At 40.7% G+C, this 70955-nt stretch overlaps 6 protein-coding genes across 10 annotated transcripts; 4 read left to right on the top strand and 2 right to left on the bottom strand.

The window, feature by feature from the left end:
• The first annotated feature begins 17584 nt into the window (after window positions 1-17584).
• Window positions 17585-27448, top strand: LOC130551790 (E3 ubiquitin-protein ligase TRIM39-like). 2 transcript variants are annotated; one of them, XM_057329715.1, is made up of 7 exons: window positions 17585-18104; window positions 18759-19396; window positions 19468-19563; window positions 21489-21722; window positions 21816-21963; window positions 22090-22116; window positions 25449-27448. In XM_057329715.1, the coding sequence occupies exons 1-7, from the start codon at window positions 18098-18100 to the stop codon at window positions 25991-25993; spliced, it is 1695 nt and encodes a 564-aa protein (XP_057185698.1). In that variant the 5' UTR covers window positions 17585-18097; the 3' UTR covers window positions 25994-27448. The 2 variants fall into 2 exon arrangements, with proteins under 2 accessions (XP_057185698.1, XP_057185706.1); XM_057329723.1 differs by having other exon boundaries at window positions 17586-18104; window positions 18789-19396.
• On the bottom strand, window positions 21970-47941 carry LOC130551810 (serine/threonine-protein kinase pim-1-like). Of its 3 annotated transcripts, XM_057329757.1 has the most exons (13): window positions 45996-46154; window positions 45193-45363; window positions 43754-43828; window positions 43279-43437; window positions 42971-43057; window positions 42652-42759; window positions 42428-42528; window positions 42240-42317; window positions 41727-42114; window positions 40870-41040; window positions 37785-40713; window positions 36702-36788; window positions 21970-22133 (listed from the first exon to the last, which is right to left on the bottom strand). In XM_057329757.1, the coding sequence occupies exons 1-11, from the start codon at window positions 46018-46020 to the stop codon at window positions 40610-40612; spliced, it is 1467 nt and encodes a 488-aa protein (XP_057185740.1). In that variant the 5' UTR covers window positions 46021-46154; the 3' UTR covers window positions 21970-22133; window positions 36702-36788; window positions 37785-40609. The 3 variants fall into 3 exon arrangements, with proteins under 3 accessions (XP_057185740.1, XP_057185749.1, XP_057185732.1); XM_057329766.1 differs by lacking the exon at window positions 45996-46154 and adding an exon at window positions 47836-47941 and having other exon boundaries at window positions 36702-40713; XM_057329749.1 differs by having other exon boundaries at window positions 36702-40713.
• LOC130551803 (E3 ubiquitin-protein ligase TRIM7-like) lies at window positions 27674-33632 on the top strand. The gene is made up of 7 exons (XM_057329736.1): window positions 27674-27756; window positions 28849-29490; window positions 29856-29951; window positions 30072-30305; window positions 32518-32665; window positions 32851-32877; window positions 32971-33632. Exons 2-7 carry the CDS (start codon window positions 28855-28857, stop codon window positions 33522-33524), a joined length of 1695 nt encoding a protein of 564 aa, XP_057185719.1. The 5' UTR covers window positions 27674-27756; window positions 28849-28854; the 3' UTR covers window positions 33525-33632.
• LOC130551838 (histone H2B-like) lies at window positions 47565-48689 on the top strand. The gene has a single exon (XM_057329801.1). The coding sequence runs from the start codon at window positions 47889-47891 to the stop codon at window positions 48261-48263; it is 375 nt and encodes a 124-aa protein (XP_057185784.1). The 5' UTR covers window positions 47565-47888; the 3' UTR covers window positions 48264-48689.
• A 1229-nt stretch (window positions 48690-49918) lies between these two features.
• LOC130551827 (caspase activity and apoptosis inhibitor 1) lies at window positions 49919-51575 on the bottom strand. Of its 2 annotated transcripts, none has more exons than XM_057329788.1 (6): window positions 51409-51575; window positions 50923-51114; window positions 50767-50851; window positions 50635-50668; window positions 50494-50549; window positions 49919-50412 (listed from the first exon to the last, which is right to left on the bottom strand). In XM_057329788.1, the coding sequence occupies exons 1-6, from the start codon at window positions 51520-51522 to the stop codon at window positions 50054-50056; spliced, it is 840 nt and encodes a 279-aa protein (XP_057185771.1). In that variant the 5' UTR covers window positions 51523-51575; the 3' UTR covers window positions 49919-50053. The 2 variants fall into 2 exon arrangements, with proteins under 2 accessions (XP_057185771.1, XP_057185762.1); XM_057329779.1 differs by having other exon boundaries at window positions 50635-50692; window positions 51409-51574.
• Window positions 51576-54055: 2480 nt separating this feature from the next.
• On the top strand, window positions 54056-63392 carry LOC130559154 (serine/threonine-protein phosphatase PP1-beta catalytic subunit). Its single transcript, XM_057342071.1, has 8 exons — window positions 54056-54190; window positions 59812-59943; window positions 60063-60293; window positions 60375-60479; window positions 60569-60640; window positions 60723-60874; window positions 62456-62590; window positions 62848-63392. Exons 1-8 carry the CDS (start codon window positions 54139-54141, stop codon window positions 62950-62952), a joined length of 984 nt encoding a protein of 327 aa, XP_057198054.1. The 5' UTR covers window positions 54056-54138; the 3' UTR covers window positions 62953-63392.
• The last annotated feature ends 7563 nt before the right edge of the window (window positions 63393-70955 follow it).

Here is a 70955-nt window from a genome sequence, read left to right as displayed (position 1 = left end):
GGAAAAGTTCACGTCAGGGTCTGAGCAGAAGTACGCACTTTTGCTTGTCTGAGTGCTGCAGGTTTTTGGAAATATAACTCATTCTTGCCGCTCGTAAAGGATTTGGACATTGACAGGCGCTCTTTTTTATATCAATTAGATTGATAAGACATCTTCAAAAGGCGGAGATCTGAAACAGTTAGCTGTGCGCAATTTCACAATCATTTGCAATTTATAGACTTCACATCTGATAGAGAGGCGTACACACGTTTTCTGTGCATACGTTCGTTCTATGTATCACACGTACGCACTTTGCGAAATAATCATAAAATCTAATTTAGGACGGTTTATACGCAACAGTCTAAATAAGTCCCCAGGACTTGGTCACCAATCAACATCATGGTCACCAGTGTTGGCCAAGTTACTTTGAAGAAGTAATGAATTACTAGTTACTGATTACATATTCAATAGTGTAATTAGATTACTGTACAAGTTACTCTCTCCAGAAAGTATTTAATTACTTATTACTAATTACTTTCTATATCCTACATCAACCTTGATTAGTTCAGTGATTCAAGGATAGACATGAAACGGCTCTTTTAATTCATTCAAATAAATAATATAAAACATCATAAAGTAGTATTATTAACTGATCGAAACATTACAAATGTGAGGATTATACATTAGGGCACAGATTTTAAAGTTAGACTTATAATTTTGATTTCATTTCCACTATTGCATTACACAGTATTTAGCTCAATTACATCAGAAGTAACTGTAATCAAATTACAGAAGAAATAAGAGTAATCCCTTACTTTACTTATTCAGGGGAAAAGTAATTCAATTACAGTAACTCATTACTTAGTAACTAGTCACACCCAACACTGATGGGCACTATCTTGTATTTTAAAGCATTGGCTTTTGGACACAGATTGCATAAGTGATGTTCACAGACGGGGCAAGTTTGATATTCAGTTCATCTTGTCAGCGTAGAGATCCGGTCTGGTGTAAGGTCAGACAGATTCAAGTGGCAGGACGCATGTTTAATCACTTGAATGATCTCGTGTGAGTCCTGATCCACCTGCGCGTGTGATATACCGCTTGAGTGTGTAATCGGAGTTTCAGGGCGATCACCTCTCCTTCCTGTCACGTGATCGCACATCATCGGATTTGTATCATATTGCACTGAGTACTCTCACTGCCATCGCTTTCGGGAAGTACTTACCTTTAAGAATTGATTACATTGGGCTGGACGAAGGATCCCGGGATGACCCTTTTTACCACTGAGAGATGTCCAACTCTCATACAACACAGACTTAAATGTGTAAGGGGAGAGAGACAGTGAGTCAGGGTTAAGATGTGTGTGAGAGAGAGAGAGAGAGTCGAGGGTGAGATGGAGAGTGAATAGACACCAGGCCGGGTGTGAAGGCGGTAATGGTGTGGGCTGCTCTTCCATTCTTTCGCTCAGTCTGTGACCTTGCTTTTCTTCTTCCATCCCCTGAGCTTCCTCCCTCCCTCCGTCTTTATTTAATTCATATCGTCTTTCAAAACACAGATGTGCCCCCCTTCAGTGCAGCTGCTCCATAGATGTCTCTTCCGCTGTCTTGCGTTTTAATAGGAAGAAAAAAAGTGGCAAATAAACTGCCGTCCCTCCAGGCTAAAGAATGGAAGGATAGAGGAGGTGAATGAGAAACAAACGCTTTCGAGAGTTTATTACTGCTCTGCTGCAAATCTCCATCATACAGTGAAAGGCTGCAGTCATTACAAGGGATGTCATTATAGTAACGTTATGCCAATGTTGCTGAGATGTTGCTAACGGTTAGCAACACTGACTCAGTCTCAGAGATCTTCCTGCTTTTCCTGGGTTCTTCTCTGTGGAGCCGACAATCATGTGTTGAGAGTAAATTGCTGACAAAGATTTTAAAAAATGATTTTATTTGATTTCTTTATCTTGGTATTTGTGTAGATGCATTGAAATGACTTAAAGGTTTTGTGGTTTAGTCAGAGGAAGCATCACGTGGCGTATACTGTGCAACTGTTGAAATGAGTCAAGTCTAGATTTTTCTATACTCTAGTGTACATCATTGAGTGAATGTCCTGTGAAAAATGACAACGCACTCATGTAGACATTTGATCCGTCTCTCTCTCTCTCTCTCTCTCTCACTCACGTCACAGCCCTAATATAATTATATATAACTAGCTTCGTTATGTGAGGTCTTTATACACCTCTGAACACATAGTTATGTTTTAACACTGAAAGAATGAAAATAATAGCGTTAGGTTTAGGGTTTGGGTTATAATATGTACGCACGCTAACGGGTACATGTTAATAGGACAAATTGCCATTCAATATGCATGCACGTCTTCTAGATGTATCTATGACATCTGACGAGAGACATCTCAGAGACGAATTGCAGATGAGCAAACAATCAAAAATGTAAATCCAGATATGTGAAAGACGTCTTCTAGATGTATGTCTGCTATCAGGGAGAACTTAGACATGTCCGGAAAAAGGTTGCCTTGTAAAACAGTTATTGAGATACTGTTATCACTCATTATACACAAGCTGCAAGTGAACAAGATACTCATTGTTTACTCAACTCAACTCAACTTTATTTATAAAGCGCTTTTACAATTTTCATTGTTACAAAGCAGCTGTACATGAGACATATTGACTATAAGCAAAATAATTAAAGTTGTACCTGCAGAAACAAGAAAAGGTTGAAAACACAGAAGACAGACACACCCACACACAAAACACTCCACACACACAATATGCACACGTACTAACACACATAGACATAGACACACACACACACACGGATGCGCACGCACACACACACAACACACACACACGTACGTACACCCACAAGTATGCACACACACACACGCTCAGTGAGAGCACACATTTAGGATAAAGGAGAGAGAAGCACAGGTCAAATATAACAGATAATAAATTCCTATATGCAATATTAATTAAGTAAAACTTTAAGATTCTAAAGCAGCCCCCCCGGTCAGGCAGATAGTGCAAAAACAGTATGCAAACGGTGGCGAGGAACCCAAAACTCTAATCGAGAAAAAAAACCTCAGGAGAACCCAGGCCCAACCAGGGGATTCCAGTTCCCCTCTGGCAAAAGCTGCTGCCTCTGCACAAGCTCCAGAGAACTTGCACAACAAGGCTAAATAAAATAAATAAACTTAATAATAAAATAAATTATAGTTTAAGATTATCATTAATAATCTAATAGCATTTGAAATTTTGTGGTGAAGACATGTCAAGAGACCGCGTCCTTCTTTATCCAGCTCTATCATCTCAGCTCTTGTCAGGTCCCCACTTCCCATTCTCCGCTCTACCATCAGGTCAGGCCATGAACTGCATCCTGCTCGCTGTGGTAACCTTGGAACAATGAGACAAGACTGGCTGAGAGTAGAGTACTGTTCTGTACTCTTTGATGCAACAAGTACATCAGTTGTGTTTTTGGTTCCGGTTGATCTAACTAATGCAGCCTAAACCCTCTGAAGATTTATATTATGGAAGAGTAGTGTATGCAAGATTAAAAAGATGCGTCTTTAGTCTAGATTTAAACTGACAGAGTGTGTCTGCCTCCCGGACAGTGCAGGGAAGACTATTCCAAAGTTTAGGCGCTAGATAGGAAAAGGATCTACCACCTGCACTTGATTTTGAAATTCTAGGTATTACCAACTGACAGGACGCCTGAGAGCGTAATGCACGTGAAGGACTGTAATACAAAAGGAGTTCATTCAAGTACTGAGGAGCTAAACCATGTAAGGCTTTATAGGTAATAAGCAAGATTTTAAAGTTAACGCGATGCTTTATAGGTAACCAGTGCAAGGTTGACAGAACCGGGCTAATATGTTCATACTTTTTTGTACGTGTAAGAACTCGAGCTGCCGCGTTTTGGACCAATTGGAGTTTTTGTAATAAGCCTGCAGGGCAACCACCTAACAGTGCATTACAGTAATCTAGTCTTGATGTCATGAATGCATGAATTAACTTCTCTGCATCTGAGATTGACAGCATATGACGTAGTTTAGATATATTCTTAAGATGGAAAAACGCAATTTTACAGGTGTTGGCGACGTGGCTCTCAAATGACAGATTACTATCGAATAGAACGCCAAGATTCTTTGCTGACGACGAGGGTTTTATGGAACATCCGTCAATAGTTAAACAGTATTCTTGGTTGTTACTTATAGCAGTTTTCGGTCCAATAAGTAACACTTCCGTTTTGTCCGAGTTCAGTAATAAAAAGTTGTTACTCATCCAGTTTTTTATATCGACTATGCATTCCATTATTCGATGGAACTGCTGTGTTTCATGAGGCTTCGAGGAAATATAAAGTTGAGTATCATCAGCATAACAGTGAAAGCTAACTCCGTGTCGCTTTATTATATCTCCTAGAGGTAGCATGTATAATGCGAAGAGCAGAGGCCCTAAGACTGAGCCCTGTGGTACACCGTACTGGACTTGCGATTTGCGTGACACCTCATTGTTTATTGCTACAAATTGAAAACGGTCGGATAAATAAGATTTAAACCATTTCAAAGCTATTCCCTTAATGCCAACATAATTTTCGAGTCTATGTAGGAGTGTGCTGTGGTCAATGGTATCGAATGCAGCACTAAGGTCTAGCAGCACCAATAACGAGATACAACCTCGGTCAGACGCCAATAGCAGATCATTTGTAACTCTGATCAAAGCAGTCTCTGTACTGTGACATGCTCTAAATCCAGACTGGAATTCTTCATTGATGTCATTCCTTTGGAGGAAGGAGCATAATTGAGTTGAAACTACTTTTTCCAGAACTTTAGATATGAAAGGTAGATTCGATATAGGCCTGTAGTTCCTTAGTTCTCTAGGGTCGAGTTGGGGTTTTTTGACAAGGGGCCTTATAACAGCCACCTTATATGCTTTAGGCACATGTCCTAATGTCAGAGATGAGTTAATAATACCAAGAAGAGGATCTATAATTTCTGGGAGCATCTCTTTCAGTAGATTTGTAGGTATAGGGTCTAGTATGCATGTTGTTGATTTAGATGATCTAATAATTTTAGACAGCTCATCTTGATCTACGGTATAAAATAATTGCATTTTCTCCTTAAGGGCGCTGTAGTTAGTTTGTTCAGCGGGTTTCACTTCTGATTGCATTGTTATAATTTTTTCTCTAATATCTTGGATTTTATATGTGAAGTAGTTCATAAATTCATCACTGCTATGCTGATATACAGGATCAGAAGTCACTGACGATTTATTTTTTGTTAATTTAGCCACCGTGTTAAATAAAAACCTAGGGTTGTGCTGGTTTTCTTCTATTAGTGATGAAAAGTAGGCGGATCTAGAAGTTATTAGGGCTTTCCTGTATTTTCGAATACTATCCTTCCATGCTGTACGAAATACCTCTAATTTAGTTTTCTTAAAGTTGCGCTCCATTTTTCGGGCCGCTTTCTTTAGAGCCTGAGTGTGTTCATTATACCACGGTGTGGGGCTGCCATTTTTAATCTTCTTTAAACGTAGTTTACAACAATAGTTTTTATAAAGGGCTAGCCCATACCAACGTCACGGAAAAGTATCAAAATCTTGGATGGTACAAAGACTAAAGTCCGAAATATGAGACGTGGACTCGTCATTACACTCTTCTGAAACTGAAACTTGGTTGCTTCAAATTTGCTTGTTTGCACACCTGAGTAGGCACAATTTCAATTTGTTAGCTCATGTGTGTCTCAACCAGGGCCTCGGAGCAGATCTGAGTGAGTACATCAACTGCTGTATTGGAAAATGGTTCATTGGGCATTACTATGATGCCTGATAGCAACATAGGGCTGAATGGAATGGAGCTCTCTCTCTCTCTCTCTCTCTCTCTCTCTCTCTCTCTCTCTCTCTCTCTCTCTCTCTCTCTCTCTCTCTCTCTCTCTCTCTCTCTCTCTCTCTCTCTCTCTCTCTCTCTCTCTCTCCCTCTCTCTCTCTCTCTCTCTCTCTCTCTCTCTCTCTCTCTCTCTCTCTCTCTCTCTCTCTCTCTCTCTCTCTCTCTCTCTCTCTCTCTCTCTCTCTCTCTCTCTCTCTCTCTCTCTCTCTCTCTCTCTCTCTCTCTCTCTCTCTCTCTCTCTCTCTCTCTCTCTCTCTCTCTCTCTCTCTCTCTCTCTCTCTCTCTCTCTCTCTCTCTCTCTCTCTCTCTCTCTCTCTCTCTCTCTCTCTCTCTCTCTCTCTCTCTCTCTCTCTCTCTCTCTCTCTCTCTCTCTCTCTCTCTCTCTCTCTCTCTCTCTCTCTCTCTCTCTCTCTCTCTCTCTCTCTCTCTGTCTCTCTCTCTCTCTCTCTCTCTCTCTTCTCTCTCTCTCTCTCTCTCTCTCTCTCTCTCTCTCTCTCTTCTCTCTCTCTCTCTCTCTCTCTCTCTCTCTCTCTCTCTCTCTCTCTCTCTCTCTCTCTCTCTCTCTCTCTCTCTCTCTCTTCTCTCTCTCTCTCTCTCTCCTCTCTCTCTCCTCTCTCTCCTCTTCTCTCTCACTCTCTCTCACTCTGTCTCTCTCTCTCACTCTGTCTCTCTCTCACTCTCTCTCTCTCTCACTCTCTCTCACTCTGTCTCTCTCTCTCTCTCTCTCTCACTCTCTCTCTCACTCTCTCTCTCTCTCTCTCTCTCTCTCACTGCATCCGAAATGGCATACTGTGAGAGTACTGAATTTGAATAAGTACCTACCTGTCGGCCGTTAAAACACTACCTTCTATATAGTACGAGTGGGAGTAGTATGAATACATTTGGGACATACTGCGTCCGCCATGTTTTATGGTCATGTGACCCGTATGCTCTTTGACCTATGATGTATTAACAACAACCTACACGTGAGCGTTGATAAAAACCTCATTTAGTCACAAGAAATTCATTTTTTGGAACTTACATTAAAAACAGACGTCCATCATGAATCTCTGCGGAAGCAGTAGACCATCCGGGTATTTCTCGCCTACTGTTTTTGAGGTTTCGGACATACTACTCATGACTCATACTCATTTTCGCCTGCTATGTAGTATGGAAGTAGGCGATTTCGGACACAGCGTCTCTCTCTCTCTCTCTCTCTCTCTCTCTCTCTCTCTCTTGCACATGTCAGTGGTCATTCAAACCCAATTTGATGTTAAATGACGCAGCGGTACATTAGCTCATTGTTTGTGGTGTTTTCTAAGGTGAGCATCACTATCACTCTATTGTCTCAAATTCTTGTCATGGCAACGTTTAAAGAAGACGAAGATGTAGAGATCCAGCTGAGCGATTGACTCATTGTCTGGTCTGGTCACTGTGTTCTAGAGAAAACGCCCGACACTGCGGGAAAACCTGAGCAGGAGGAGGAGGTCGATATCGACCTGGAGGCCCCGGAGACAGAGAAGGCGGCCCTGGCCATCCAAAATCAGTTCAGACGCTTTCAAAAGAAGAAGAAATAGAGAGACTTCCACAACTAGGACATCTTACACGTGCTTTAGGAAGAAAATGCGAAGAGAACCGAAAGAAGAGCAAGAAGCATAACTTTATAATCGAGCATGAAACGTATGTAATCTCCCGTCTGCTGCTCTCAAAGGCACATATCTACACCTGTAACCTCCCGCTTTATCTACAGATACCCGAACGAGAGAAGCCATCACGAGAAGATCTTCTTCTCTCACACATATAGAGTAAAGCACAGCACACTATTAGTTTAAAAAAGCACATTGTCTCATGTTGGTCTCTTTGTTGTCTCTCTTTTTATTTTCTGGCTATGGTTTGGAGTGTAGCATGACATTAGACATTAGTCTCCTGATGTTTCACCTGAGAAAAAGACCTCAGTAATCTCGCGCGCGTCTCCTCAAAAGAGATCTCGACGACATCTCAAACTGTTCTCGGCAAAAAGTCTCAAATGTTTCAGCCACCTGTGAGCAACACAGTTATCCAGACCTCTTGAATATCTCCATTTTTTCTCCTAGACATCCAGGAGATCCAATGGAAAGTTTTGCTTAAGTCTCATCAGCGTCTCAGATATTTCTCCTGAGAGTCAGACGCGTCTCAGATGAACTCAAACATTTCTCATCAAATTTACCCAAATCCAAATTATTCGACCTCTACAATCTACATTCATTTTACACCTCCATACTCTTCACGTGTTTATTTCTCCTTAAATGAAACACAACGGAGAAGTCCATCAGATCTCCTGAGCTGTGAAAGAGCCACATCTGAGTGATAACCGTGACGTCACATCTGTCATCCCTCACTAACACACTTGAGCTCGTAAAGGTGTGCGATATCATGTGGTCATAGCGAGAAAACCGGAACCTTTAACAGACACTCGAGGAATAAGCGTCTCAGATGCATCTAATAAATAAAATGCGATCGTTGGCAGAAAACTTCGCCCCTGTCCTTGCTCTCAGGCTCAGCCAAAGATGATAAGCAATCGATTTTTAGTCTCCTTGTGGCATCTGATCAAAATAGTAGCAAGAGTGAAATAAAATCACTGATCAATTCTGAGCGGATCTGAGTCTTGTGTTACAGCGCTGGTAATGTGACATTACTGCAGGTGAAACACAATTTACTTCACTTCACATCTTCAAAATCTCATTGAAGAGTATTTGTTGTGTTGTCTTTCAGTAAATACTATATTCTGTATAAACATCCTTTGTTTACTTTGCACTTTAAATTGAACTATTTATTTACTCTTTAGAAAGTGTGGAAAACGTTTTAAGAGAATTCAAGATCAATCTTTTTGGGCCACGTTTTCAAATTCTTTTGAGTTTTTGAGGCTGGAAATATGTTTTTGAAGGTCGTTTTGTCAGTTATTTTGTCATTTTTTTGGCAGTGGTTCTCAAAGTTTTTAATTGTAAGGCCCCCTTTGTGTAGAGCGCATTGCTTTGCGCCCCCGCCCCCCAAATAAAGACTTAAGCTTAAAATTTGAATAAAACAAAAACATATTCAGTTATACAATGCTGGAACATCAATTCTTTTGGCTGGTGGTATTTTTCTGTTGTCTGATTGCATAAAATTCATGATCAATTTCAATGTTTCATAAAATGCCACGACATCTGTGGCCCCCCCTGGATCCATGTTGGGACCCCCCCAGTTTGAGAACAACTGCATTAGCGTATAGATGACCACAAAGCTCATGCTCATTAACTGAAGGCCACAAAGACCTATTATTTTTGTTTCATATTTTAAAATATATATATTTTTTCTGTCCGTGTCGTTTTGTAAAGAGAGACAGTGTAGAGATCAAAGATCAACTCTTCTGAAGTGATGGAAGAAAATAAAAGCACACAAGGTGTAAAACACATTCGTTTAAATTCGTGAATAATACAAAAATGTTCAATTATTAGAAATGACAGCAATAATAAAGCCCTGCCCCTAAACCTGTCGTGAAAGCAGCTCGTAGTAAATCGTACAAATTAGACACCTGGTAAAATAGTGACGAATTGCCGTTAGATTGTGTTTGGTATTTCGGGCATTCACGTTTTTCCGTGTGTATTGAGTTCAGATCCCTCTGCTGCATGTGACACACTGACCCGCTCTGAGAATCCAGCCCTCCATCTCTTGTCTCAAACTCATTAATGCTCTATGAATTATTATTGGACTGTAACCTCGTTTTCTGTTTCAAGGAGAACGTCTCGTTGCTGAGACTCGGCTGGGGTTTGAACGTTTCCCGGCATCCATACGGCAAACTTACATTCAAAATCACCATCGATATAATGCACAACCCTGTTGTTTACTGACGGGAGTATGATCGGTTTCCCTCTCTCATTCATACTTTTTACCCACAAAATCCCTTTGGTTTGTCTCTGTACGGCCCGATTTAAGCGTGGCCTCATTTCGCCTCCCCTGGAGTCATTTCAAATCTCAATCTCTCTTGTGACATGTCAACTACGCTGGGATTTCAAAGCCTCTTTTAGAACTTGATGGAATACATGACGGATGAGCTGTGGTCCGTACTGATGTCATAGACCAAATAGTAAAGAATATATTTCAACATTAGAGATGAAATGTACATCCAAACTGATAGCATGCAGCTGTATGAGGAAACCACTGAGATTTCACAAACTGATCATCCACATCATTCTTGTCCCAATTCGTCCGCCGTCTGCTTTAAACCGCTCTTAGAAATGAGTGTTTTCCCACCAGCCGGGGGTCAGAGAGGGTCTTGTGACGGCAGGAACCTTCAGCAATAACGGTGATGCTGCGAGACGACGCGAGCTTCTCCAAAGTGCCGGACACCCACAGACCTCCACATCCACTGCAGGGAATTCACTCCCATCTCAGTCCCATCCTCATCTCATCTTAAAAACAAACCAGGTCGCATCGTTTTTCTGTCGGCCTTATAGTGTTCGTATCTGAAAGCGAAATCCTGTTTGGAAACCAACTGTAAATGACGACAGTATGATTGCTGTATGTCAAGCATACGAGTGATTGTGTACACGTTGTAGTTGTCACTCGCTCTGGTGTGAATGAGAGGAGAGGAGTGACAAACACATTCCCTTACAAAAAAGTTCATTTATTGAAGTCCCCGTGAACCAGAATTTCACTAGAAAAATAGTGGGCGTGGCTTTCGTCTTTCTCTGCAACTTGATTGGATGTGTTAAAACAGCCGTTGCATTGTGAAATGGTACTGGCAGCAGACTGACAGTTGAAGGGGAGGAGTTAACGGATGCTCCGCCCAAGCCGTCTAACTTACGTCATTTAAGATGGATAGTCACTAAAGGACAGAAGTGCATTTTCAGATTTTAACTGAAGATTATGAGGGCACACACATTTTAAAAAGAGAACGACATACATTGATAAACTATTTACAGTAAACGCTGCAATATTTCATGAAAAATAGGCATTGTCGTTTTTAATTTCACTGGGACTTCAAGTACACTTAAGCAAATTTCAAGTATATTTTAAGTATACTTTCAGTACTTGTACTAGTATACTTGCAAGTGTACTATTTCAAGACTACGTGTGTCTTTTAGTAGTTTATGAATCAGTATCATTAACAGCAGTAAACTTTGAGTTTGACACAACTAATGTTTTATGAAGCACATAAAATGTGAACTTTGTTGTTTTTAGTTTACAAGAACTGTACTCATTTTGTAAGGTGTGTGGCTTTCACGGGTCGATCTGGTTGAATTTGAAGGTGCATAACACATGTGTTCCTCTTGAAACAGCTGTGTTGGGTTCACGGCGAGGATGAAGATTGAGACTGATCTGCTGTTTACAGAACGTCTTTGACTATAGAGAAGAAATGTGCAAACGCTTGTGTGTGTGCGCGAGACAGAAACAGAACCCTGTATTTTCACCTTTTTTGTATTTTAGCCATCTGTACTCTGTGTGGATACAGCACACAAACACACCGCTGTTCTTTTCAATTCATACTATTAAAGCATTGCTGCAACTTGCTTAAGAAAACCTCTGACAGTGTTGTTTCTAGTTGTTTTAATGTGTCTGTTTTATTTAAAGGGATACTCCACCCAAAAACAAATATTCTGTCATCATTCACCCGCTCTCAGATTGCTCCAAACCTGTATACATTTCTTTGCTCTGCTAAACACAAAAGAAGATATTTGGAAGAATGTCAGATAGCATCCCCATTGACTCCCATAGTATTCATTTTCCCTACTATGGCAGTGAATGGGGGATGAGATCTGTTTGGTTACTGACATTCTTCCAAATAGCTTCCTTTGTGTTCAACCGAACAAAGGAATTTATACATTTGATTCATCATCATTGATGAATATAAGTGAAGATCTCAATATGAACTCAAACATTTCTCAACAAATGTACTGAAATCCAGATTATTTGACCTCTACAACATTCATTTACACCTCCTGACTCAACAATTACACTCATTTGATTCGGTCTCATCCGAGACTAAATTGAGACGTAAATGAAACACAACTGCGAACTCATATTGATAAGGTTTATTGCAAATATATATATATACATAACAAAACTGCGTCTTGGGAGGCAAGGTTAAAAAAACATCACGAATGAATCACTTCCAGGTGTTTATGAAGGTTCAACTTTCACTTAAATTCCTTTTATTTGTTAAGCATTTAAGGCTTTATTCATGTAAAGTGTCATCAACACATAATCAGAGTACCTGTACATAATGTTTATATCGTCGTTTGTTGTGGTGTTCTTGTGTTAAAACACTGACCTCGTTCATTCATGTCTTGACATCACTGCGCTCCCTTCTGTTCTTTCTTCTCCATCTGATCTGAGAACAGCGTCTTGATATCACTTCACGGACCTCAACGGGGCGAGCTGGTCCAGGATCAGTCCTAAGAGAAGGTTTCCACTCAGTTTGTGTGGTTTGTCCCCGGCGAGGTTTGTTTCCGTCTCCTCGTTCCCTGAGCGAGACTGTTTGGCTTCACGGCTGATGAGTGTAGACTTCAGCTTCATTACACGCGCTCTCCAGAGCCCGACATCCCATCAGAATCTCTGGCTCTCTCTTAACTCCCAAAAGAAGAACGTGGAAAGAGCTGTACTGACTCGTAATATACAAACTGTTGCACACCACAGTGAGTAAACACTTACATGACCATATTCCTTACGAAAATTAACCATGGTTTAAAACAAAATTACCATTTCAAAAACACGGACCTCGTTTATAAGACGTGCGTACGCACAGATTTCATCGTAGAGTGTGCGTACGCAAAAATCCACGGCGCCGTTAAAACGTCTTTGATGTGGAAAAGTCTATGTGCAGCAGGTTTTTCAGATATTTAAGCCATTCTTGCTGCTCGTAAAGCTTTTGGACCTTGACAGGTGTGAGCTTTTATATGTTAATGACATTAATTAGAAATCGTTACGATGCGCAGATCTGAAACTGTTCAGCTGCGCACAGTTTCCGAATTTATAGCTTTCACGTCTGAAAGAGAGCGCGCGCACGTTCGTTCTGTGAATCACATGTAGGTGATCAAATTTAGGACGGTTTCTACGCTGCATTTTATAAATGAAATAGTAAAACCATGGTTTTGCCAATTGTAATCAATGCACCAAAAAACACGGTTACTACACTTTTAGCACACAAAAAAAACATGGTTAATGTTGGACACGGACAAAGATACTGAAATAAAGTGATTCTTGGTTTTAAAGTGGGTTTCATTGAAAGGGGTCATATGGCACGAACAGGTGTTTTTCTGTGTCTTTGGTGTGTTATAAGTCGCTCATGCATGTATTAGACGTGTAAAACTGCAGAAATGAAAGTGTGGGAACAAAAGAGTCGTTCTATGTAAAAGCGAATGCTCACCCAGACCTGCCTGAAACGCCTCGTGTAGCCACACCCCCACAAATCTACGTCAGTTGGTGGTCTGATCTGACTAAGACCACCCAAATGTAGACGCAAGTAAGGTGGGCGTACCTGTCAGTACAATTGTAGAGGAACCTGATGTTCCAAATATGACATTTCCCTCACACGCTTGCAGTATTCCACCAATCACTACACACTGGTGAACTGGCCAATCACAGCACACCTCACTTTTCAGAGCCATGAGCTTTGTTAAACATTTGTGTGTTTCAGAGAGGCGGAGCAAAGAGGAGATACGAACATACGCGGTGTGTGGAAAATACAGCATTTATCAACCTTAAATCCTGTAGACACATTACATTACAGCTAAAACAAACCATAATATTCCTTTTAGCCGTGTCATGTCACCCCTTTAAAACCAACACGTGTGTTCGAGATCAGAGATTAAAGAGTGAGTTATATCTTTCTCATTCAGGTTTTACGCACATTCAAGATGTGATGCGCCATGTATGACATCAATAACCATCATATTTGAAAATCATCATGAAATATGGACCTAAACAGTGTCTGATCAACTTTCATCTAGTTTTTCACAGCACACAAGTAATGCGGCTTTAGTCAAACACAGAGCGCTGTTGTGTATGTAAAATAGCCGTAGAGGAGAAGAACATTCATCACGATGATGATGTCATGAAATGAGCAACGATACGCTCCAGAAGGCCCTCGCGGCCGTCACGCTGACATCAAACACCGCGTGACACGTTATCACACGCTGCTCAGAAACGTCCCTGGAGCTTCTCTCCTGCAACTGGTGCGCTCCAGAGGTGAAGAGAGAAACCACTGACATGGAAAATTCACTAAGATTAGTTCAGTGTTTTGACCGGTGACACCGTGCAAATGGAAGCTTTCATACGCCTCTTATTTACACGCTTTTAGGACATCTGAAGTGCTCAAAGGCGCAAGAGGAACACAGATTGGGTGAAGCTCAAACAAAAGGCTTTAAATGGACAGTTCACTCATAAATGAAAATTTTACCATGAATTACTCAAGTTGTTCCAAACCTGTATACATTTCTTTATTTTTTTATCGGTTGAACACAAAGAATGATATTTGGAAGAATGTTGGCAACTACAGTTGGCCCCATGGGGCATCATTGAGTACCATACGCTCTTAAAAGAAAAATGTGCTTCAAACGGTTCTTCCAAAAAAGGTTCCAAAAAGAACCTTTAACATCTGAAGAACCTTTCTGTTTTCGTTCGTTGTGGCGTTTAAAGGTTCTTCAGATTATAAAAAGTTAGAAAGAGACGGTTCTTGAAAGAGTAGATAACTAGGGATTTTTAAGGTCCTACTTTGGTTTTTGTAGTGTCCAACAACAAGTTTACATACATAGGTGTAAAAACACTATTATGTCGTAATAATAGGCAGTTATTCTTACCTTACTTCTTGACTGTCTCTCAAATGATTCGTTCCACGATTCATCCGTCTAATCCCCTCCTCTCCTCTAGCCTAGTCTGCTGTGATTGGTCAGATGGTCTAGTCTGCTGTGGTTGGTCTACCGCTCACAAGGCTCACGAGCTACAGTGTTTGGAGGAGAGGAGTGAAGTTTTCGCGGGCAGTCCTAGCAAAACGTAGGCGGGGACTATATGTAGTGACGAACATCTGCGGCGGTTCGTGAATCGGACTAGGGACGACTCGTTTGTGTGATTCAGAGTCGACTCCCTTTTTTCCGAGCCGATAACTTTGTTATTCATTCACCTTCGGATTTACAACTTGGCAGACTGCTTACTGTCAAACACGCCAACATTACACACTGAATGAAATGTCATTTTCATGATCTCATGTTACGTACTCTTTAAAGAACCTTTGACGGAATGGTTCTTTGTGGAACCAAAAATGGTTGCGAAGAACCTTTTGAGCACCTTTATTTTTAAGAGTGTAGTAGAAATTATTATTGTATCTTTTTTTGTTTTCTTGAACGCTTTGAAGATATTTTGAAGAATTTAGGAAAGCAAACCGTTCTGGGGAACCTATCATTTAACTTTTTCTACCAATGAGTGCGTTTACATGCACAAAATAAGCAGATGTCTATAAAAAAAACTGTTTTCACGTGTTTACATGTATAGTAATAAAGCGGCTTTTACATCAACGGCATGATTCCAGAGCGGTCTCTTATGCGTTATTTTACTGTTACTTCCGTTTGGGACTTTTACTACTGCGCTGTCAGACATGCGCACATAAACAAAACTGAGAGAAAATCGGTAAAGGCGTTTTTAATCGGAGTAATGGGCAAAAAATGACCTCTGCCCATGGGTTTCGCTTACGCCGTTTATGAGCCTTCCCAGATAAAAGAAAACGGTTTTACACGCATGACCTACTTGTTATCAGCTTATTAAGCATAATGGGAGTAAGACTGTGCATGTAAACGCACTCCGTGATGTCCCAGAAATGTCAGTTGCTAACATTCTTTCAAATAACTTTCTTTGTGTTCATCAGAACAAAGACATTCATACGGGTTTGGAACAACTTGAGGGTGAGTAATTCATGACAGAATTGTCATTTTTGGGTGAACTGTCCCTTTAAATACAGCTAATTCACTGAAGACATTCTGCATGTGTCTCACCTGGAACAACAGGTGTCAGCCGGTCTCATTTTCTGTTTCTTTCCAATATAAACTGAAATAAAGTTGCAAAATGACTTTAAAAAAAATAACTAACCAGCCAAACCTTGACTCCCCTATGAAGTCAAATGCACACATCCGCTTGACCACTGGTTCTCTCCTCTGTGCAGGGTGTTTCTGGTCTAACTCATGGTGTATTTGATCTGTGACAGCGAGCAGATGCAAGAGCCCAGCGTGAGCTGTAGGTTTCATTATCATGCCGTTTTTCTGTACGCTTGGAAGCAGCTGTATGACTCAACGTGATATCTAACCAAATCTCCACTGTACCTTCTTTTCTTTTTTAAGCTGATAGTGGGTGTGAGTGAAAGAGAGAGAGAGAGAGAGAGAGAGAGAGAGAGAGAGAGATGTGACATAATGGGTTGTGTGCGTGTGTGTACATCTACAGAGCATGGGCACAGGATGTGAAAGGGGAAAATGTGAGTGCTGTGTAGCGTGGGGGTGGAGAGATGGGAGAAAATAAAGAGAGAGAGAGAGAACAGAGCTTCTATTAATAACTTACAATGATTGAGGTAGAGAACACCGACAGAACAAGTGGAGAATAAGAGACAGACTGGATTGAAAAGCTCATCTGGACTGACTCGAAGCGGATGAGATCATAAAACATGGATGAGGATGTAAAAATAGCTGGAGAAGAAGGTTTGATGTGGCGTTCTGTTTAAATCACCTTTCATTTACTACCAGTGTCATTCATTTAAATCTCACAAATCACATAATAAAAGCCTGCTTCTTCAACAACGTGTCAGTTCACACTTAACACTTGTATTGGTTAGTAGTCGTAATATATCAGAAAATACTCTATATGACCCAGTGAGATACTGGCATAAACACTGACATCTGTCTGGGGTTTTGATGTCACAAACCTTTTTTTTTTTTTGCAGTACAATTTGTTTACATAAAAATAACTTTAAAAAATCAAGACATCATCTAGTGTTTTTTTTTTAGTTATGTCCAGCTCTACAACACATTATTTTGTGTAGAAATTGTTACTCCACAGATTTGCAGGACTGCAGCACTGTTGTGACAGGATTGAAGACGGTTGAGTGCTGCCCTCTTGTGCTCGGATGAAGGTATAACACCATCCTGATATATTGAACTGTCGAGTGCATGAAATAGAAAGGACATTGTCAAGACTCCCGACCTTTGATTTCACACCCAGTTGACTCATTCAATTTCCCCCTGCCTATCTTTTATAATATTTCGTTTTTAATAAGCGTTCAACAGTCCGAGTGGTTTAAAATCAGAATACAAAACGAATAAATATGAAGTCGCACATGTTTTGAGTTTGTTCATCTAATCCAGTAATGTTGCTGATTAAATCACTCTAAAGCCACCCTGCAGGTCACCTCAACATCGTCTATAAGTAATTACTTTCATCTGTTAGTCCAGAATGCATATAAGAACAAAAGCTGTGTTTTATTGTGCATTCTTATTCCAAACCCGTTTCTCTTAGGTCAGCTAAAAAAAACAAAGAACAAGAAGTCAATGTTGTAACTTATATTTATTAACATTACTTCATGAATATTTATGTAATAGATTTAATTTGAGTGTTTTATTTTGTAATACTGAGTGCATTCGCATTGCGGAATATATGTGTGTGTGCGAAATACAGTTTTTCCCCTCGGGGCTCGCCGTAGTTGGCGGGTGGGCATGCGCACTAAAAACTAGAGTGCTGATGGATCACATGTGTGCGCCTACTAATAAACCAGAAGAGTTATGGACCAGACTCAAGGCATCCGTTTCTTATTTTATTAAATGCAAGTTTCAGGCGAACCTACACAAACGCTCGGTTACATGTATTAGGCCTAATAGCAAGTCTATCTATAGAAATCCAAAGTAACTGGATATCAAAGTTATTGTACTCCACGCAGATCGTTAACCATTGAAATCAGTTACGGAATGTACATTTTATTTATTTTATTTTTACAATAATAACTATATATAAATAGAACTATAACCGCAGCCCGTTTACTTGTGTGTGTTATAAGGCACTCTTGCCCTGTCCAATATGGCGGCGCCGTTGACCCACAATCCAGCGGCCAATCGCGCTCGCGGTTCGTTGACGTCATTCCCTGAGCACACCTTTAATCCCAGGTGCCAGACACACCTACAAAGAGAGAAAGACGAGAAACAGGTTTTCTTTCACACACCCATCACAAGCTGCGAAAGCCTTTGGGAAGTACGACCGGACCTCTCATTATGCAGTGTAAGTAAAAGCGTTTTATTACGTCAAAGTGTATCATTCTGTTGAACATATGAGCCAGAAACATATGTTAGTTATCTTTAGAAGCACGTGTACTGTTTGTTTAGACTCTAGAGGAACTTTGTACTGCAACACAAAAGCAAATCATTTTCACATATGATCGCTGGTTGTGAAGACGTGTAGATTTGAAACTTTAAACGCTCGTGGAAATACAAAAGTGGTTTCCTGCAAAGTATATCCGGTTAAAACAGCAGCAGGTGTATGTTTGGATTTGAATGTTGGTCCTGTTTCACGGCATTCTTCGGACGGCGTGATGACGTCAGCTCCGTTGTATTTGCACGACCTTCACACGCCTCTGATAAGAAGCTGAGAGTTCGTGTTTGTGTTCAAATAAACGAGCTGCTGTGTTGTGTGTGTTGAATTACAGCAACATCAGCGATCACAGGCTCAAGGAAGAGTGCACCCAAATGTGAAAATGACGTCTGCCATTAATAGTTTGAGATGTCAACAATGTGTCAAACTGAGCTCGGATTAAGTCTGTAATCAAAAGTCAATTGTAGATCTCAATACGAACTCAAACATTTCTCTTCACATTTACTCTCATCCAGATTATTTGACGTCTACGTTCATTTACACTCTTGATTTGTTCATCCTAAGCAAAAAGTTCTTCTCTTCTGTCTGTCGCAGGCCCACAATCCCCCGGGCGTCTTCTGTCAGAGGAGCAGTTCTCCTGTTCCATCTGTCTGGAGGTGTTCGTAGAGCCCGTCTCCACTCCCTGCGGTCACACCTACTGCATGGCGTGTCTTCAGGGCTTCTGGAACCACAGCAAGAAGTTCATTTGCCCCATGTGCAAGAAAACCTTCTCCAAAAAACCCGAGCTCAGCGTCAACTGCGTGCTGGCCGAGATCGCCCAGCAGTTCCAGGGCCTGTCCACCGCCAACGCCAACTCGCCGGCTGCACAGAAGGACGACGACTGTGGCGACTTCGCTAAAGCGGGCGACGTACCCTGCGACGCCTGCATCGGGAGGAAGATGAAGGCCGTGAAGTCGTGTCTGAACTGCCCGGGCTCTTTCTGCGAGGCTCACCTGCGCCCCCACAAGAAGGGAAAGACGCTGAGCGGACACAAGCTGCTGGATCCTGTACGCAACCTGGAAGACAAGATGTGCAAGAAACACGAGCGTCTGCTGGACGCGTACTGCCGGAACGAACATGCGTGCGTGTGTAAGGAGTGCGCCGAGACCTCGCACAAAACGCACAACGTGGTCTCGGTGGATCGAGAGTGGAAGAAAGTAGCGGTAGGTGTCTTGGGTTGTCTTTAGAGATGCTGACGCCTTCTGACGTGACGTGACGTGTGTTGTGTTCTCAGAGTCAACTGGGGAAGAAACGCTCGGAGCTGAAACATCTGATCAAGGAGCGAGAAAAGAAGCTGGAGGAAATGAAACACTCCATCAAAGTCCTGAAAGTAAGTCCTGTCTGATCATGTGTACTGAAAGCAGATCATATCATTTTAATAACCAAAGTTTTACGTGGGAAAGCTGGAAATATCCAAACAGTGCTAAGCTGCATTGTTGAAATCTAGCGTGTCTTTGTTCAGTGTAAGATAGTAGATGTTTGTTCGGAACTGTGAACTGAGCCAGATTTGAACATGTACTTGCACATAGAGGCAGAATGACTCTGATCAGTCAGAGATGAAGATGTGCAGACAGGTGTTAGAGACACACAGCCGCGAGTTTAAACGTGTTCGGCCGGTCTGTCCGGTCAGATTACTCATCATCTCATGACTCGCACTGTCTGTCTGTGTGTTTATGTGTGACAACAACATTCCTCTCTTTGACCATGATGGACTTTTTTATGGTTGGGTGTGGTGGCTGTGGATCACAGTGAATTACTGTTTTCCCATTTATTTTGAATTTAAGTTTTCATCACAGTTACTCACGATGGACTTGCATTACTTATTGAATATTTACATATTGTATATTTATTTACGTATTGAATATTTACATATTGTATATTTATTTACGTATCGAATATTTACGTATCGAATATTTACGTATCGTATATTTACGTATGGTATATTTACGTATGGTATATTTACGTATCGAATATTTACGTATGGTATATTTACGTATTTACATATATTTACGGAGTTGCTTTTGTTTTTAGTTGCTCTTAATGTTAAGAAGGTCTATATCATTTACATTAAAAATATAATTTTTGTAATTCGACAGATTTAAAAAAGCTTTGCCTAATTGCCTAAAAATACTGTGTTGTCCAAGCTGACAAGCATTTAATAAATTTATTGGTTACATATTTCCAAAACCCAGTGACAAACATAAAGGGTGACTAACAACAATGGCTTATAGCAAAAAATTTAAATCACAAAATATGCAGTTAAAAAAAAAAGAATGAAAAAGAATTAGTAATGTAATTGGGTGATTCTCACGAAATCTTGGTTTCAAGATGTCAAACATGATTTTCTTAAAAACACTCGTATCAACAAATTACCTTTTATATTCATTTAAAACAAGGTATCACGTTTAAAGGCATTCATTTCAAAACTTTTATTGACAGTTTAACACAATTTTAGAAAAAAGAATACAAGAAAGGTCTTAAAAATTCTCATTACCATAACAATTTAAAACGGTCAGTCTAAGTGAAGCCGTGATGCCTAAACAAGTTTTTATTAATCACACATTATAAGACATTAATGAAGTACATTTTAATAGAACACTATACATGTCAAATTTCTTTAAATGTGGCAAAACTTCCTGCATCGGTCATGAGAAAAGAAAAAGTCGTGTACGCAGCGTGACAAGAGATTATTACGTTTAGAAAAATATCACGTCATTTGTTAACTTGTTGGCCATTTAAAAGGTACTAGCAGATGTGTTTCTTCACATCAAATCAAACTGAATGTAAATATCTTTAAAAACGTTACAGAGGATGAGAATATCAGTCCTGCACACTTCTTTCTTCCATTATTTCTTCATTTTTATTACACATGAATATTCTGTCAATCATTTTTTGTCATTTGAGAACAAATCTAGTTTTTCACAATATTTTAATTTAACTTTGTTTAAATTACACCCTATAATGCACTCGGACAAATCAGGACGCATTACGGTTATGAGAATTTCAGCAGAAAAAGCAATAAAATACATAAATAATGAATTCCTGTGTCAAAATGCTGTTCTCTACCTTGGACAAAACATAATTATCTTATCGTGTTACCAAATGATATGTTTTATAATTCAAATCTTTACTGCCACGGCGTGTGAATCACCCAATTAGTTTCCAGACAGTGTAATTGAGATGAATGATGAATTCATCGTTTGATGTCATGTCTTTTACCCAACACGTGTGGTTGTCGTCATGGCGTGTGTTTAGGAGAACAGTCAGAGGGAGATGGAGGAGAGTTGGGCGGTTTACGCCGAGCTCCAGCGGCTCTTGGAACAGTCTCAGGCCGAGCTGCTGGACGTCATCACGGCCAAACAGAAACAAGCCGAGCAACAGAGCCGAGATCTGGCCAACAGTCTGGAGCAGGAGCTGGACGCGCTCCGGAGGAGATCCAGTGATCTGGACGCGCTCGCTCAGACACACGACAGAGTCATGTTCCTGCAGGTAAACACACGCATCCAAACCATTCATTCATATCAATAAATGAAAAGAGGTCATTGTTTGTAGTTTCATTGTTTAGAAATGTGTTACTTGCAGTTTCTTCCGTCTCTGCCTCCCGCGCCGGAGCCGTCTGATTGGTCAGCGGTGTCGGTGAACACGGATCTTCACACCAGCACCATCAGGAAGTCCGTCTGCTCACTCGTGGATAAATTCCAGCAGGAGGTCAAACGGCTTTACGGGAAAGGTGATTAGCCAATCGTATTGAGCGTTTCCCCGTGCCAGCCAATCAGATGCTCTCCTGAATCATGTTCATCCTTTCCATTTTAATCTGGATGATGTAACTGAACTTTGTGATTTGTTTTCCCTGCAGAACTCAGAAAGCTGCAGAACTATGCCAGTAAGTGTTTCTAGTACCTTGAAAATACAAGCAATAGCACATCATCAGATTGTTGTACGTTTTGGCATGTAATGCAAATGTAATGGATTTCTTATAGTGAAGAGTGATGACCAAAGGTTATTTGTACATTCATGTTTTCATTAGAAATCATGAACTCAGTCTGCTGCTCATAACAGACACCGGGGGGCAGTCTTGACTCCATTATAATCTGCTACACGGATTTATTCATTTAGCAGATGCTAAAATGTCCAAAATGACTTCGTAAATGAGAGCGTTTAGTATTTTGATGTTTACTGAGCAGGGACATAAAGTACACAACTCTGTTTTACTTTAGTTCCATACTTTAGTATTATGTTGACTTTCACATAACAACTTGCCGATTTAGGAGAAACTCTTAAAAATAACAGGCCTGTCTGTCCTAATTTTAGGACTCCGAAATATTTGCGCTAAGATTATTTCACAAAGCGTTTTAGTGCTTAAACCTGTGAGACGTTAGGAGAAGTGAAGAGTTCGCTAATGGCTGGAATACACTACAAGACTTTTAAAATCTGAACAGATTGTTTTTTTAAACTAGACATCACACACTTGCAGACTTTTGGAAAGTTTCAGATAGAAACACACGAACTGATCAAATCTGCAGACTGCAGACAGAAGTCCAGACTGAAAGTCTGAGCAAAAGTCTTGTAGTGTATTTTAGCCTTAAGACCAACTCACAACAATCCTAAAATGACTGTAACACCGGCTTTACTAACACTGCCACTTTAGAAAGATTTCATGACAACAATATACTAACTGTTTATGAGATGCAGACGGACAAGATGCTGACAATTAGCTGAATATTAAACATACAGTATATATATACTTTATATGAACATAGGTTATTTGCAAAAACAGACAAACCTTTTTTAAAAATATTTCAAAAATCATGTTTGAATTGGTTTATGTTTTTATTATGTTTTGTGTTTGTCAGCTGTATTTGTTTGTTGTTGTTACTGTTACTGTTACTTAATATAAATCCCAACTGCAATTACATATTAATTTGATTGCACAATTTTTTTTTTTATGTAAAAAATTGGAGTTATCTGTTCACTTGTTTAATTAGTAACTTAACATATATTTTACCATCTTAATTTGAATATGACCAGTGTTGGGTGTAACTAATTACTAAGTAATTAGTTACTGTAATTTAATTACTTTTCCCTTGAAAAAGTAAAGTAATGGATTACTCTTATTTCTTCTGTAATTTAATTACAGTTACTTCTGATGTAATTAAAATACTTTGTGTAATGTGCGTGTGTGCAGAAGAGGAATTTACATCAAAATTCAGAGTCTAACTTTAAAATCCGTGATTTAATGTATAAATCTCACATTTGTAATTAATAATAATACTTTATGTAGTTTTATATTATTTATTTGAATGAATTAAAAGAGCCGTTTCATGTCTATCCTTCAATCACTTAACTCATCAAGGTGGATGTAGGATATAGAAAGTAATTAGTAATAAGTCATTAAAAACTTTTTGAAGAGAGTAACTTGTACAGTAATCTAATTAAATTATCGAATGTGTAATTAGTAACTAGTAATTAATTACTTTTTCAGAGTAATTTACCCAACACAGAATATGACAACATTTATAATTTAAAATATTTTAATTGAATATGACTACATTTTTATTTTAAGATCTTAATTTAAATATGTCAGCATGAGACCTCATTCTATAGTATTTCTCTGATTAAATGACTGACAGAGACCCATCCTCTATCAGCCAATCACTGTGGTCATAGTCAGTGAGCTTGCTGACATCATCCATAGCAACGAGGTCAATCCCGCCCTTTCTCTTAGCTTAAGATTTCTTTCTGCTTGTTCTAATGGGATTGTCGCGCCACTTGGGTGTGGACAAAATGTAAAATTATAATGGGTTCTAATTAGTGATGCAACGACGCGTCGTCGATTACGTCGACTACTAAAATACGTCGACGTGCGTGAAATGCGACGACGCTTCGTATTATTTACGTTTATCAGCTGTAATAGCAGTTTCTGTTCCCGGGCGTGTGTAAGTTAATCAGCAGAACAAGAGAAAGTATAATTCACCCGACAAAAAGCGATCGAGAGCCTCGGACGCAGTAAGTTATTGAATGGACGGAGGAATTCCCCCTAACGTTACCCCCGGAATGCGATCATCACAGCATGGACACGCAATCACAAACGGACGGAGAGGGGCACGTAGATGTAGACGTTCATATTAAATTACTTTATTTTAACACTACGCTTTACATGAATGATTTACATTAACGCTATTGTACTAGTGTAAGTTAGTGTATGTGAACCTTTGCAGATTGTGACCCTGCATAAATTACTCTTAAGCTTCAAAAAGGACTGACTATCATGAAACCACCAATGCACTTTTTATGTCATTCGATAGTTTTATGCGAGGAATAAACCAATATAGCGTAATGAAGAAACTCTGACCTCCGCTGGTGCCGTCTGTCAATCTCCAGTCAGCATGCGTGTGTACGGTGACGGTCAGGACGCTACTCTTTCCAACATGTTCCAATGTTTTCATTATTCTTCATAATGACAAGATGATAGTCTATGGTTTTGTTTAAAATGTATTTTGCTAGAGACTGTGAGTTAACGTTACTCGCTGAGTATAGCTTAGCTTATTAGAAGCACTGGAAGCGGTCTGAATATGTTGCGTCTTCATACGAAATAACTCTTTTTAAACCTCTGATTTAACTGTATACTGTCGGATTGGTGTGTTAAACATGTAACACATCATCTCTTCTCGTTGTGTTCTAACTATTATTTACTTTGGGGAGCAAAATGATCCCGGGACTTCAGAAGGAGTAGGTGCTTTAAGCGCATCGTTGTGCGTCCGGGATGCGCATAACTGTAAATAACAAAGCGAATGCATTAAGCGCATCATTCCGAGTTCCGGGTGCGCGGGCTCGCTTTAACGCCACTCTGCACTAGAGTCTTTTATTCGGTGATAGTTTTGTACAATAAACAGAGACAGATAGTAGTATTTTACTTTTACTCAATTACATTATGAGACTGAAAATAGAGTCGGATATTACTTGGAGGAAAAAAACTGCAGTTACAAATGACAGTCTGTTAAATGCACGCAGCATTCCTTGTGAAGACTCGCAACGTAATTTTGGCACGACATTTGGCTGAGGCGGCCGCCTCCAATTTCTCTATGCAGGAAAAACCCTGCTATTGCTTTTTATAATGTTATAGCAATATAATATTTATTACATCGTGCCTCCTTTTATGATCAAAACCTGTTTTTGAACAGGTTGAAACCTGAAATTGTGTGTTTTCGCTTCTAGGCGAGGTGATCATGGATCCGTCCACAGCCCAGCGGGATCTGTGTCTTTCTGAGGACGGACGGCAGGTGCGTTATGAGGAGCAGCGCAAGAGTTCGTCTCACTCCGACACGCCGCGTCGCTTCAGTCCAGCTCTGTTCGTCCTGGGCCGCGAGGGGCTGTCGGCAGGCAGACACTACTGGGAGGTGGAGGTGGGACATAAGACGGCCTGGACCCTGGGCGTAGCCTGCGGATCAGTGCGACGGAAAGGAGAGATCCGACTCAGTCCAGATGGAGGCTTCTGGTGCTTGTGGCTGAAAAACGGCGAGGTGAAGGCTCTCGCCGGCAACAGGGTTCCTCTGTATCTCACCTCGCTGCCACAGAAGATGGCCATCTTCCTGGACTATGAAGCCGGTCAGGTGTCCTTCTACGACGCGAGGGCACGTTCTCATCTTTACACGTTCTGCGATACGTTCACAGAGAGCTTGTACCCCATCTTCAGCCCCTGCATCAATCAGGATGGAAAGAACCCCGGACCGCTAATCATCAGCCCGGTCAAACACAGCTGAGCAAGTGGACAAGCTGTTCGTACTCACACCAGGGGTAAAATAGCACTGCGAATCTACAGCATCATGAAGATCGAATGTGATGACAGACACTCCCACGTACAGTTTAATTTCACAAACAGTTTGAACCCTTTTTAATGTCACACATTTAAAAAAAAAAAAAGCAACTTAAAATAACTTCTTATTTTTGCAAACACTCGTGACCAATTAATATGTTAGTGCTTTTTTCTTACTTTAAAATACTAAACAAATCATTTTATAAACAGAAATCCTTCACTTGAATTTGGAATGTGTAGAAGAAAATACATTCCCAAACGTTTCCCGTCGCTACAGCACGGACAAAAAGTCACTTAAAGGTCTTTTTCAGAAGTGCCTGGGAATGTTGTTGCTTTCAAGACTTTGAAAATGGATCCCCGGCACATTACAGTCGCATTATTTACTCTGTGAATAAATGCCCCGGAGTGACCGCAAAACCACACCACAGGTGTCAAGAGTTCTTTTAGGGTAAAAAGACGGAACTTCCATCAAATAATGCGGACTGTTCCAAAATGTGTGCCAATACTGTAATATATCATACATGTTATATATGTTAATATATGTTATATAGCGGTGGAATGGTAGTATTTTACAGGGCCCGTATTCACAAAACATCGTTAGGCTAAAATTAGCTCCTTAGAAGAAACTCTTAAAAATAATGGGTGTGTCGGTCCTAATTTTAGGACTCCGAGTATGACCCACCTCCAATCACTGTGGTCATAGTCCGTAAGCTTGCTGACATCATCCATAGCAACAAGGTCAACCCCGCCCTTTCTCTTAGCTAAAGGTCCCCGTGAACCGGAAGTTGTGATCGGTTTTACTTCCGTGTTTTGACGCATTTCAAATGAGAAAAATAGTGGGCGTGGCTTTCGTCTTTCTCTGCGATTTGATTGGATGTATTAAAACAGCCGTTGCATTGTGAAATGGGACTGGCAGCAGACTGACAGTTGAAGGGGAGGAGTTAACGGATGCGCCGCCCAAGCCGTCTAACATACGTCATTCAAGAAGGAAGTGCATTTTCAGATTTTAACCGAAGATTATGAGGGCACACGAATGTTAAAAAGAAAATGACTCACGTTGATAACTATTTACAATTAACGCTGCAATATTTCGTGTTATTTTTAATTTCACTTTCTTAGTAAAAGTTGTGAGATAAAAGAGGTCAGATCAAATGTTTTGTGAATACGGGCCCAGAATGCTATGGAAGACATTTTTTTGGATAAAATTTGCATTTGATTGTGCTTTGATACTAGAAACATGTTAAATGAAAAATATATCGACTTTATATATCAGACCAACTCTGTATTTGATTATATGTTGATTATTATAATGTTTTTGCTCAGGGTGTCATTGTTTTTCTAAGGTTTTGTATGAACTTTCCAGAACGTTTTAATAAAACTGCATTTGTGCTATTGCCAGAAACGCAGACTGAAAGCGTGTCATAAATGCACAGATGTGTAGACAGACAGACAGATGGATAAATGAGGAGATATACAGGCAGATATACTGTATAGACATAAGAAGAATGAGTGCAGCGCATGTGAATGGTTTGGTTTGTTTGTTGTAAAGGCCGGTGTGGGGTGTAGAGTTAAAGTGAAACTGGGTTAAGGCAGGGGGGTGATGGGGGATATTTCGGGGTGGATGACCGTCGTCAGCTGTGCTTCATGTCACTTCTGTCCAGAGCTGAACGCTCATTGTGTTCAGTGTCATTCATCTAGAACAGAGCACTGGTGAGTGTCTATTAAAACACTTTCATTACAGCATGAATACAGTCCAGGATTCAGGATGACAGAACCTGCACGTGTGTGTGTGTGTGTGTGTGTGCGTGTGTTTAAAATACAAAACAACAAACTCATCTGGTGCTGAATAATAATACGACTTGCTGAAGACTCGACTAAACTGTGTTTGCTTTTCACCCTTAACATTTCGATTAGAAATGATGTTTGGGCTCTGAACTCTCCCGCATGTGTCGCTCATGAAGCAGGTGTCTGGTAAGGCTGCAGTATTTTTGGCTTCTATGAATAGCCGGGCTTCACATATTCCTGAAGTGTCTCTGTATGAGAAGAAGAGTTCAGATCAACAGGCGGATTGCTAATCGAAACCAAATGACTCGCTGTATATTTAGCACACGGAGCGAGCGACAGTCGTGCCAGCAGGTCTGGTCTCAGACGTTCTTCAGGGCTCCTCAGACATTTCAACTGTGAAAAAAGAAACGATGGTTCAACTTAAGAAAACAAGTAACATGGCTGCCTTCAAAATATTGGCTTACAAACTCGTTGTGTTAACTAATACTCTTAAGTTGAATAAACTCAGTTTTAAGGCAGCCAGGTGACTTAAGTCAACCCCAAAAAATGTGTTTGGAATTCAAGAATCAGAATGAAATGAGTGTAATTGTGTAAACATGAAGAGTCTGGAGGTATAAATGAACGTCGATTGGAGAGGTCAAATCATCTGGATTAGAGTAATTGTGATGAGAAATGTTTGAGTTGATACTGAGATCTTCAATAATACTGACTTGTGATTGCAGACGAGACACATCTGAGCTCAGTTTGACACATTGTTGACATCAAACTCAGAGACATTTGTCAGATTTCGGACTCTCCGGAGGAAATATCTGAGACACAATTTACTAGCGTTGATGTCTAGGAGAAATCATTGAGATATTAAAGAGATCTGATCTATAGGTTTTAAAACGATTTAAAGATTACGTGAGAATCCACACTGAAGAGTTTTAGCGTTTTCTGTCAAAGAATGTCAAAGCGTCTTCTTCAGAGTTAAAGTTAGCAGCTGTTTGGATATGTTTTTGTTTCTTTTCTGTGCAGACGGGAATGGCATCACCCACCGGTGTGTTAGCAGAAGAGCAGGTGCACTGTTCCATCTGTCTGGATGTGTTTACCAACCCGGTCTCCATCCCCTGCGGACACAACTTCTGTATGGCATGCATCGGCAGCTACTGGAAGTCCAGCGCTCTCTTTATGTGCCCGATGTGCAAAAAGACCTTCTTCAGACAGCCCGAGATCAGCATAAACACAGTGCTGAGAGAAATCGCTGAAAAGTTCACGGAGATGAAAGCCAACCCAGTCAACAACCTTCTGAGAACCACGCAGCCGGATCCCGGACGAACCCCCGACGAGCTGCCCGAGCTCATTCCTCCTGACGAGCTGCGGATACAGGGGGTGCCCTGCGACGTGTGCACCGGCCCTCCACAACGGGCGGCGAAGTCGTGCCTGGTTTGCTTGACGTCTTACTGCGCGGAGCATCTGAAGAGCCACGCCGCTCGCTTCACCAAACACAAACTGATCGAGCCGGTGCGCAACCTGGAGGAGCGCATGTGCACGAAACACGAGAGGCTGCTGGAGCTGTTCTGTAAGAAAGATCAGACCATTGTGTGTGTGCTGTGCACCGAGATGGACCACAGGGCTCATTACACCGTGCCGGTCGAACGAGAGTGGAGCGAGAAGAAGGTGAAGACATCAAAAGACAACAGGGAATAGACTCGCTAGGACATTTGGTTTTTATATCAAATGTCGAATATTAAAAGGAGTTATAGTGAATATACGACTGGTATGATCAGTTAGCTAGATCCTAAAAACCCTCCCAGTGTAGGTCATTCAAAACTATTTTATGAGATGGCTGATTCACACAAGGTAAAAAAAGCAATAACGAGGCCCCACACTGAACTTAACCATCGCTGTCATGCGCTAGTTAGTGGGAAGCAGTTAATATGGGGTATTATCGTTGTATTTGGAAAAATACATGGCCAAAATAATGAAAAAGTATCAGAAATGTTTAAAAATGCTCCTTAAGAGAAAAGTGTTGTGGTTGACAGGCTCTGCTGCGTAAAACTGAAGCTGAAGTTCAGAAGATGATCCAGGAGCGTATGAAGAAAGTCGAGGATTTCAAACACTCAATAGAGCTCAACCAAGTGAGTTCAGTACGTCACTCTAACAAGCTAAAATATATCAAACTCTGTGTGTTTCATTAGTCTTAGTTAGCTTCACTCATCCTTCCACATTTTATCTTCTGAATCTTAAACTGAACACAGGCCAGCGGTCAGAAAGAGATGGAGGACAGCATGCAGGTGTTCTCCGATCTGATCCGAGCGCTTCAGAAAGCTCAGGCTGAGCTGGTGTTGGACATCGAGGAGAAACAGAGGAAGACAGAGAGCTGGGCCAACGCTCAAATCGAAGAACTGAAGAGCGAAATCGACGTGTTAAAGATGAGAAACACAGAGCTGGAGTATCTCGCGCACACTGAAGACCACATCCATTTTCTACAGGTGCGCGACCATCACGGCTTCACACTCTTCAATGCAATATGTACATTCTGCCGCATGATTTTACTCTTGAACAATCTGCCAGTTAGTCTTCATTTGGTCAGCGTCACATTACTTTGGGACCACGTTCTGGATCCTTTTTTTATTTTGGCCAAAGTCCCAGAAACATTGTGGCCATGTGCTCAGAAAACGTTTTCAGTTAACCCCACAGGAATGTTGTAGCGACGTGGTATACTGATCTCCAGATAACCTGGACACTGGTCGTCTTATTAAAGAGTACATAACTAGGGATTTTGAAGGTCCTACTTTGGTTTATGGAGTGTCCAACGACACGTTTATGTCCATAGAAGGTGTAAAAACACTATTATGTCGTAATAATAGCTAGTTACTTTTACCTTACTTCTTGACTGACTCTCAAATGATGCGTTCCACGATTCATCTGTCTAACCCCCGCCCCTAATCCGCTAGCCTAGTCTGATGTGATTGGTCAGATGGTATAGTCTGCTGTGATTGGTCTACCGCTCACAAGGCTCACGAGCTACAGTGTTTGGGGGGGAAGAGTGAAGTTTTGGTGGGCAGTCCTAGCAAAACGTAGGCGGGGACTATATGTAGTGACGAACATCTGCGGCGGTTGGCGAATCGCACTAGGGACGACTCATTTGCGTGATTCAGAGTCGACTCCTTTTTTCCAAGCCGATAACTTTGTTATTCATTCACCTTCGGATTTACAACTTGGCAGACTGCTTACATTCAAACACGGCAACATTACACACCGCAAGACATGTCATTTTCATGATCTCATGTTATGTACTCTTTAAAGTTTCTGGTCATTTCTATTTATGATGTTATTATATGGTAAATTTATAATCGGAGTAAAATCTATTATAAAACAAATGTTATAAATTTGACTTTTTACAGCTCAACAAATTAAACTGGATTTTAACAATATACAAATATTTCAATTTAGTTTCTATTTACTTAGTGCGCACGTTCTCTGTTCTGCAAAGGGCCACACACTCGCATCATTTAAAGGTTAATGGTCATTTCATTTTGATCTTGACATATTACTTGAGCGGTTTATTTATGTTCTTTATTTATTTACACCTTACAGACGTGACGACAAACATGTATTTTAGGAATTTCTGATCGATTTAGCGCATTTAAATGAACAGACCCTGATGTTTGAGTGTAACCGAAGACACTTTTGATGGTTGTATCTAAACAAAACCATATCTCGCTGAACATACGGTATGTGGTAAGACAAGAATATAATGTTAAGCTTAAAGATCATGTTTATCCATCTCTGTCAATAAATCCTCTATACTGTGTTGAAGTCTTTGGTTATTTATGCCATTTACTTCAATAACTAAATAAAATATCTGAATCTGCTGTACAGTGTAGTTTTATCAATCGTTATACTGTGTTTTATACATATTTGAATAGAAAATGACTACAGTGGAAAAAACGGAATCTTGAACATGTACAAATCACAAATTAATGTATTGTGAGGGAAAAATAAAAAGTTTAAATTAAACTCGAAAAACGATGTTAACAACGTGCCTGTTTGGTCGGTCAGAACTACTTATTTGGTCCATCCTTGAGGCAAATCCGGTCCAGTCCTGGGGCCTCATTTATAGAATGTTGCGTAGAAACCGTCCTAAATTAGATTTTACGATCGTTTCTCAAAGTGCGTACGTGTGATTCATAGAACGAACGTATGCACAGAAAACGTGTGTACGCCTCTCGATCAGATGTGAAGTCTATAAATCGCAAATGATTGTGAAATTGCACGCAGCTAACAGTTTCAGATCAAACCTGCAGCACTCAGACAAGCAAAAGTGTGTACGTCTGCTCGGACCCTGATGAGCGTTAAGCAGTTTTCCACGTCAAACACCGTTTTGATACGTTACCGTGGATTTTTGCATGCGCACCCTTTACGATCAAATCTGAGCATACGCACATTTATAAAGGAGGCCCCAGGTGCGTCTTAGGACGTAATCACCACATTCCAACAACATCCACATTTTCGACGCCATGACGAATATGGGACAAACTTTGTTAACTGGGTTATAACTTGTTTTCTAAAAAAAATTATGCTTTTGCCCAATTCACCTCATACAAAATTAATACATTTGTCACCTCATAAAACAAAACATATCACCAGAAACAGAAAAATAACAACATTGAGTCATGTTTCTGTTTGTTTTTCTGACAGAACTTCTCATCATTAATGTCTCATCCGCACACTAAGGACTGGTCTGAGATCTGTGTTCCTGCAGATCAGTGTGTGGGTACCATCAGGAGAGCTGTACTCAAACTGGACCAGACGCTTACTGAAGAAACAGACAAACTTGTTGAAATAGGTTAAAGAACCCTTTGGCGTATATTCTCAGACTTTATACATTGCACTTTAGAAGTCAACATACAACCTATTTTGAATGTACAATTTTACTTACGTTGTGCATTTGGTGTGCGTTAATGTGTTGACAGTTTCTGTGTCTGATCGCTTTTTTTTATTATTTTCCTTATTTATTTGTGTTGTGAACAGAGCTGAGGAAGATTCAAAAGTATTCAGGTAATGTCGCTTTGGGTGCGTAATCAATTCTGAATGCTGTATATAAAGTCGCCTTTGAATTCAACAAAATCTCTCTTTTGCGTCCTTTTAAAGTCGACGTAACCTTTGACGCGGACACGGCTAACCCCTGGCTGCAGCTGTCCGAGGACGGGCATCAGCTGCGTCACCTGGGGGCGTGGCAAGACTTGCCCGACACACCCGAGCGCTTTGATACAGTGGTCATCGCTCTCGGCCGCCAGGGCTTCTCCTCCGGACGCAAATACTGGGAGGTTCAGGTGGGTGAGAAGGACGACTGGTATTTGGGTGTGGCCCGGGCATCCGTGAACAGAAAGGGCAGGATTTCAGTGAGCACACTTCACGGTTACTGGGCTCTAGCCATGAAGAAAGGTCAGGAATACCGCGTGTCCTCCTCGCCGCCCGTCCTGCTCTCCATCGAGCCCAAGCTGAGAAAAGTGGGCGTGTACGTGGATTATGAGGAAGGACAGGTGTCGTTCTATGACGTACAGGCCAGAAGTCACATCTACACCTTTATGGACTCGTTCAAAGAGAAACTCTTCCCATTCTGTTATCTCTACTGCTGCGATAAAGCCTCTGACACCATGACCATCTGTCCCTTACAGGAGAAATCGCATGTCAAACAGTGCTGATTGACAGGATCGACAACATTAAACCTTTTATTTTGTGTTTTAGAAACAGGTTTCTTGATATTAATCAAATTTATTTCACGTATGACCAAATATTAAATATAATTTGAAAAGCCAGCAATTTTTTGGCGTTTTCTGTGTTTACGTTTGTTCTATGAATCACACGTATGCACTTTGAGAAATTTAGTACTCCTCATTTTATGAATGAGGCCCCATGTGTGGCAAAGTGGTCAAATCAACACTGTTCGGTCATTTGTTGAAACAGTTGTGGGCCCTTTAAGACACTTCCCTTCTCTTCGCTGACTTTTGGATATTCTATTGTGCCACACACGTCATGAAAAGTGAAACATAAGGTTGGTGCTAAGGTGTCCACACCAAAAGGGCGCCACATCCTGAGAAATACAGGGCTTCACCCAATACAAGGAACTCCCCACAGGGTTTGCATCTCCATCTCAGACAGAATACAACAATGAATGATGACTGCAAACTCACCCCTTCACATGTGTTCTCTTCTCCCCGTCTCCTCTTTCTCTCCACTAAGCTCAGAGCACCTCAAAGCTCACCTATGGACTAGCCAAATATCATATTCTATATGTAAGGTATAATCCACAGCTAGCCGTGCGTTAAAGGGTCTTATTACACGGCTCATTGGAATGCTTGATTCTGATTGGCCAGTCGTGACATTTGCAGGTTCGTTATTCCCAGATAACAACCGCTCAAAACTAATAACACACGGTAACGCAGATGCAGCAAATCATTTTGACAGGTTTTTGACAACCTAAATATAAATATGTCTTTTAATAGCATATATGACATTATATTTACAATTGATTCAACCAAATTGCCTGTTCGTGACATTTGAACGTCGTTTCTTACCTTAAAACCAAAACTAAACGGCTTTTCCTCGCGGAAGGTCTGCATTCGGTAAAAATGAGCTAATCAAATATTTTCAATTCACATTTCATGTCCAGTTTTTTTCTCATGTGGCAAGTAGTGGTGTAATAAAGTCGCAAAAAAAGCCCCTTCAGTGTGCTACAAGACCCTCCGCTTCACGTCCTGATCACACTGTCAGCAGTGGCGGGGCCAGGGATTGTTTATGGGGTGGCCCGGTAGGGGCCAGCAGTTACTTTGGGGTGGCACAGAAACTATCATCATCATGCATGCATTGTTAGGTTGAATGAGTGCCAAACATGATACTCATCCAACCTTAAAACACTTTAAAAGTACTCCATATTGCCCAAATCATAATGATGTATCTATGTGCTATTGCTACAATATTTATATTTTAATTAAATAAAATGAATCACCCTTATGTATTTTATTTTATTTAGTTTGCCAAAATTCATAGCTCCCATTTCTGGGGGGAAAAAGGACCAGAAACTCATGTCAGTTATGTAGGCTATTGAATTTTATTTCAAGCGCAAACAATACAACTTCAGCAAACTTACAAGCCATTTCCAAAAACCCTGACAGTAGTACTACTAGTACAAACAACTTGAAACAGATAAAAAGGTAACAATGAATATCTCAAAACTCAAAGATAATATGACTAGAGCCCTATTTGCACGGGATTATTATCTGGGGACCTCGTGTGATTAAGAAAGGACCTCCCCACATCTGTAATTCATGTGGCGCATTCACACTGGATAAATGAAGCCTTTGATTTTACTCAAATTTACATATTTATTTCCTGGATGTCATGGCAAGGCTTTGCGTATAGTTTGTATAGCCTATAGTTGTATGGTGTTTAATGATATATGACTGTACCTGTCAGCATTTGAGACCCGCGATCGCGAGCCGGACAGAACATCACCGAATGGGTTTCAGCTGTTACGGGAGTTTCCATGAGAAATAACAACAGGAGACTCCCGGCCAAAACGACAGTGTTGGAAGGTATGGATATGACCCAGCACCCAGCAAATAATACCAAAACACTTCAACACAGTCTCCATTATTCGTAAATGGTGGATACAACTTTGAAAAAGGCTATATGAGCCCGCCAAATCGCAGAGATGCCGATTCACACGGGACTAATATTATCACAGGACCTCTGTGTTCGTCAAAACATGGTAACGTTAGGTAATTTGAGGGCGAATTTTTACTTTACAAATTACAGACATGGCCGATTCGCAAGGGATTAATATCACAGACAACCTCTGCAATTATTACAAATGACTAGAGGTCCCCAGGTAATACTAATCCCGTGCGAATAGGGCTTAGTTCTAACTCAGCTATCGTACATTTTTTACGACTTCTGTCACACAGGACATTATACAACTGCGATGAATTGACACTTATCTTTAAAAGAACTGAAAGTAATCAAAGTAATACTTTTTGTCTGATTTTAATTACGGACCCGAAAAGTCGTGTTTCTGTGCTCACTGCTCAATAACTCGTAGTTGATCCAGGCACATAGGCGAGGTCGCGCTTCACTCCTGTCTCTCTCCCCATTGTTTATGAATGCTGGAAACCCGCGCTACGGAAAATCTCGCAATGCCTATCAGTGATTTACGGGTAGGATCGCGCGACGAGAGTTTCACAGTCGGAATATTATCATATAGACAGGATCGCAGTTCTCCTACCTAGACCAATATCTGATCAATTATTTTTGTTGTTTAAAAATGCTAACATGAGTGTGGTGGCCATGATTATGTCCATGGTGGCCGCGGCATTTGCCTGAAAAACAAGCCTCTCGTTCGCCTGGATCTGAGGGATAACGGATGTTAGACATTATCGTTAATATCGTTGTCAATATGGATATTTCTCTTAAGCAAAGGCATCGATTGGCTTCAGAAGACATTTGTTAAGACCATGGAGCCGTGTCGAGCAGTGCTTTGATCGATGGATGCACTTTTTAGAGCTTCAAAAAGTCAACACCCGTTCACTCCCATTCTACCGCTTGGAAGTAAAATGATACGTGGTATTATAACTACGACTGCATTATTCTTCAAGAAGAAAACCACATTCAGTTAAGATGCCTTGAGGGTGAGTAAAACGGGGGTAAATTTTGGTTTGTTAGTGAAATATCACTTTAAACATTTCGAGTATTTAAATATTACTTCACCATTATGACATTTGTAAATACTCATATTCCAGTAAAATTTTATCAAGAAAATGTGTCCAAACATGACTACATTTGTATTGTTTTGTTTTATAGAGTAATATGAACAGTTGATCTACCGTCAGGAGATGGTGACAGAGGTCTTGGCACAGGATCAACAAGACGAGGTGCTGGATTTATTCCTGATGGTCCTGCGACAGCTCCATCTTCACAATCCAAAGAGAAAATCCATAATGAACAATGATTCAGTTATAACTTGTTTGTTAAAAAAAAAGTTATTGGAATACAAGTCTAAAACACGATCACATACAGAGAGCTTGTATTATTTTTGTTTTGTTTTAAAGAGTAATAATAACAGTAGATTTATTCCTGATGGTCCTGCGCCAGCTCCATCTTCACAATCCAAAAAGTAAAAAAAATTAAGTATTAAAAACTATTACTTCTTTGATGTCAATTGCTTGTTAATAGTTACAAACAGAAGTAAACAATTATCATGTTTTAGTAATTGATCAAGAAAAAAATCCAAAACATTACTGTACAGATCTTTAGGGCCAGAGACTCCACTGGAATAACTCATCTTATAATATAATAATTATAATTAAGGCCTATTATTATTATTAGCACTGACATTCATTAGTTACGTCCAACAGGATTTTGTAAAACGTGCATGGGGTGAATTTATAAAACTTCTCCTATGGGATTCATGTGATTGCTAAACCAAGTGTTAAATTGTGAACAGACTTCTGATATCTTGATCGATCTGTGTTGCCATGGTGAGGTACTGCTGTAGTGCTTGGGCCCATCATCACTGCTTGCAGCTATGTTCTAGTATTTTATTATTATTATTATTAACCATTATGGCTAATCTCCTAAATTAATCACATTTCTGATAATAATAATAACAGGGTGGTGGCCTACGAAATTCAATCTGCCATGAAACAGGAATTTGTTATAACTCAAACACACAATGTCCAATCCACTCCAAACTGTACATGTTTGATAGAAGTCCTGGCCTGAACACGTCTATATGTCTATAATTACTAACAGTTGTTACGCCCCGTCTAGGGGTAAGGCTGGACGACTCGATTTATGGAGTCCTCCAGCGGATACTCATCCACGTCTGGGAGCATGATGAGGACGAGCAGATCGTCGTCCACACCAGTCAAAAATACACGGTTAAGTATGGGATCGCTCCGACTCACCCGGTAACACACCTCCACAAACTCCTCCACGTAGCTCTCCAGAGGCCTGTCCTAGAGAGAATCTATAGTATTCCACTTCAGGGTCCGGTATTCTGTCACGTGTAGTGGGTATACAAGCGCACGGCAAGGAGAAGTAATCCACAAGAGGTATTTAATGAATCCACAAAGGCAATCGGGAACAGAACAACATGTAAAACATAAACAAACAATACCGGACAATGATGGGGCAAACAGAGCGAGTATATATTAGGGGTGTAACGATATTCGAACCGAACCGAATGATCCGCGATACACCTCCCTCGATACGAACCGCGAAACTCCCATGGCGTACCATCACATGCGTTAGCTGTGCGGGACGAGCGCGCTTTTCCTGGCACAGGTTTGAGCATATCACTTCGCAAGCTGAAGCAGCAACTGTTGATCACGCTCAATAATGTGATGACAGTGCATTGTTAATGGCCAGAATGCACATAGATTCACAGAAACAACAAATACGAAGTTCAGTAACTAATTCTCCTTAAAAGCGTCTAAATGATATCTGTGTTTTAAACAGTCACGCGACATTCCAAAAATACGCTGCTGTCAGGACTTTTTGCTCCAAACCACAAAAGCAAGAGTCTGTCTTAAATTAAAGAATGAAATGATCCTAAAATCATATTATTGTTTGTCATTACCACAGATACACAGCATGTTTTATGCTTGTTGTGTTTGAGAGGGTAAAACGATCGTATAGCGCTGTCAATCACTCCTGCACTCCTCATCTCTCATCGTAACCTTCAGAGAAACAAATCATATTAAAGTTAAGACATCATGTTATGGTTATAATGCATGTGTGTGATGATCGCGTCATGCTGTCAATCACTCTGCATTGCATGATCCTTCAAAGGATGAGATGAAGCGCAATGGCTTTTTCACAAACTACATGGACGAGAAGGAGCACGTAAAATAAAAAGTTTCTTGAAGATCTTTATTATTATTAATGTGTTTAAAAATCTGCATTATTGTACTACATTGGCCGCGCATCCAGTCACTTTACCTCTTCAATTATTTTCTTCTTTGACATTGATTAAGATAGTACACTTTTTCTCCCTTGCGAAAATTAACCATGGTAAAATGACAAAACGTCAAATCAATGAAAAAAAAAAACTTTAATAATGAAAATATTTATAAAATAACTCTGTGGGAATAGGCTTTTTGGAACAATGGGCGAGCACATGCCCTTCGGGTCCGTCCATTGGCTACTCTCAGTGTTCCCAAACTATGCACTCGGCTGCGGTACATTACACTTCAGAAACAGTTACATGACTGAAAATGACACTTGTTCATTGATTCACACGTTTATTGTGCTTGGACAATGGATGCGCAAGCGGCGCGTTTGTACGCGTTTTTATCCTTTTACAGATGCGCGACCATTTATAGTGGTCACAAATAACAGATATACGAGTTATTGTATAGTTTTGAATGTGCAAAATGTTGACCTGTTGAGACTATACAACAGTAATCAAGTATTTCAGGAGCAGAATATTTATATAAAGAATAGGGCTGTCACGATTATGACATTTGGCTGACGATTAATTGTCTAGTAAATCATTGCGATTATGACGATTAACTGTCTGTTTTAGGGCTTTGACATTTTTGATTCAGCTTTGAAACGACCATATTGTTCTGAATATAAAGACTATGCTCTTTTTCTTGGAAATACATCGGAAAATATTGGTGTATCATATATTTAAGGTTTAGGCTTTCACCTGTCAATAATACAACCGCCAAATACTTGTAAATGAAGTAAATTGATCAGGAGTGAAGCCCCCATTAAAATGCTATCAGTCATAGAAAAGCTTCTAGTCTGTTTTTTTCTCACTTACAAGACTACAATAAAAGTTTACTTCCATGTTAATGAAATGTTGCTAGACTGGTTTTCACACTGAGATTAGTTTAAATAATATTAAATTGTACTGCAGGTTATTTTTATGGTAAATGCTTTAGTTTTTATTGTGTTGTGGTGGTACATTTTACAAGTATTACCATGCTTTAGTTACAATAAATACACTAAAATATGCAATATGCAAATGCACTACAGCTCCCCCTAGTGTCTTCTATAGAGATGTGCGATAATTGCGATGATCTGAAACCATCTGGATGAGGTCAAACAATCGCGATGAGAGGATTATTTAATAATCGTGACAGCCCTAGGGAATATGGAATGCATTTGCATCACAGAAAGTTTTAAAACATTTGAAAGCGTATGTCAATGTAAATTTAATCAATAATAATAATCGCAATTACAATGTCATGGGGAAAAATATAAACAATAATGATTGCCATAATCGTTCATTCTTCAGTTAACCTAACCTGCATGTCTTTGGTCTGTGGGAGGAAACCGGAGGACCCGGAGTAAACCCACGCTGACACAGGGAGAACATGCAAACTCCACACAGAAAGGCCTCCCGCACCAGCCGGGCTTGGACCGGTGACCTTCTTGCTGTGAGGCAACAGTGCTAACCACCGAGCCACTGCGCAGCCCAGTGTCGCGATGTAAGATCAAATATTCTAGCTTTAAAGCAAATAAATCATTCATTATTCAGTGCTTTTTAAAAGTGAAAACTGACAAGAATTCTTATCAAGTCAGTTTTTCTTATCCAATTGGCAGATTTTTTGCTTGAGTTTACACTTTTACCAGATTTAAGTGCTTCTTGCTTGTTTCAAGAAGGGCATGTTTTGCAGTGTAAAAAAGGCGTTTTAACTTACCAGTTACCTGTCCCTCACTAAAAAACAGATGAGAGTTTCCCGCGTGCCGAACGAGTCCTACCCGTCTCTTCTGGCATCTAGTCTGACGTCCTTTCATCGTTTGTTATCCAGGGATGATTTAGGAGATCCCTAGGATCCATTGCTTGGACTCGAAAATACGTTAAATAGAAGTTTCTGCATTCTGTTTTCAAAAGAGAAGAGATCAGTCATGTTTTTAAAGCGAGGCTGGATAATGTTGCCTTATGAAAACATCGTCTGTACTGTGTCAGTGTACAGATGACGTCATAACAACAGCAAAAACATATATCACATGGTTGAGTTAGTGCTTTGCACTGACCTCTAGATGCTCCACGGGTTCTCAAGGCCTCCATGTACCTCATGTTCTCAAGTACCTGGCCTCCGTGTACCGTTCTCATGTCAAACATTCTTTCAAATAAACTAAACAGAGCCTTGAGGTGGTCATAGCTGAGGTTCAGTCGATAATTATGATCCTCGTAAAACGGCTGCTCTGTAAAAGAGATTGTCATAGTTTAGCACAACAATTCATCCGCATCACAAGCAGAAATCAGACAGATCTGTTTACTGTCAGATGACATCTGAGTGAATTCACACATCAAATGAGAATGACTGAAGAACCTCCAGCACTGTAAGGGGAACTTCTGTAATCTGAAACATTTTTACTCAATAACTCTTTTAATGCCGTTTTATGCATTAGGACTTATTTACATTTGTTTGTACTAGGGCTGTGCGATTTGGGGAAAATATCTAATTTTTCTAAATCAAGCTTTAACTCAATATTGTCAATAGTGTGCCGCACAGTATAGGTATAGTTACCCTGCTGAAAAAAACATTCAAAACCATTAGAAAATTCTAGAAATTCTAAGTGTTTCCATTAAAACCATTACCAAATTCATTTTTGCAGTTTTGGGTATTATTGAAATAGGAATTACTGTTGTTCTATACGTCGCCGACTGCCAGATTACACCACACCAATAGAATCAGACCATAGAATAGAATAGGAACAGAAGCGTTTCATTTTGTTTTCACATCGCGTCCACATCGCAGCCTCTTGCGATTATCAAATCGGCGAACATCTAAGCACATTTAAAGCAGCGAACATTTAACACTGGCACTACACATTCACAGATGTACAATCATTTTGACATCATGACATGACACTAGGATTTGACTTACGGGCTTGACTTCCCTCCATACTAGGAAGAAAGCAGGGATTGGTTCTAGAGAAGCCGATGAGCTTCATGTCCAGGGTCTCTCTGTTGATCATGATGTTATTTGTGCAGACGTCACAGTGCTGCACTGCAACACGAATGAAGTAATCGAAAGTCTGCAGCAACTGGCGCATGATGGCCTGGACGACTCTTTCACTCAGCTGACCACCGTTCTCTTGGATAAATGTTTCCAGCTTCACCCAGGGTTCTGACAACCTCTCGAGGACCACTACATATCCATCTGGAAACTCAAACCAGTCGAGCATGTTTATCACATGAGGGCTCGGCGGAGGCGAATGCTGCAGCTGTAGCATGATGCTTATTTCCTTGTATACAGGCGCACGACACCCGAACTAGAGAAAAGCATACCGAGAGAGAACGTTCATTTCACTTACTCTTTGGTCATTGGTTGCTGTTAATTATTGATGACTCTACTAAACGCTTACACAGCTGAAGGGATAATGTTTGAATGTCTTACCGCACTGCGTTTATATGATGTGGAATGTGGATCTTCGCGTGATTCAGTGAAATCTTCAGGAACACATTTGAGCACCACCTGCAAAAGTGAATTCATTCAGTTTAAGATCATCTGCAGTCATCCGTGTGTTTAGATCAAAACTCTTGATATAAATTTGCAAGAGGACACGTGGTCAAGAACTGTCTTACCTGTCTCCCATCAATTCTGCGAACTGCAGCGAAAGCCATTGCACGTCGTCCGTGTTCAAGCACCTCTTCCGGAAGCACTTGATATCGGTTGGTGACACGTTCTGGAAAAAAACATACACAATAACAGCATGTAAACACACACGCCGACACGACAACAGTGAAAATAGTATAAAAAAAACAGGCCAGTAGCAGTGTAACCCACACAACACTGACAGTAGACTCACCATCAGTAAGATATCGGTCTGGAAAGGGAATGTCTATCAAAACATCAGCAAGACGCGGTGCTGGATTTATTTCCTGTTCCGGTTCTGGGGCAGCGTCACCATTTTCTTCTACAGTCCAGAAAGAAAGACCAGAATGAACAACTACATACTTCACTGACATGAATCATTACTTGTTAACAGTTACATGAATAAATCACTGTATTAACTATACACATATTCCTTGTATGATGGTTTTAAAACTAATGTAAACCAGTATTTTATACATAATCATACTCCAATAATACTGCATTGTTCACAGTAACATTAACGGTTAATTTACCGTCAGGAGATGGTGACACAGGTCTTGGCACTGGATCAACAGGACGAGGTGCTGGATTTATACCTGATGGTCCTGCGACAGCTCCATCTTCACAATCCAAAGAGAAAATCCATAATGAGCAATTTATTACTTCATGAACATTCACTAACATGAATCATCACTGGTTCAAAGTTACAAACAATAATTCATATTTTTGGTAAATTTGGGCTAAAATGGGTAAGTTTTACCAACAGTCATCACATTTGGTACACATACTGTATAGTTCACACAAAACAAACTGTAACTGTAAATGATGTTGTTATTCTTACCGTCAGGAGTTTCTGGGGCAGGTGAAATGATTGTCGACGGCCCCGGGAGAGGAGCTGACTCAGAATCAGTCGGATGTTTCATTCGTTTTGGGGCCGGCTCGGTCTCCTCCTCATCATCGTAAAAAGCTTCATCAGCTTTTCTCTTCCTTCCACGATGTTCTGAAAGGAATAACAGAATAATGCTCAGTTAATGCATAACTATATATATTCAATTACATCTGTAGCTTTACAGTAATTGTGACGAGCTGGTAATATTTGCACTGGTAATATTCTTGTCCCGAGTGTACAACCAAAATTGGCATTGACACTTTCCTTTAATTCGCTTTGAGTTTTCTGGTTAGCAGGTGATATAAAAGTATTAACTGTATTAACTATATACATATTCCTTAAATGATGCTTCTAAAACTAATGTAAACTACGTACTCATATACCAATAATACTGTATTATTCAAAGTAATATTAACAGTAGACCTACCATCAGGAGTTACTCCAAATCCAAAGAGAAGTCCTGGCATGGGGTCATCAGGATTTATTCCAGATGGTGCTTCATCTTCACAGTCCAGAAAGAAAGACCAGAATGAACAATTACTTACTTCATTGACATGAATCATTACTAGATTACAGCTTCATTCAGTAACATCAATAGTAAGGTTGGTAACTGTAAATATAACTGTAAATGGGGCTGGGCGGCCTTCCCAAAAAAGCACATCACGATCTTCATAACAAAGAATCTCGATCCACGATCTGAATTGAAATACAGGGCTGTACATGAACTTGTCTGCACTAACACTGGTGCTACAGAGGTGTAAAGTTTTGTGGCACAGGCCAAACAGTTGTACAGGTAAGTATAAAACATCTGTTATCATCTTTAACAAACACAAATGCAGATCATCCCATAAATAGGCTGGTTAACAACAAAGGACATTAATGTTATATACAAATGGATCAATTAGGGCCAGGTCATTTTTAGTTTACCCATTTTTTATTGTTCTGTGTTGTCCATTTTTTACTATCAATAGTAATATATTTATCCGCATAAAAAAATACTGTAGTAGCCTATACTTACTTGGCCTTTAGTAAACTGCAGTAAAATTCCTAGATAATAGTGTTACCGTTTTTGAACCTTACTACAGTAAATATTAAAGTATACTACAATTTACAACAAGAATACCACAATTTGCTTTATCAAATACTATAGATCACTACAGTATTTTTTCATTCGAGCGTTTAGGTTAACCTGTGCTCTATTTTGACGGGTCGTTGTGAAGACGCGTTCCCACAATAGACGCTTAGTTTCAGTGTGTGTAGTTCAGTGACGATAGTTTTTCTCAAACAGTGAAAACAGTTCAATGCACCTGAAATAACCTCTCAGGGCAACTCTGGACATGATGTTCATGTGTTTGTGTCCTCATACAAATCCATGAGCGTGTCACGCGTGTAGCACGTTAAACTGCGCAACACATTCACTCATACACGCAGAACCGGCAGATGACAGATTTATAGCAGGATTCCGCGTCCGCATCATGGAAATCATGGGGCTCTAGATATAGGCTATATGAACTCAATGCAGCCGGGAAACGAGTTTCAATCGCAAAATAGACTAAAACGAAGTAAATTAGTGGTGTGCCATCGATTAACGTCACACACAAACAAGCACAATTACAAACACACTACACAAACAAGCCGCTCTGTCTAATGCACTGGCAAAACTGTATCGCACGCGTGACAGCGATTGGAAAGCATCCAGATCTCTCTGCTCACACGCCAAGTCTGTGCAGCGCCGAATGATGTGGAACACACCTCTTGTTTTAGACGATACACAAGATCGCCATCCTCACGATTACGTTGAAAAGTGGATTGAGGACGCCTTCAAGATCGCCCACCCCTAACTGTAAATGATTGTGTCATTCTTACCGTCAGCAGTTTCTGGAGCAGGTGAAATATTGGTGGCGTGCATGATTGTCGACGGCCCCGGGATAGTAGCTGACTCAGAATCAGTCAGATGTTTCATTCGTTTTGGGGCCGGCTCGGTCTCCTCATCATCATAAAAAGCTTCATCAGCTTTTCTCTTCCTTCCACGATGTTCTGAAAGGAATAACAGAATATATATCTTCAATTTGTAACTCTTAACAATTCATTCATTTATACAGGTATTGAATTCACAATATTTGGGGTTTGCAAAATATCAGCCAGACGTCTCCTCCTCTGTCCCATCATGATCATTGAGAAAAGCTTCATCGGCGTTCCTCTTTTTGTCACAAGCTTAACAAATTATAGAATAATGTTCGATTAATTCTCAACAGTCAATTCTATTACTTTTCTCATGGACATGATTAAATGGTAATATTCACATGAAAACAATACAATATTGAGCAATGATTGACAGTGCGGACGGATGTAAAAGAACTTTTTATAAGACATCTTCAGATTTGAAATGCTTCTAATACAAACAACTATATTTACTGTCACGGTTATGAAATTTGGCTGATGATTAAGTTTCCAATAAACAGCACAACAGTTCAGCCTTGTGTACATTTGCGATATTTGTGCTTATACCTGAAATGACCTCATTTAAATTAAATAACAGTAATCGGAGATGTTTTAATACAGCACGATTACATTACAGATGTTACATTATATTACTTTATAATTATTATACTTTTAATATTAGATTAAATATAGACATTGGTCGTGTTTTTAAGGCTTTAAGATCTTACTGTTTTCAGTCGCTGAAGGCATCATCCTGTCAGCCGTCTCAGATGTTTAAACACCAACAAACCGAGTTTAAACGAACTCAGAGACTTTAAATGCTGAGAAAACAATAAACGCTGCAGAGTTAAACAACTATTTCACTTCAGCTTCGCGTTCAAAGTGTTGAAAAGCGTTTATGTCTCTGGTTTTCAGCGAAGATTACAGAAGCGTCTTCACAACTGAACTGCTGCCACTACAAACATTCTAATCGCAGCGTCATAAAGCCACAGTCTATGTGCGCGCGTGCGCGTGCGTGTCTCCGTGAGAAAAACAGCTTCTACAGCAAAGTAAACGATGTTTATTTTATAAGATAAAAGTGCAGAAAGGTTTATGTGGTGATTTGATTTAGGGGTAATTATTAATATTACATGAGCATGAAAACATGTCAACTACACTTCCACAAAATAACTATAATCAAAACATCCGTGTACATTTGCGTCCTTTTATTTTTTTTAACCCAACGTGGTTTCGTCTTCAATGGGTATTTAGTAAAGATAATAATAAAAGCTTATTTTATTATGAATATAAATGCTCATTTATTATAACCGCGGATTTACATCAGCATAGTAACATTAACTATTAGTTTAACCATGATATTCTAGTACGTTACGTTAAAACTATAGTAATGCAAATGTTAATCAATCAGTCAAAAACACGGTTACCACACATTTCGTGTAATAAATAAAGTACAATTTCCTAAGGTCGTTATCTCTGTTGTGTTAAGGGTTTTATTCAGTGTAACGTTAGTTGACAGATATTTACCTCAGTGTGTCAGGTAAAGCTGGAAGGTGATGATGAACTTCTTTCCTCAGGTTCAAACGCCATAAGTTTAGCGTCTTCGACGACGCTTTTATAAAGAAAAAGTTTGATGAATCTCGCCCGTTTTCCATCACTTACTAACAGAAGCACAATATAAAAAAGGTGCGCTCTTTAGCGCCATTTGTTTGTAATATAAAAGTGCCGGTTTCATGCGGAGTGATTTTATATTATATATATATAAATAAAATAAAAACACCTTAGCTTTGTGTACTATGGTAGGCTGTATGAGACCAGTTTTACTCCACTTATGCCTATAACACTAACGCTACCTCATTTGTAAGAAAAAGCTATTTTTGTATTTATTTGTTAAAAATAATTTGTAAATAAATTAAGTTGTTACAAAAGTAACTTGTACAGTTTGTACAAATAGGGCATTTCTCATTGTCTTGCATGCGTTTGAAGTATCAACTATTTATTAAATCATTATCAAGTACTTTTTTAATACATTTCTTTAGTCTTCATCTATTTTAACTTACATATAGATTTTCCTCAGGATACAGATCGGTGGGGACTATGACACAATATGCCTAAATAACTTCGCACGGTAGATAATAAAGCGCAACTCATTACATAAACTACTTTACTTAGTAATGTTGCTCAATTTTGTTTTCAAGCATGTAAAAAATAAGGCAGCACGTGCTCTTCTATTGTCTATTGTTTTAGCTGTATACATTAAAAAAGACTTCTAATAAAGGAAAAATTCACAAATCCACGGAGAAGAAGCGGTGATTTATTCATCTTTTTCGAGGTAATACAGAATCAGTTTATTAACTCGATGAAAACAGAGGGAAAGTAAATAGAAAGAAAGACAAAAGGTGGTGATTTTGAGACGATGGGTGGAGCTGATGTTTAGCAGAAGACTGTGGTTGGCTCTCATACCCTCTCGTCACAGTTTTAGCTGTCCAATAAAATGTTGTATCATGAGGACGCGCAATCGGATTGGACGCGAACTCTGTGGGAAATCAGCATAGATCAGTGAATAAATACCTCTCCACGTCCACAGAGCACCACAACTTTGATTTTTTTCTCAGACCGCAGTCATGCCTGAGCCCGCGAAATCAGCTCCTAAGAAAGGATCCAAGAAAGCCGTCGTGAAGAGCGCCTGTAAGGTAGGGAAGAAGCGCAGGAAATCCAGGAAGGAGAGTTACGCCATCTACGTGTACAAAGTGCTGAAGCAGGTTCATCCCGACACCGGCATTTCTTCGAAGGCGATGGGCATCATGAACTCTTTCGTCAACGACATCTTTGAGCGCATCGGCGGCGAGGCGTCGCGTCTCGCGCACTACAACAAGCGCTCCACCATCACATCCAGAGAGATTCAGACCGCCGTGCGTCTCCTGCTGCCCGGTGAACTCGCCAAACACGCCGTGTCTGAGGGGACCAAAGCCGTCACCAAATACACCAGCAGCAAATAAATCCTCATCTGATCTTCTGTTGATCTACACAAAGGCCCTTTTAAGGGCCGCCCACTCTCTCCATTTAAGAGCTTCCGGTATCTGCTAAAGCCAAATGTCCTAGGCGGACAAGAATAAAATGTCATAATTATACAAATGTTGGCGTGTTTTAAAGCAGCTGTTTCTTTAAATGTTGACGTTCAGAGATATCTTCAGCTCTGCGTTTGTGTCTGAACACAAAGAGTTTGATGAGCGTAAAAATCTATTAAAGAGTTCGGCTTGCCTTGGTTTTTGTGAGCATTGATGGTGCTTTGCATTTATTATAAAATGTACATTACAATTTAAAATACTCAAAAGTTTGCAAATAATGCAAACTACAAAAGCAACTAGAAAAGCACTACATATAAAGGAAAACAACTTAAAATATTTAAAATTACTATCAGTCATGTTTATATATTGTATTTAGTTATATTTATATATAAATACATTGTGCACATTACTCCTTGTGTCTATTGATCATTTTATTTCATATAAGATCAATCCTGACGACACATTCATAATGTGATTCTAGTGACGTACGTGGATTTGGATACGCCCTACGTGCACTTGCGCTATAAGCATATATTAAAATAGGGCCCTCGAGTATGTCTTGCCTGTTCTGTTTTCACTGCAGCCGCGTACTGGGCGAACAACGTGGCGCCGAGTGTATGATAGCCCTCAGTGTTTGTATGTGAAGCTTCTGTCTGGAGTTCATGTGCTCATCACATCATGTCAGACACAGAGAGAAAACTGAGCACATTATCGGACATACAGCAGCTGTGTCAAGTATTAGGTGTGCTGCTGTAGCAGATGCTCTTAAAGCTTCATTCGTCTTGTGTTGTGAGTGTCAGCAGTTCACTACTCGCATGTGTAGAGCTGTTGATCTTCGCTTCAACACTACAATATCACCTACTCGTCACTTTTCATTCTCTCTCAGGTTATAAACGGAGTTTTCTCTGGTTGCGCAATTTTCTGCTCCGTTCTCAAAATAACTCCGGGTTTAATAGTTTCACTTTCACTTGTGACGTAAGCTCTTCAGAACAAACCCAGTAGACCAGACACAGAGAGGAAACACAAACGGTCATGCAGATGGATGGAGAAATAAAGACAAAACTAAGAAAACAAAGTAGACCTATAATTGTAAAATATATGGAACAGAACATTCAGCATAAAATTGCTGCTTTTGGCAAACAGTGTAGAAACTGTGAGGAATTAATTATCTGGCAAAGATGTGTAGGTCTAAGAAAAAAATGATGCCATGGAACAGCGTAATGACTTTTTGTCTTCGTGATTCACGTTTCTCTGAAATATAAATTAGTTATCATTGCTCATGTTGTAATGTGCAGTTTAGATAAAGTTCTGACTTGTGTGCAAAAACAAAATAAGCAAATCATTTAAAACTTGCATCCAACATGTCTCTCTAACCAGTTCGGTATTCCCTACAACTAACTTCTGTCAGCATGACTCTTCCAGCACACATATAAGTTACATACGTCATGCATGTTTGTCTCTTGTACAGTCTGTCTACAACACCTTCCTTGTTGGCTTACGAGGAAGGAATGGGCAGATAAAAGGAAAAACGACTCATGTTTGCACGTCCTGTGTCCCCTCTAACCATCAAATAAACACTCACAAACTAAACAAAACGAGACTGTTCTTTATTTTACTATACAGTTTCAGGACATAACGCGTGCGGTTTCTTAGTCAGTGCTGGAACAAAATCAAACATCACATCACCCCCGTGGTCCCAGCATTAAACCGAGCGTTCAGTATCAAACCCGTTTCTTCATCTCGCCGGCTTTCATGAGCGCTTTAATGGCCCTCGCTCTCATCTCCAGCTCCAGCAACTCCAGCTGCTGAGCAGACGGCTGCTCCGTCCGTCCTCTGTCCGGGCCGGCCGGCGTCACATCTTTCTTGGTGACGGAGGGCGTCGGAGCCAGAATCTCACTGACGCTTCTGTCGATGTCCTGCTGAAGCTCCACCTTGGGCTCGGACGATTGGACAGGTGGGGTGGGAGGAGGAGCCTCGAGTGACGCTTCTTCAGGTTTGACGTCTTTATGACCCTCGATGTCGCTGTCGTCGATATCGGCGTTGATGCTCAGAACATCACTGTCCTCTTCTGATCCTGAACCTGAGACGCGCGTAATCAAACGCCGAGTCACATGATTTGAGAATAACGCTTGAAAATCCCTTTACCTTTTCAAATCTTTACCTTGCTTTTCTTCCGTTTCTTTCAGACAGGAGGTGGAGTCCACGATGCTGTCCTGCCTGTACGTGCACAAATAAAAAATCATTCCTATTGCACGAGATTGGCTGTGAAATATTCCTGATACACGAAAGTGTTGAAACGTACTGGCCGTCTGTCGAGTTCTTCTTCTCTTCGGGAGCTGCCGTGACAGTAAACTCTTTACCTTCACAAACAACAACATAATCCGTCGTTCAAGACAATAACAAGTCACGAACACAGCGTGCATTTCATTCTCACCTTCCAAAATCTCCAGCAGATGAATGTCAGAAAGCTGCTGTAACTGATCCCAGCACAGCTTCTTAATCTCAGTTAAAGGACACTCCTGCAGACAAGAAGGACTGTGGGTAAGCAGCGGAGTTACCATGAGATCTAGTGTGAATGTCAGAAATGCACCTTGAGCTCATCGGGCAGCATGTTTTTGAGTTTCGTCTCTCCCAGCACATGAAAGCACTGTTCCAGCATCTCTTCACGGTCCTGCATGTAAGCGCTGACGGGTTTGAAGGACTTATTCAGGTCCAGTCCACCTTCCTCCACATCACTGGGTTCCTGAAGAACCTCCTGCGCTTCCGGCTTCTCGCTCACGTCCTTTAAGAAACACAGAGAACGAATGTGTGTTTGAATGATGCGAGTGAACAACATTAAATACAAATGAACAACACAAACTCGCTGACAAACAACAGTGAGTCAGTCAATGAATGATGACGATAATGTTCAATAATAATCTCGCTTGCCACGCTACTGTTATTGATTTAAATCAGACAAACTTGATCATTTCTATTGCCAGCTTTTGTGTGTGGGGGGGGGGTGTATCTGCTCTTTAATCATAAACATAATCATGAAACTGTACGGTGACGTCACCGCGCTTAATATCGCTCTCACCTCCACGCGGGACTCAGCACTCTTCCTCATCTTCACCTCTCCATCAGCAGACGCCCGTTCTGATCTCCTCTTCTTCTTCTTTTCTTTCTCTCTTTTCTTTCCCTCCTCCTGCATCTTTCCATTCCTGCGACACTGCCGCCGTCGAGCGCCGATGACGTCACACGTCGCCTCCAATCACGGAAGCGGAGCCGCAGCGAAACCGGAAATGGTCTCGTCACAAAACTTAAAAGTACTCGGCGGAGTGAAGAAAACGTTCAATGTGTTTTCCTTAAAACATTCGAAAATTATTTAAATAAGAAGTCCTGAGGTAGAGTCCTAGATCGGATAGGTTTTTTCGTCCGACTGCTAAATGTAGTATAGCACTGCACTAACCCGACTCTAACAAAAAAAGTAATATTAACAGTAATACTTTGCATCCTTCTTTTTTTAAACTCAAATGATTATTTTAAGGTTTTCCGGTTTATCACAATTTGCATTGTTGCAAAGCAGTTTTACGTTAAATTCATATTAGCAGATTGTTCGTGCTGTTTGAAGTCTTTTGAATGCAAGAAAGCTTCTGACCCACCCTCGGCCAAAATCAAAAGACAGACGAGCAATTAAATCCATTCACTAAGACTACTGTTAATTTCTAAGGTTTTTATAGTATCAAGTTTACACCCTTTTTGCTTATCTTTTAATTTTTAAAAATAACTGTTTAATTTAGTCGAGTCTTAGGGTGATACAGAATGTCTTTTTAGTGATAATATGCAAATAACAATAAATGTCCCTGTGGATAACAGCCTGTCTGGTTTGGTGGTGAGATTAGCGCACATTGCAGTAGCATTCGTCTGGGTTAAGCGGGATTTATACATTCGCCTAGGTCCGCTATGCGAGCCTCCGCTGACTGCACGCGTACCTCCGCAAACGGACGAGGCGTTTATAGTTGACGCGCATGCCGATGTGCTATTCTTTGAAACAACAGAGGGCGACTCGGAGTAATCGATTCAACTAACCAGCACGTATTCGCGTGGAGAAGAAGTAGTTTGCTTGAACAACGCAATTTACCATGGTTTTACTTTTGTATTTATAGTATAAATCATAGTGGCCATAAATTTACTATTGTCTCACTACAGGCAGAGGCGTATTAAGACCTCATGGTGCCCCTGGGCAACAGCCCCAAAGGTGCCCCCCATCAACCCACCTACCCACACGCAAGAATCCACTCATTAAAAGATTTATATATTAAAAGATTTTATAAGAATGAAACTCAGCAATTTACAATATACTATTTTACAAGAATTACACATTAACATGACACTTTTGTAGAATAGAACACAAAAAACAACTCTTTTCATCAAGCATTTTTAACAATTAGGCCTACTGTAGTTAAGGGGCACCTGCTTTCTGTTGTAATGTTACATTTCAGGTTTTGATGTAGTGAAAAAAATCACTAACATTTTTTTAACAGGTGTAAATGTTGTGAATGCCACAAAATGGGGGTACAGGGACACACACACACATAGTTTGCATGTATGTATTCACATTAGGGGGACAATGGAACAATGTACAGATTTTCAGAACATTGGCACTTTAATTCACCAAAGTGGCATTCACCAGATTACAATGTATAGCAAGGTTATTCATAAAAATAACATGAAACGTTATTGTTACTATTTTAACTGCTATACAGCTATTCAAACGCTCTTTTTAAGCACAGTATGTGTATATTCTTCTTACTAAACGATCACATAAGTACTAAGATAAAAGTGTACTCCACTAAAAAGGACACATAAGAATTGATTGCTATAGTGATGACACCGTTCTTCACTTTCACTTTAAAACCCAGGTTTGGACCTTAAATAGTGGCCTTACCTCCACGTACTATTATTAGCATACATTATTGGCACAATAACATCTTATTTCTGACGCATGCCATGTACATATACCTTTATTAATCAGTGCTAATCACCGCATTTTAGTCGCCGCTACAACAATGCGCTCTGCATCGTTCCCGCTTCTATCTGTTTGAAGATTAAAGTGTAGGCTACACGAAAGACGACTCGCCTCATAACACTCACTTGTGATTGGCTGAATGTTAATTCACTCAAATCTATGTAACTAACCAGATAACATGGGCGGGAATGTTGGCGGAGGTGTGTCGAAAAAGTGCGGCGGACAGAACCAATTTTATCTGAAAGTGGGGGTATTCCCGCACATGGTGCCACGCCTATTTAGCGCAGATGCGTGACTTAAGTCTTAAAAATCAAGTGCTTATGTACATTTATAAAAAAATATTTTGTATCGCGGGTTTATTTGGTGCCCCTAAAGTCTTGGTGCCCCTGGGCACTCGCCCAATTGCCCATATGGTTAATCCGCCTCTGACTACAGGCACATTGGTTATATGATGTTTCTTATAAAACTATGGTAATATAAACAGAACAGTTCCCCCAAAACATGTTTCTACACTTGTATTATAGTAAAACCATAGTTACCTTTCATAAGAAGTGCTTCACATATTAAACTTTACATATGTTATTTAAAATGTATTGGATAAAGAGTCTGCATTGTTCTGCGTGGATTAATCATTGAGACGCATGTATAGACGTGCCTGCTCGGCTAGACTCGTATCCCCCTCGTTCGTTTTCGGATGCGTTGCCGCGCGCGCAGTTACAAAAAGGCCGTTACGAGGCCCGCGCGCCGAAGCACGGGCAAGTGCGCGCGCAGGCGGGCGGATTCTGCGTTCGGTCAGTCATGGCGGAGGGGGAGCTGGACGTGGATTCTCTGATCTCTAGACTGCTCGAGGGTGAGTGATTGACGGATGTTATACATCTCTAGGCGTGTCTGTGTGTTATATGAGTTTATCTATCACTTATATGGGTCATTATCACAGCGAATATGTGTGTTTGTGATTAGATGTGTGCGCGCTCGGCCTTCAGGCGCCTTCAACAATAACACACGCACATCGCGATACACACACACACACACACCTCGCTGTATAGAATAACACAATATCTCTCACGAACACACAGAGCACTCTCTCACGTACAATAAATGTTCGTTGCGTGTCTGTGTGTTGTCGTGAGTTATTGACGGGTGTGTCGTTTGTTTGTTTGTTATTGTCTTAAGTGTGTGCTATAGAGGTCTGTGTGCGTGCGTGTGTGTTCGTGTTATTATTTATTGTCTTAAGTTTGTGTTGTAGGAGTGCGTGACTTTGTGTTATAGAAAGTAATGTATGTATTTATGGTTGTGTTATTGTTTTTTGGTGTGATGTAATTGTAGTAAATAACACATTTTACTGCAATAAATGTAAAGCTGTGTGACAATGGTCGCTGTCTCGGTCACCATTTATATTTGGTGATGTGGTATCCAGTAAAATATTAAACACATCGGCACACAGTGATGTATTTCTGAGTAAAACACAATCAGAGGAGTGAGAATAAATACCATCGGATATTAAATATATAAGAAAATCAAGAGAGTGTTTCATACAATAATGTAAGTAAATGTGTATGACTGACAGTTTCAGGATTGATAAAACCATAGGAAATGCGCTCTTACTTCGTTCAAGTTCACGCTCAACATAAATCAAGTGCTAAATGCTTAAAATTAATTTCCTTTATTAAAATATGAGATGATGGGATGCATTCAAGGCGCTCTGCAACAGGTGATCTGTGCTGTGTTTCTTGCTATGGCAGTGGACTCTGGTGGAAAACAGTACACTTTAAAAGTGTGCAGAATTCAATCCAGTTTCTTAATCCGGCTTTGCGGTGTATGTGAGATTGCTAAAATAAAGACCAATTCACTTGTTTTGCCGTATGTTGATGTTTTTTGGCACTGGTTTTTGTGGCTTTACTAGCATCTGTTAAAATGAGAGGGAGCGAAGAGTGACATCATCTTGATCTATATTATATATTTATTTAATCGGTCATTCTGTGTCGAATCGAACACATTTGTGAAACCTCCCCAGCTAAAAATGTTGATTTTTATCACTTTTTTACTTACAAGATGAAGAAAGCTGTGATATTTAATGTAATCTACTGTTTTGTAGACAATTTACACTTGAGATTTGGATCCAAAATTACAGGAGATGAAATTGCCGTAATAACGTTGGCAGCATGATTATTATTTTATTCGTAATACTTCAATATTTATTTTTTATATTTTTAAATATATAAATATGTTTTTTGGGCATACAGCTGATATACATATTACACATTTAGTTTTCATTAATATTTTTTTGATGGGGCGAGTACACTGTTCTGTCCTCAGTTCAGATCCATGACTATATGTGTGATGTTTGTCATTCGCGTCACACGTTTGTCAGCATTTGTCGTCGTTTCGTGTGTACGTGTGTGTCGTTGATGTTTGCGCTGGGAATTGTCCGGAAAGCGATGCTGAACATTTCATTTGAGTCCTTATAAGGTCAAGTCCACGGCGGGGGGGGGGGAAAGGGCGCTGAAAATATCCAGGACTGTTTTTCATCAGAACACACACAGACACACACTCGGCCTCCTTAACACAAACACATTGGCTGGGATCTTTATGCTCTTATATAACATCAGGGAGAAAGGTGGAAGGAATACCTTCTGGAAGCTGTTTAAACAGTTGTGTGTGTGCACGTGGTGTATTTTAAAGAAAGAAATCACTCATAGAAGAAAATGTTATTATTTGTCCGTTGTCACGTCATTGTAGACCTGCATGAGTTTCACATGGCTCTCGCATCTATCATCGTGTTTTCTGAGTGTTTTTAATGTTCTCTTCATCTAAATCACACACATGCACATTAGTGAATAATGAAGAGAAATCAGTCAGTAAAGTTTCAGAATAAACGTGAACTTGTGTTTGAAAGCGTCTCAAGGTGTGACCTGAAGAAGCGTGAAAGTGATAACTTTTTTCACTGTTGGGTAAAAGTTTTTTTTTTGATAATGTCATTGAGATCTGTTCTGGGGTGTGTGTTTGTGTGACAGAGGTTAAATTGTGTGTTACGCCCATATATACGGTGTTGTGTGTGTCCGGCGGTGAGCTGTATGTATAAACACACGCGCGCACACACACACACACAGGTTTGTTCTTAAACAGGTTCTGTGTGTGTGACTCCGGTCCGACCTGATTCTCTACATCAGGGGTTTTCAAACTTTATGATGCCAAGGACCCCCAAATATGATGAACCTTTTGTGAGGAACCCCCTTTTCTAAAATATATATCAATCTATACCTTTTCTGTGTAAAGAAACGTTTAAAATTTGTTAGATGAATAGTAAATAGGATATTATAAAGACAACACATTGTTTCTAAACCTAAATAGTTGGCAACAATTTCACTTTGAGTCCCAAGAAAGAAACTATAGTGAGAAAAACTCACTTGAAAGATACAAATATAAACAATTCTGGAAACTATCCATAGCAAAAAAGCAGATCAACACTGTGGATTTTTATCATTTTTCTGGGGGACCCCTTGCAACCTTCTGGAGGTCCCCTGGGGGTCCCCGACTCCCCGGAGCCCAGTTTGGAAACCCCTGCTCAACATCACGAGATCTCAAAGTTTACATTGAAAGGTCCAAATCTGAATTCTCATCAACGTCAAAAAGTCCGGAATCATTTTTATTACAAAACTCATTTTAATAAGCATGCTTGTAATTTGATATAATAATTAAACTTTACATGTGCTATTTATCTTATCCGTGACTCATCAAGTCGTAGTAGCATACTTGCGTGTTCTCTCTGAACTGTGACATACACAGTACTGCATTTTTATAAAACTAAATGCCCAAAAAACACATCTCATTTACATATGTTTTGTTTCTGAAATAGTACTTTAATGTAACCTGTAGTCACTTCACCTGAATTGCTAAAATCTTGAATTATAACTGCAATACACTGTTATACAGCAGTGAATTATATTATTTTATATATCATGATGCACAAACGTCTGTCGTCTCTCAGACTCTGTCTGTCGTCTCTCAGACTCTCTCTGTCTGTCTCTCAGACTCTGTCTGTCTGTCTGTCTGTCTGTCTGTCTGTCTCTCAGACTCTCTCGGTCTGTCTCTCAGACTCTGTCTGTCTGTCTCTCAGACTCTGTCTGTCTGTCTCTCAGACTCTCTCTGTCTGTCTCTCAGACTCTGTCTGTCTGTCTCTCAGACTCTGTCTGTCTGTCTGTCTCTCAGACTCTCTCTGACTGTCTCTTAGACTCCGTCTGTCTGTCTCTCAGACTCTGTCTGTCTGTCTCTCAGACTCTGTCTGTCTGTCTCTCAGACTCTCTCTGTCTGTCTCTCAGACTCTCTCTGTCTGTCTGTCTCTCAGACTCTCTCTGTCTGTCTCTCAGACTCTGTCTGTCTGTCTGTCTCTCAGACTCTCTCTGTCTGTCTCTCAGACTCTGTCTGTCTGTCTGTCTGTCTGTCTCTCAGACTCTCTCTGTCTGTCTCTTAGACTCCGTCTGTCTGTCTCTTAGACTCTCTGTCTGTCTGTCAGAGTCTGTCTGTCTGTCTGTCTGTCTCTCAGACTCTGTCTGTCTGTCTGTCTCTCAGACTCTGTCTGTCTGTCTGTCTGTCTGTCTGTCTCTCAGACTCTGTCTGTCTGTCTGTCTGTCTCTCAGACTCTGTCTGTCTGTCTGTCTGTCTGTCTCTCAGACTCTGTCTGTCTCTCAGACTTTGTCTGTCTGTCTCTCAGACTTTGTCTGTCTGTCTCTCAGACTTTGTCTGTCTGTCTGTCTCTCAGACTTTGTCTGTCTGTCTGTCTCAGACTCCGTCTGTCTCAGACTCCGTCTGTCTCTCAGACTCCGTCTGTCTGTCTGTCTCTCAGACTCCGTCTGTCTGTCTGTCTCTCAGACTCCGTCTGTCTCTCAGACTCCGTCTGTCTGTCTGTCTCTCAGACTCCCTCTGTCTGTCTCTCAGACTCCCTCTGCCTGTCTCTCAGACTCCCTCTGCCTGTCTCTCAGACTCCCTCTGCCTGTCTCTCAGACTCCCTCTGCCTGTCTCTCAGACTCCCTCTGCCTGTCTCTCAGACTCCCTCTGCCTGTCTCTCAGACTCCCTCTGCCTGTCTCTCAGACTCCCTCTGCCTGTCTCTCAGACTCCCTCTGCCTGTCTCTCAGACTCCCTCTGCCTGTCTCTCAGACTCCCTCTGCCTGTCTCTCAGACTCCCTCTGCCTGTCTCTCAGACTCCCTCTGCCTGTCTCTCAGACTCCCTCTGCCTGTCTCTCAGACTCCCTCTGCCTGTCTCTCAGACTCCCTCTGCCTGTCTCTCAGACTCCCTCTGCCTGTCTCTCAGACTCCCTCTGCCTGTCTCTCAGACTCCCTCTGCCTGTCTCTCAGACTCCCTCTGCCTGTCTCTCAGACTCCCTCTGCCTGTCTCTCAGACTCCCTCTGCCTGTCTCTCAGACTCCCTCTGCCTGTCTCTCAGACTCCCTCTGTCTGTCTCTCAGACTCCCTCTGTCTGTCTCTCAGACTCCCTCTGTCTGTCTCTGTTCATTTGTTTCTAATATCTCAGTTATGTCTCTTTGTCAGGCCATATTTGGGTCTGCTGTAGGTCTCTGAATGAACACACACACAGAACTCCATATATGACTTGTGTGTGTTAATCTCAGTAACGCTGCTACTGCATATTAAAAAGTCATTCTTGTCTTAATAGGATGTTCACACAGATTGTGTTCTTGTAGTGCGTCTGTTATTGATATGGATTGTGTGACATCAAATAGAGCAAGACTTTGATCGGAGATGAACCTGAATGGGTTGTTGATGGTTGATTCTTCAACTTTGAAATTTGGTCCTCACAGGCGTCCCGTTAACGTCCCTGCAGTCTTCGGCAGCACCTCAGATTGCTGACTATTTAGGGGGCATTCAGTGAAAGGGTCCAGACTGCAGTTTGTTAAGGAGATTCAATGTTAGAATGTTTTTATAAAAGTTTTGTTCAAAGCCCTATTGGGATGGCATTTGGGATGGCCTTCACTTCACTTCATTTGGGCTTACGTGTTTAATAATTGTATTTTGCCTTGTCAAGCTTAAACTGTCAATATAGTTTGGGTTGTTAATATATATTCTTGGCAGGGTTGTTGGTAACAGGGTTGAGACACAGGACAGAGTAAGAAGTCTGTCTGTATTTGGCGGTGTTTGCTGACGTTTGATTCTAATCAACAACATATTGTGTTTGTGTGCGTGCATGCGCAGTTGTTAGGCAGGTTGATTTGTGTTTGAATAAACAGCTTTTACCACATCTAAATATGTCTTACAGAGTGTCAGTGTCTGCTCTCAGATGTGTAAAGGGCTGCATTCACATTACCAGCTCCAGAAAAGAGAGACCTAATGTATAAAGAACTAAACACTGCATTTGGACAGAAAACAAACAAGCACATTGAAAATAAAATACGGCTGATGTTATGTACACAAACCGATGTGTAATGTTTTCATTCATGATGATAATATTTGTGTGTCAGTGCGAGGATGCCGTCCAGGGAAGATCGTTCAGATGTCGGAGGCGGAGGTTCGAGGCCTGTGTATCAAATCCCGTGAGATTTTCCTCAGTCAGCCCATCCTTCTGGAGCTGGAGGCTCCGCTCAAAATCTGCGGTGAGTCTTACACCCGCCACATACACGCATGATCTTACACCCACCAAACAGCCCTTACCTACATCAACTACACCTGCCCCACCCCTACGCCACCCTCAATCGTGCCCCCTGTCTCTTAGGTGACATTCACGGGCAGTACACAGATCTTCTGAGGCTCTTCGAGTACGGCGGTTTTCCTCCAGAGGCAAATTACCTGTTTCTGGGCGACTACGTGGATCGAGGTAAACAGTCGCTGGAGACCATCTGCCTCCTGCTGGCATACAAGATCAAGTACCCGGAGAACTTCTTCCTGCTGCGTGGAAACCACGAATGTGCCTCCATCAACCGAATCTACGGCTTCTACGACGAGTGTGAGCACGCAAACGCCCGCCGGCTTCATAACGTTCACCCCGTCAGTACGCTAGTGTTAACGGTGTGTTTTCCCTCTTCAGGTAAACGCAGATTCAACATCAAACTGTGGAAAACCTTCACGGACTGTTTCAACTGTCTGCCCATCGCCGCTATCGTGGATGAGAAGATCTTCTGTTGCCATGGAGGCAGGTTTACGTGACATCGCTCCATCAAACGACTCGTGTTTGCAGAGACGATCTCACTCAGCGCTCTTCTTCTCTTTTTCCTTTCAAAGGTCTCTCTCCTGATCTTCAGTCGATGGAGCAGATCAGACGCATCATGAGACCGACAGATGTTCCCGACACAGGTGACATGCGTACTGCACAGTGTACACTGCATGCTGTCTAGTGTTGTCTGTATGTGACATGATCTGAATTGTGTGTTTTTAGGACTCTTATGTGACCTGCTGTGGTCAGATCCAGATAAGGACGTTCAGGGCTGGGGCGAGAATGATCGTGGGGTTTCGTTCACGTTCGGTGCGGATGTGGTGAGCAAGTTCCTGAACCGTCACGACCTGGATCTCATCTGCCGGGCGCATCAGGTAACGTCATGAAAATAAACCTTAACGTCGTCGTGTCATCAAAACTGACGATTCACTTTTATGAAGTACTGCATTACTAATGTTAACTAATAACAACTTATCTTATATGAACTTAACTTTGTTTTTTTTAATACATGTGCCCTCGTAATCTTTAATCGATCAATTCAAACCAATCTCCTCTCTGCCTGACGTGTTCAGAAGCCGTTCACAATTTAGAAAAATGCTGAATTTAACTTTTCACATGCGTTATTGAAATTGATTGAGTTTTTAAATAACCGTCATAATGTTTTGACTGTAAAAAAAGATGGACAACGTGTCTTCACTTCCATCCACTGTAGAAAAGCTGTAATTTTCCAGAAATGGCTTCTGACACCTTGCGCTGATGCCCCTTTTTATAATAGATGGTTTTAGCGGCAATGACGTAAACAAACGTTACGTGGCCCAAACTTAATTTGCGCAAAGAATCAATAATAACTGTTGGGTAGTTTCTAATTTCATTTAATACAATTAATATGCAATAGAATATTAGTCTAACTTAAATCTAATATAAATTGTTATATTATAACCAAATACAGCCGGGCAATTCCAGCGTTATGGATGTGACATAAAAACGTTACAAATATACTGAACCATCTGTTTATATTTGACTAAACCCTTGTTGACAGAGTTTAAACATCAGAAGAATATCAGGCTATGCACCAGGTTTCTATTGTAAAAAGGCAAATAAACATGCGTTATGGATGTGACCAAAAAAGGACACGGTTCTTGGGAGACGACAAACTTTGTAGGATTTCTGTGAATTTAAATTCACAAACCAGAAGTAATAATACCCAACAAATGGAGAAGAGATGACTCTTTATAGAACATAAAATAGTTACTTTATCATTTATGAAGAAATCTATGAAAAATCATGAACTAAAAATAAAACAAATGCTTTAGAAACTTGAACTCACGTGGGTATTTGAAGCACCAACTATTGACATCTGTGCTGTTAGTAGAATTTTTTCATGGTGAAGTTGACATTTTCATGGAAATGCCCAGACTTTGGGCCAGGCGAACGAACACTTGGACACGCGTCTGCGTGATGAGCAAACTAGAACAGAAAAACATCTTTAACAAAAATGATTGGAAGTGTAATTTGATGTTTTAGTTTGTTTATAGGGGAAGGAGGGGTTTATGACCTTTACTGCAGTCAGACACCAGGGGGCGACAGAAGTACACACCTGATGATGACGCATCAGACTCTCTGACCAGTTTCACCAATAAAATAATCATTTTAATGCAAACTATCAATACATGTTTTATTAAATGACATTAGATGCACTAAAAGGAAACATTAGGGGGAAATTCTTTGCATTTTATTCAAAACATTACCAGCAAACACAAAAGAAGTGTGTAACAAACAGGTTATGCCTTATGTAGTCCGTACTGTAATTCATTTTTGAGAAACATTTTTAAGCGTAACAAACCTGCATATTTTCACTTCTTACGTTCAGTTTGAGTTGCTATTAGGAGTTTTATTGAAGTTTCTCTCTCTCTCTCTCTCCTCTGCTGACACCCGTGTGGTGTTTTGTTTGGCAGGTGGTCGAGGACGGTTATGAGTTCTTTGCGAAGCGGCAGCTGGTGACTTTGTTCTCGGCACCGAACTACTGCGGCGAGTTTGACAACGCGGGGGGGATGATGAGCGTCGATGAGACCCTCATGTGCTCCTTCCAGGTCAAACGCACACAAGACGGCACTTTGATTCTTAAGGCTGGATTACACTACAAGACTTTTGCCCAGATTTTCAGTCTGCAGACAGTCTGCAGATTTTATTGTGTAGTGTGTTTAAAAAAGTCTGCAAGTGTGTGATGTCTAGTTTTTTTATCTGTTCAGATTTTATAAAGTCGTGTAGTGTGTTCCAGCCTTTACAGGCATTTGTAGATCTAGTTTATGAGCTCTTTTGTTCACACTCTTTGTTCTTGCGTTCTCAGATTCTGAAGCCGTCAGAAAAGAAGGCCAAGTACCAGTACGGAGGGATGAACTCAGGCCGTCCCGTGACTCCGCCCCGGACGGCCACGCCCCCTAAAAAGCGATGAATGAAAGACGGGATGATGAATCGGCCATGAAGACTCGCTGCAGTTTCTCTTGACAAAAATACAAACAATGTAGTTAAAACACAAATATTATTTTCCTTTTGATTTGATTTCACACTCTTCTGTTCTGTCTTTAGTGTGGCTTTACGACTGCTTTTCATGTCAGTACTGTCACCATTTCCAAAGTATTTGAGATGAACGGAGGACAAACGCACACACACACACACACACACGCGCGCGCGCGCGCATATCACAGCGTTTCATTTGACTTTGTGTTGTTTTGTTTGCTCTCATTGTTGTCTGCTTATAACCCACAGAAGGATTGACGTTGACTAGTTCTTTTCTAGTTAATCATTTCGTTCCTCCACACACTGTTGATATAAAACGTGGAGAAATAAACAATAACATCTGGATTTTCAGTAAATAAAGTATAACAAACCCTTTCTGCTGTGACGGTGGTGGTTTTTATGAAGATTTTTTTCGTTCGTAGCTTTCGCATGTTACATGAGTTTTGATGAAAAGAGTTGCACAGAGATCTGAAATTCTGTGGTTTTAAACACGTGTGTGACCCTGGACAACAAAACCACTGTCCTTTTTTTCTAATTGAGCCTTTTACATCCTCTGAGAGCTGAAATAAAACTCTGGAATTAGAGGGTGTAAAAAAATCCAAAAGTTGTCCAAATCAAGTCCGTAGCATAGCATACTGTAATAAAAAATACAATAATAAAGTTTTGATATATTTACGATAGGAGTAGGACATTTACAAGATATTCTCATGGAACATGATCTTCACTTAATAACACTTAATAACATTTTGACCCATACAATGCATTTTTGGCTATAACTAAAAATGTTCCCATGCTACCCAAGACTGGTTTTGTTCTCCAGGGTCACATTTATTTTTTATATTTATTTGTTATATTATGTCACGGACCACCAGAGGGTGCTACGTATTGAGAGAACCGCACTATCATGTTTATTTCTCAGCGAGTCATTTTGAAAAGAAAAAGGATATTTATTGGATATTGTTTTCAACTGTACCATCAGACACATTGTGATCATTTCCACCAGACGTGGAACTGTGCACTCTTAAGAAACGCTGGGGTGGGTAACACATGAACACAATCAACCGTTGGCTTATAAATCAACTTAAGGTGGGTTGTTGTTACTCAACCATAGATTGACACTGTGTGCGTGTGTGGGAAGGGTAAACCCTACGGTATGGGGACAAAATGTCCCCACAAAGATGGCAATATCCAAAACCCTTGTCCTTGTGGGGACATTTTTTGGTCCCCATGAGGAAACAAGCTTATAAATCATACAGAATGAACTTTTGTGAAAATGTAAAAGAGCAGACAGTTGTGTGTGATTGTTAGGGTTAGGGGGAGGGAATATGAGATACAGTTTGTACAGTATAAAAACCATTGTGTCTATGGAATGTCCCCATAAAACATGGAAACCCAACATGTGTGTGCGCCAGTGACACGTCTGAACTTAAAATGAACTGTGATTCCAGAACACACACACGCATGTAGAAGGCTTGTATGTGTGTGTCCACACCTTCATGACGTAATGCCGTGAGCTCAACGGTGTTTATTTCACACAGCGGCCTGCAGAGGGCATCGGTGTCACAGATCACCCTCACACAGGTCAAAGGTCACAAACAAGGAGTCAGTTTGAGCCTGTGAGGTCACTCTTACCTGAGCTACACAAACCCAGACCGCCGTTCGATGCACGTCAATAACTATCGAATAAAAATAAACATCAGAGTATGTGACCTGCTTTTCTCTTCATCCCTGATGGGTCACTCGATTCCATTGATTTAAACACAACACCGTTTCTTACCGAAGGACTGGAGTGTTTTCACTGTCAGGACAGGTCACAGAAACGATCATAATGTAATACAGTCATCTAGTCATTTACTGACCGGGTTTTAGAACAGTGCAGATGATCTCAAACGTTTCAACTTTACACAAGTTCTATCCAGTAATATATTCTGCAGTTTGGCACAAACCATTTTTTTTCATCATCAAACATTGAGAAATGTGTCATTGTTTGGCAGGCCCAGATTAAGAATACAGAGGCCCCTGAGCACAAGTGTCTTATGGGAACCCCCATACACACACGTGTGCACAATTAAGTTTTAAATTAGCCCATAGGGCACTACGTGGAGGAAACACCTTACACACTATTAGAATGATTCGTCCAAACTTTATTTAACAAGCACCTCGCGACTCACGTTCTTATGTAAGCGTGTCATGTGTAAAGGTCTTTGCACATACAGTCCGAAATTTTCCTATGCGTTTTTTCGTATTTGTCACTCGTTTGTACGGTTTCTCTGAATTGTCAAAACGCCACTCAAAATGCTTGCTACGGATGTGAAAAACGCAGAAAATCGATCCCAGTCCGAATTTTTTTATGACGGACGAAAAATATCGGAGGCAGTGTGTAAATGTGACTGACACAACGTGAGGTCGTATTTATTTTTTAACATGCGCAATTTTCGCATGCAAATTTCAGACTCAATGTGCAATGGGCTTTACAGTAAACGGCATTAACGAGTTTTAAATGTCTATAGCCTAGCCTATATATTACGACATCATCATATTTGTGTGTATGTAAACATTTTGCAATGTATGCAAAAGCACTGTGGATTATCTAATAATGAAGGCTAAATATTGGTAAAGTTAGGCCGGATTCACATTTCGCGTCTTTTCCGCGCGCATATTCGTTACTTTAAATGTAGACGCGCGGCATCCGCGCTGAAAATTGGGGGCGACGCATGCGGTGCAACGCGCTCTTTTTTTTCAGGAGCATCGGCGCCGCATCGAGATTTTCAGAAAGCAACTTTTCAGAAGGTGCAAGCGCACCGCAGGTCATGTGACAAGAACCAACCAGCCAACATAGACAAGCTCAATGAAGATGGAGACACAGATGATCACAGCATAACTAAATCTAGTAGCAGAGTTATTGCAAGGTATTTTCAGTGCATATAGGGGGTGATGCGGTTGTGATGCGCACATTTTTTGCAGGCGCGTCAGCGCCGCATCGAGATGGAAATAGTTCAACTTTTCTGTGTGCGCGCTTTTCCTGCCAGTAATAAAGAGCGTGGAACGCGATTGTTCGCGTTTGGTGTGAACCCAGCATAAGGTTTATCCAAGAAGTCGCTCGATTTGTCACTATGCGCTTCTTCTAAACAAAAGCCCCTAGAGGGCTCGTGAAAGTGACTAAATCAAGAGACAGACTTCCTAATGCTGGGTTCACCACAAACGCGACCAATCGCGTTACTCACGGGAAATGTTCGTTATTTTCACGTGAGTGACGTGATCCGACAAATATTTTCAACGCGTGTCAATGACGTCGCCTGATTCGCGTCATTCATGAGGTTTTATGAACTAAGTTCGGGAGGAGAAGGAGCAGATCATTAACTCGGCTGCTCCGCTATCAGCAATCACAGCACCTGACCTATCAGTTCAAGAGAGAGAGCCTCTATAAATAGTCAAGACGTCTTATCTTCACTCTCTCTTCAGTCTCAAGAATCCCACCACCACCCCGGCTCCTCACCTGGAGCCCCTCGTCTCCAGCAGGACACAAAAAGGGGGGGGGGGGTGTTCCGGGTTCAGGCTAATGCCGGATTCGGAGCCCTCACCCCGACAAGAACGAACGAGCTCGGAGCCCTCTTCCCGACAGCACGCCAAATAGGCTTACTCTCAAACCTACACCATTATCTGCATAAGCGAACTCGTGAAACACTGTTCGCGTCTATACGCGTCTTTACTCTGACTTTGTATGTAATTTACATTTACAAAGAAACACTGTTTGTGTGTGCACCTCCATGTGCGCGCGGCAGAATGAATATAGCAGAAACACTGTTATGTGAAATGTTCTTCCCCTTGCTTGGGCCCGAAGCGCGCATGAGCCCCTGGGCCTGGGCCTATAATGCCCATTGGATAATCCGGCCCTGTTGTTTGGTTTTTGTAGCTCATTTCATTGCTTGTTTTGTCTGTTTTTTATCATTTGAAGTCTTGCGGTCTCTTTGTGGGCCTCTGGTTGACAAACACTACAACAGTATAATTGTAAATAGAATTCAGTTGAATGTAAAAAAAGTTCAAGATTGTTATGTTTTGAGAAAATAATTACATTGATATTGATATTGTAAGGAACTGTGCTGTTTTTTACCATGGGTGACTAGAATATCACACGTGGCTCGGCTTCAGTGAGAAATCTGACTGACTTTCTGAATCAACTCCATTCGAACGTCTGTCAACACCAGAGGAAAAATCACTTTATCTGACTGCTGTAAGCACACGCACGCACGCGCGCACGCAGACCAGTTGAACCACATTACCACATTACATATCCAATTACTGTCTGTCTCTGCAAACCATTAGTGTGTTTATGCACAAAGAATAACATGATCATATGATCATAAACACACACACAGTTTTTCCTGAACACAGACTCACACATCCGCAGACCCGCCTGAGGCGTCTAGAGACTCTCAGCCAGCAGGGGCGCTGCAGCGAGCCGTTTGGTAACGCGTCTTCTTCGACAGTCACTTTCCCTTTCAGTTCAACGACTGTCACTCACAACAACCATTTCTAGAGAATCCTTCCGAGTTAAAGTGGTTTAAAACGGAACACTTTGTTCCATAGTTAAAGTTGAAGCTGAAGATATTTGGGATATTTTTGTGAAGAGAGACAAATGATGTTGTGAGTGAATAGAACACCTTTACTTTCATGCGTTTTATTTAAGTGTGCTGTAACTAGACTTCTTTGAAACTAAAAATACAGCGTGGAAAAAACAGCCATGTACTGTATATTATGCTATTATTAACGACTACTTTGAGGGCATACATTTATTTGTATTTACATGACCAGTGTTGGGTAAGTTACTCTGAAAAAGTAATGAATTACTAGTTACTAATTACATGTTCAATAGTGTAATTAGATTACTGTCTCCAAAAAGTATTTAATTGCTTATTACTAATTACTTTCTATATCCTACATCAACCTTAATAAGTTCAGTGATTCAAGGATAGACATGAAACGACTCTTACATCATTCAAATAAATAATATGAAACTACATAAAGTAGAATTATTAACCAACCAAAGTATTACAAATGTGAGAATTATACAGTGAAGCACAGATTTTAAAGTTAGACTTTGAATGTTGATGTCAATTCCACTATTGCACACACATATATATACACACAGTATTTAGTTTAATTACATCAGAAGTAACTGAAATTAAATTACAGAAAAAATAAGAGTAATCCCTTACTTTACGTATTCAAGGGAAAAGTAATTAAATTACAACAGTAACTCATTACTTAGTAACTAGTTACACCCAACACTGATCATGACTATCGATGACTTTACGTTACTTAAGAAAATTAAAATAGCTTACTTTCTTTTTGATAAGTTCCAGTCATTTGTTCCTCATAGATGACATGATTTTCTTAAGAGCACACTGATTCATGTCATGTGTTAATATAACATTTTCTGCAGTCGCTGTTTCTCTTTGTGTTGTGTGGATGTTGCAGACAGGAATGTGCGGTTGTGTGGCCTGCAGACAGATGTAAGTCAAGCGGTGAGTGTTGAGACGAGAGCTGAGCTCTGTGAGGTCAAAGGTCAATGATGACTCGCTCAGCCTTTCGGTAAATGATTAACACGCACGACACATTCTGTCTGCGACTCGGTCACAGCGTCCAGACGTGTTTAAACATGTGCGAGTGTTGAGAAATCCACACGCTAATATCACTCACTCACACTCTCTCTCTCTCTCTCTATATTGTCTCAATGCCTCACAGTATTGAAGACGGAGCTCCTGATTTTGTGGTTGGCGGTGTTTTGAAAGGTTTGAAAGGTTTGACTGTGAATGCTCAGTCTCTCTCTGTGTGTGTGTGTTTTAGAGACGTTTATACGCACACAAACACAGTGTAAACCCAGAACAGCACTGGTCGGTGTGTGTGTGTGTGTGTGTGTGTGTGTGTGTAGTGTGCGTTTGTTTAGTCATGTTGGGTTGGTGTGTGACATGAGACTCGTGTTGTGTGTTCTGAGCTCAGTTTATAACATCACATATTCCATTATTTCTTACGTCTGAATGAAGACAACGTGCTGCTCCAGAGGAAAGTGTTCTCGCTCAGATGTTGATCATATAGTGCACTAGATAGGGAGCGGTTTCAGACACAGCTATTGTTGACATCTTCGCAGCTGTCAGTAAATGTGACTGTGTGTGTGTGTGTGTGTGTGTGTGTGTGTGTGTGTGTGTGCGTGCAGTTCGTGTGCTGCACCCATATGAATAATAAATCAACATGAACTTTAGTTTGAGAGGTAGACATCTTTATCTGTATGTTCAAAATGTTGTTACAGAAATAAAGCAACCGCAAACAAATGTGTAGTTGATGCTGGATGTGATTGTGTTGTGTTGTGTTAGACAGCACATTGATGTTGTGGACAGCTGAAGATTCCACAGATCTGTTTGATTTGACTGAACACGTGTTTAGAGACCCACAGAAGAGCCTTTTCTCCTCCACACAATACACTCACAGTCACACAACTGCTCACACAGGTGCTGCCCTGCAGGGGTACACACGCACAGGCACGCACACACGCACAGGCACGCACACACACGCACGCACGCACGCACACACACACACACACACACGATCACAAATGCACACACACTCATGCACACAAACACACACACAAACATGATCACAAATGCACACATGCTCGCACACACTACATTAAAACTCATTCCAGTGCTGTGTTTTGTGTTTGTTCTGTGATATCTTCTGATTGTCTGATGGTGTTCTGCTATTTCCTGTTGATGACATCATCTCTAGAGGTCAAAGGTCGTTTGTCTACGTCACATACAAGCCGTTTAAAAGAGTCGGAACAGAGACAGAAAAACAGAAAGATATGTGTTGTGAAAGCAGAACTCATGATGAAATGTAAAAGTCATGGGCTGTGATGGATCGGTGGAACACACAGCGCCGGGTGCTTTGTTGAAACATGTTAAACTGGATCACAGTATCGTCTCTGAGCGCTGAAACAATGACACCAGTTATCAGAGCTGCAGATATCTGCTGCGTTTCTGTCACAGATAAGACATCACACACACACACGCGCACACACACACACACTCACACACATCGGCACACACAGGCACGCGCACTCACACACACACACACACACACATCGGCACACACACACACACTCACACACATCGGCACACACAGGCACGCGCACTCACACACACACATCGGTGCACACACACACACACATCAGCGCGCACACACACACACACACACACACACACACATCGGTGCACACACACACACACACATCAGCGTGCACACACGCACACACACACGCACGCACGCACACACACACACACACAGCTCATTTGACAGAGGTGAGGTTTTGTTTGATTTCTGGAAGCTGCCAGATGAGTTCAGAGAATGTTCTGTGAACATGTTTACTGAAGGTCATGTTGGGATTAAACACTGTATTGTGTGAAATGAACATGTCCATGCGTGCAACTCTTCTCTACGTGTGCATTAATACCGCTTTCACCACGGGACTGTTGAATGCTTCATTCTGATTGGCTGATGAATTATTATGATAATCTCGATAATCTCGAATGCGATATATCTCAGTGGTAGAGTAGTAGACCATCCGGGTATTTCACGCCTACCGGTTTTTTGCATACTAAGCTTTCGGACATACTATTCATGAGTCATACTTATTCTCGCCTACTATATAGTATGGAAAGGCGATTTTGGACACAGGGAGGGAATTTTTGCCCTTACCAACATGGCCGCCAACTGTGTATTTTCATCTTATTTACAACTTGATGATTTCAGTTCATTTATTCATGTTTATGCATGTATGTATGTATTTTGGTTGCATAATGTAGCATCTGGATCCAGATTTTCCTGTTTGGCTTTATGCTGCGATTATGACCGTCTGACACGACGCCTCACTCGTTCTTTCGA

Source organism: Triplophysa rosa, linkage group LG1, assembly GCF_024868665.1.
Source record: "Triplophysa rosa linkage group LG1, Trosa_1v2, whole genome shotgun sequence".
In the NCBI taxonomy this organism is placed as follows: domain Eukaryota; kingdom Metazoa; phylum Chordata; class Actinopteri; order Cypriniformes; family Nemacheilidae; genus Triplophysa; species Triplophysa rosa.
The sequence above is the reverse complement of the archived record's forward strand: the minus strand, read 5'-3'. Positions and strand labels throughout refer to the sequence as shown.

Excerpts from the sequence above, each read along its gene's own strand:
- LOC130551790 (XM_057329715.1), top strand. Across the intron at positions 21,723-21,815 it reads ACAGAGTCATGTTCCTGCAG|TTTCTTCCGTCTCTGCCTCC; the intron begins GTAAACACACGC and ends TGTTACTTGCAG. Across the intron at positions 21,964-22,089 it reads CAAACGGCTTTACGGGAAAG|AACTCAGAAAGCTGCAGAAC; the intron begins GTGATTAGCCAA and ends TTTTCCCTGCAG.
- LOC130551838 (XM_057329801.1), top strand. The coding sequence starts at position 47,889 with ATGCCTGAGCCCGCGAAATCAGCTCCTAAGAAAGGATCCAAGAAAGCC.
- LOC130559154 (XM_057342071.1), top strand. The coding sequence starts at position 54,139 with ATGGCGGAGGGGGAGCTGGACGTGGATTCTCTGATCTCTAGACTGCTC. Across the intron at positions 59,944-60,062 it reads GGCTCCGCTCAAAATCTGCG|GTGACATTCACGGGCAGTAC; the intron begins GTGAGTCTTACA and ends CCTGTCTCTTAG. Across the intron at positions 60,480-60,568 it reads GATCTTCTGTTGCCATGGAG|GTCTCTCTCCTGATCTTCAG; the intron begins GCAGGTTTACGT and ends TTCCTTTCAAAG.
- LOC130551810 (XM_057329749.1), bottom strand. The coding sequence starts at position 46,020 with ATGATGCCTTCAGCGACTGAAAACA. Across the intron at positions 42,529-42,651 it reads AGACCGATATCTTACTGATG|AACGTGTCACCAACCGATAT; the intron begins GTGAGTCTACTG and ends GTTTTTTTCCAG. Across the intron at positions 42,115-42,239 it reads CATCATATAAACGCAGTGCG|TTCGGGTGTCGTGCGCCTGT; the intron begins GTAAGACATTCA and ends GCTTTTCTCTAG.
- LOC130551803 (XM_057329736.1), top strand. The coding sequence starts at position 28,855 with ATGGCATCACCCACCGGTGTGTTAGCAGAAGAGCAGGTGCACTGTTCC. Across the intron at positions 29,491-29,855 it reads GAGAGTGGAGCGAGAAGAAG|GCTCTGCTGCGTAAAACTGA; the intron begins GTGAAGACATCA and ends TGTGGTTGACAG. Across the intron at positions 32,666-32,850 it reads AGACAAACTTGTTGAAATAG|AGCTGAGGAAGATTCAAAAG; the intron begins GTTAAAGAACCC and ends TGTTGTGAACAG.
- LOC130551827 (XM_057329779.1), bottom strand. The coding sequence starts at position 51,522 with ATGCAGGAGGAGGGAAAGAAAAGAGAGAAAGAAAAGAAGAAGAAGAGG. Across the intron at positions 50,693-50,766 it reads TCTGCTGGAGATTTTGGAAG|GTAAAGAGTTTACTGTCACG; the intron begins GTGAGAATGAAA and ends TTGTTTGTGAAG. Across the intron at positions 50,550-50,634 it reads AAGAACTCGACAGACGGCCA|GCAGGACAGCATCGTGGACT; the intron begins GTACGTTTCAAC and ends GTGCACGTACAG.